General features: G+C 40.6%; 5 protein-coding genes and 1 long non-coding RNA gene across 11 annotated transcripts; all 6 read left to right on the forward strand.

The window, feature by feature from the left end:
• The first annotated feature begins 4,264 nt into the window (after positions 1-4,264).
• zgc:195282 (cysteine-rich protein 1) lies at positions 4,265-6,059 on the forward strand. Its single transcript, XM_019278145.2, has 4 exons — positions 4,265-4,484; positions 5,442-5,536; positions 5,644-5,698; positions 5,805-6,059. The coding sequence occupies exons 1-4, from the start codon at positions 4,442-4,444 to the stop codon at positions 5,813-5,815; spliced, it is 204 nt and encodes a 67-aa protein (XP_019133690.1). The 5' UTR covers positions 4,265-4,441; the 3' UTR covers positions 5,816-6,059.
• Positions 6,060-8,131: 2,072 nt separating this feature from the next.
• Positions 8,132-18,939, forward strand: pi4k2b (phosphatidylinositol 4-kinase type 2 beta). The gene is made up of 11 exons (XM_019278191.2): positions 8,132-8,720; positions 13,097-13,248; positions 13,816-13,896; positions 14,006-14,125; positions 14,319-14,450; positions 15,370-15,523; positions 15,767-15,837; positions 16,291-16,393; positions 16,685-16,818; positions 16,959-17,018; positions 17,640-18,939. The coding sequence occupies exons 1-11, from the start codon at positions 8,369-8,371 to the stop codon at positions 17,811-17,813; spliced, it is 1,533 nt and encodes a 510-aa protein (XP_019133736.1). The 5' UTR covers positions 8,132-8,368; the 3' UTR covers positions 17,814-18,939.
• A 2,942-nt stretch (positions 18,940-21,881) lies between these two features.
• Positions 21,882-27,139, forward strand: htra3a (HtrA serine peptidase 3a). 3 transcript variants are annotated; one of them, XM_027283349.1, is made up of 10 exons: positions 21,882-22,540; positions 23,126-23,231; positions 23,392-23,611; positions 24,068-24,265; positions 24,468-24,500; positions 25,726-25,870; positions 25,965-26,015; positions 26,107-26,164; positions 26,341-26,436; positions 26,702-27,139. In XM_027283349.1, exons 1-10 carry the CDS (start codon positions 22,117-22,119, stop codon positions 26,868-26,870), a joined length of 1,500 nt encoding a protein of 499 aa, XP_027139150.1. In that variant the 5' UTR covers positions 21,882-22,116; the 3' UTR covers positions 26,871-27,139. The 3 variants fall into 3 exon arrangements, with proteins under 3 accessions (XP_027139150.1, XP_027139152.1, XP_027139151.1); XM_027283351.1 differs by having other exon boundaries at positions 25,726-25,840; XM_027283350.1 differs by having other exon boundaries at positions 24,071-24,265.
• Positions 27,140-37,678: 10,539 nt separating this feature from the next.
• On the forward strand, positions 37,679-40,202 carry gpr78a (G protein-coupled receptor 78a). The gene is made up of 3 exons (XM_010747371.3): positions 37,679-38,606; positions 38,802-38,915; positions 39,411-40,202. The coding sequence occupies exons 1-3, from the start codon at positions 37,939-37,941 to the stop codon at positions 39,652-39,654; spliced, it is 1,026 nt and encodes a 341-aa protein (XP_010745673.2). The 5' UTR covers positions 37,679-37,938; the 3' UTR covers positions 39,655-40,202.
• Positions 40,203-40,779: 577 nt separating this feature from the next.
• On the forward strand, positions 40,780-49,082 carry cpz (carboxypeptidase Z). 2 transcript variants are annotated; one of them, XM_027283692.1, is made up of 13 exons: positions 40,780-41,091; positions 41,654-41,692; positions 42,266-42,317; positions 42,473-42,795; positions 42,901-43,116; positions 43,641-43,876; positions 45,296-45,457; positions 45,564-45,722; positions 45,799-45,934; positions 46,023-46,162; positions 46,615-46,714; positions 46,985-47,130; positions 48,052-49,082. In XM_027283692.1, the coding sequence occupies exons 1-13, from the start codon at positions 41,001-41,003 to the stop codon at positions 48,253-48,255; spliced, it is 2,004 nt and encodes a 667-aa protein (XP_027139493.1). In that variant the 5' UTR covers positions 40,780-41,000; the 3' UTR covers positions 48,256-49,082. The 2 variants fall into 2 exon arrangements, with proteins under 2 accessions (XP_027139493.1, XP_027139494.1); XM_027283693.1 differs by having other exon boundaries at positions 43,641-43,837.
• A 208-nt stretch (positions 49,083-49,290) lies between these two features.
• On the forward strand, positions 49,291-58,316 carry LOC113746727 (uncharacterized). Of its 3 annotated transcripts, none has more exons than XR_003463079.1 (3): positions 49,291-49,649; positions 55,166-55,261; positions 56,911-58,316. It is a non-coding gene; the product is annotated as an uncharacterized LOC113746727 (long non-coding RNA). The 3 variants fall into 3 exon arrangements; XR_003463078.1 differs by lacking the exon at positions 49,291-49,649 and adding an exon at positions 49,663-49,889 and having other exon boundaries at positions 55,161-55,261; XR_003463080.1 differs by lacking the exon at positions 49,291-49,649 and adding an exon at positions 49,663-49,889.
• The last annotated feature ends 12,555 nt before the right edge of the window (positions 58,317-70,871 follow it).

The raw sequence follows: 70,871 nt of genomic DNA on the forward strand, positions 1-70,871 counted from the left end.
GTGATTTATCCTAGAGGCCGGTGATGCCAGTCTAACTGGTAGATGTTAAGATATTTCACTGAACTGATTGAGATTGTGACCTGCTGGTGGCAGGAGATCATACATAACATGTCAAACAGTTGAGACATTCACTAACAGTTATGGGAGCACTCGAGGAAAAGTCAAAAAGAATGACTTATCCCTTTGGGAGCATGTATGTACAAATTTCCATGGCCCTCCATCCTGTTCAGCTATTTCATTCTTGATCAAAATAGTGGGCAAGCCAATTGACCGACAGACTTGCCACTAGCAGGACTCAAACCGTATCCAAAATCTAATCTTGGCCTTTACAGTGTTTACTCTCGTTTGGTAAGCAGCACTCGAAGTTAATGGCGTCGCAACAACAAATGTATGCCAGAAGTAGCTCTCTGAGTGTGTGTTTCAAGTGCCCTGTTAGCCATTTGGATGATTGGCATTGTATATCAGCCCTGAAGAGAATTAAAAGCCAGAGGGGCATCGGCACCTGTGTAATTTATGCTACTGGCACCCACACACACACACACACACACACACACACACACACACACACACATAAACAAAGAACATCCCTCCTTTAGTATCATCGACCATACAAAACAACATAATATCTCTTCAGGCGAATTGACCCAGCTACTCACAGCCACTAATCATGTAGTAATAGTCACCATAATCACATCACTATATACGTAGAGGCAAGCAGGGATTTATAAGCATTGCCAGATTAATAGTGAAAAACAAGGACTTATTTTTCTCACTTTTCCATCCGCTGATACCCTAAGTAGAGGATTATAGCTTTTAGATCGTCTGACTCCAGAAAGGCCGTCACAGAGGGGGATATTTGTGGAAAACACACCCCAGAAATGGCTCACCACACCATGGTGCACAGCATACCAAAATATCCAACCGGCTGTGCCAAGTGAGCACCAGAATGGCTTTGAAACAGTAAAGGGTGTGAGATTTTTTTTTTTTTTTTTGGCTTGGTTAGAAAACCTTAAGCTGTTTCCCTTTCACTGACAGTCTGATGATTTAGAAGAAGCACGGAAAAGTCATTCTGAAAACTGATATTTTCACATCGACAAATGAAAATATCAGAGGCAAGCAAAAAAGCGTTTTCGCTCTACTTCGAACAGGTACCACAGAGTGAATCACCATGTGGTTCTTTGGTTATCTTCATCCGTCAAATGTTTGAAATGCTGCTTGGTTTTGTTTGCCATATGTCTTGTACTGCGAGGCTGATTGTGTGTATGCAGCTGAGATGCAACCCCAAAGCCATGTCATATTCTGGGCTTGGAGGAGAAAGGAGGATGCCAAGAACTGAAACGTGATGACGAGTGGGTGTGTGCGAGTGAGTGGGGAAAAAGGAAGCCTTCCAAAGGCTCCCTTTTGCTGTGTATGTGTGTGTGTGTGAGTGTACTTTCATGTGTACGCACATGTGATCAAGAGTGCATTTATGTGTGGGAAGAAGGAATCCTTCCAGCCGTTTTCTTTCCTGAGCCTCTTCCTGTGTCCCCCCCGCACACAATTCTCAAAGCCGGCGTCGGAGGGTTTGGCCTCGGCAAGATCCAACCCACCAGAGGAGACTGAGGAGAGGAGCCAGTGTTTCTCTCCCTCCTCAGAGCTCTGTCTGTTTCAACCACTCTCTGAATGTTACTATAAATCCTGTTCACATACACACACATAGACAAATATTCCCACATCTCTCCATCCAATGTGTGTTGGTGTATCTCATATGACTTGGCAGAAGCGAACCATGCATATGTGCATGCCAGTGCGGGAATGTGTGTGTTAAGAGTTTTGGCAGTTTTCTCAACGCAAGCCTAACCAAAAGATCCTCTGGGAAATGTGGTTTTAACGCCCCCTCTCTTCTCTCCTCTTGTTTCCTTTCTCTCTCCATTTCACAATTACATCGCCTCTGTTTCTCCGTGCTCAGCTCCCTCTTTCCTTTTAATTTCATTTTCCTATGATTCAACCTGTGGAAATCCTTCCTGCTTCTCCTTCTAGCAATTCCTTCTCGCTCTAATGACTCCAATCTCTGCTGTTTTTTGTGCATATTAACTATCTGCTCTCTATTAGAATCATGACATCATCATTTGCATAAAAAACATTGTAAGCTGCGCATGCATATAGGCCCCAGGTTCAGGATGTAACTCTCAGAGCGCTGTCCACACACAATGAATGCTGATGGAGAGACATGATAGGTTATCCTGTAGGGATGGCTGGTCAGATGAAATAGCTACTTGGTATTCCGTTCCTCTGCAAAGCGTGACACACACAGGAGCGGGATGCTAGAAAATATGCAAATTATGAAATACTTCATATATTTCCTAGCCCTCTGAAGTTCATCAGCAACACAAATGATATGCAGATGTTTTTGTCATGTGTGAGGACTGCGAAAATCTACTTTAAAACATCACAAATGTGGTACATGGGTATACGCGTGTATATATACACTACGTTTAGTAGTCAGCTGTAATTACGAGTGAATTAGAAGATTAAGGTTTTACGTATTTTACGTATATGAATCTTTTTATATATCCTCTTTGACATTAATTGTAACAAAATTTAATCCTGTTCCTACTGTACTAATGCTGACATGTGATACGGATCATACATGTTCATATTTGTCCATTAAATCATTTTTAAACATTTATTTAAACATATATAAAATATTTTATGCATTTTCATTTCCTCACTATAGCTATTACAGAAATTCACCCTTTTAACAAATAGACAATGACTTTTCTTTTTTTTAAAACATTAGTTCTCACCCTTTGTCTGTTAAACATCTGCTGGTTGGTTTTCACTCATTTTTAACAACTTTTAGAGATTCTAAGTTTGTTTTTGACCCGATTTGTGCTGTTTCACTCAGTTTGTTCAATAAACAGCGGGTTCCTGATAAGATAAATTAATTTAAAATTGTATAATCTGCAGATAAAGTACAATTTAAAAGACAATAAATAAATTAGGTACTCCACCTATTTAGCTTTTACTTCTATAACACTGTCAGACTCAAAATGGACAGTTGGACAGTGCCTACATTACCCACAATCCTGCCTGGTATCACTTGAGGCAATTTATCCAATTTCAGACCAACAGTGTTTTAAGTTTATTAAGTTTATTATGCAATAATAGCACTCCCTAAGATTAATAACTTCTACAGTTAGAGCTACAACATGAAATTCTGTAATAGTAATAAAAAATATATGACACTTACAAGGCTCATTTTTCATAGTAAGCTATTTTAGTTTTAATACTTTGACATTTTTACCTTTCCTGAACTAAAATGGTGTATTCCAGAGTTTTAACAAGAAGTTTAACAAATACTTCTTCCTCCACTGCAATGCCTGCTATAATGAAGTACATCTCCTTTAGTTATTCAGAGACAATGATAGGGACTGAACCACACAGACGTTTGCCTGTCTTCATCTACAGCGGCCCTGTTCCGCTCTGTGAAGTTCATCAGAGTTCATCTTCTTTGTCCCCGCTGAGCTGAGGCCAGCTACTGTCTCCATCCTTGTCTCGCTCATCTCTCCTCACCCCTGTCCTTCCCCAGGTCTGCTTCCATCACCTATCCCGAGGGGATAACCGCCTCCACACACAAACCTCCCCCCCACCCTCTCATCTGTCCCTCAACCAACCCGACCTCACCCTGCCTCTCCCTCTGCTCTTTGGCTGCAGCCTCTTTATGTGATGTCATTGAGGAGAAGTACAGCCTTTTTTAGGTGTATGTGTGTGAGTATAAATGGGTGTATGTGGTGTGTGTCTGTGTGAGTCAGGGAGTGGGGGCGTGCATGTGTGTGAGTATGTGACAGGGAAAGAGAGAGAAGGGGAGGTGGGGGGGTTCGACAGAAAGAATGAGAGAAAGGCACGAGTGTCAGGTTTCCTTTTTCAATTGAAAGGATCAACTCCTTGTTTTTAATCTAGAAAAGAGGGTGAAAACAGCAGGAAAGGAGAGAAGATAGCTGGGAATTTGAGCTGCTGACAGCTGTTTTTGTCCCTTCTCTCCTCACTGCTCTTTCATTCTTTCTCTCCCTCCCTCTCTTTACAGTGTCATGTCTGGGTACCCAAGGCATTTGTATAAAAATACATACATTTGGCTATGAAATGTTGCCTATTTATGTCTTTTTTTATCCATTATCATATATAGACAAAATAATTAGAGATGCTGTCTGTCTCTTTTTTTTCCCACTGATGATAGTATTTACCTCTCAAATCACATTTTTCTCTCTTCCTGTGACGTCTCACTCACCACATCCTGGTTTTGACTTCACAAGACGCCAACACATCTACAGTTTAACGGTTTTCCTGTCGATTTTCAGTTCACACACTTATGAACTCGCGTGCTCTCATAGGATATATATTTCTCACCACGCCAGCTAAAGTGAACGCGCCCACACTGCACAATAAATAATTATATACCATAATGGTAGGCTACTGTCCAATCTGTGGGAAGCCCGTTTACTTTGGTGAGTCTGACCTCTTTAATTTTTTTTTTACTCTATATGTCTGTCTGCCTCTGTCTGTCTGCTCTCTGTCTTGTTCTTTTTTGCTCTTTCAAAAACTTTTCTGTCCTTCAGTTGCTTCATCTGAAAAGGAAAAAGTTAAAATGAATGAAGAATGAAGAGAAACATTTTGCCATTACCACAGAACTTGTCACAAAAATGTAAGTCTATGAACTGATGAAAATATATTAATATTAATGATTGGTCTGCCAAACACAGGGGAAACTAATAATGTTAACCAAGTCTGCATTCCATTAATATATCCCAGTATTTAGCTGTACTGTTGTGCATACTAACTCACAAATGGAGCTAAATGGAACGGACACATTATTACCATTATTAGTTAACATGCTTGACGTGCTTTTCCTGCCATGACAAGTCAAAATATCTGCTATAATAAAGTATTAATGCTAAGTTTTTGGCTCCATTCTCCGTTTTGGAAGGCAAAAAGAAAGCTTTTCACTCTTTCTTTCTCTATTAAGCAGACACACGCACACACAAATGCATGCACACGTATCCATGATAACAACAGGATGTGGGTCTAGCCAAACCTGCTTGCATGCTGCTCTCTGGGTTTCCTCCGTACCTTCTGTCTCTTTTAGTTGAGCCCTCTCCACACACTCTGACCTCATTATTATATCCTTAACAGCAACTTCAACTAACTATTTTAAGTCTATTTTGTTATTGTTGTTGGTTTTGTTGTTGTTTACTGCTAGTTTTACCTTCCTATTTGCGTGCCATCTAAGTTCAAATTCTCTAATGTGACCTGGCCTACTTACCTCTTTTCCTCCAACAACGCCCTCTTTGGTCTGTTTGTGCTGATGAGAGTAACAGTCAGAACCAGACACTTGAATCAAATGTTATTACCCTGCATCACAGACACACAGTCCTCTTTTTTTTTTTTTTTTTTTTTTGGTACAGGTGAAAAGAAGAGGTCTTTAGGGAGGGACTACCACCCTCTGTGTCTGAAGTGTGATCAATGCAACAGACAGCTCACAGCTGGACAACATGCTGAGGTATATGAGGACAATGAATGAGGAAATATATGAGGAAAATAGTAAAAAGGTGATTGAATGAATGAGTAAGATGGTGCAGTAAATGTGTCCTGCTGGTTGTGTTTCAGCATGATGAGAAGCCATACTGTTCACACTGCTACCTGAAGAAGTTTGCTCCAAGAGGTACTGCCTTCGCACTCTGAAAGCACACACACAGCCACACACCCAAATGCTGGCGCCCAAATGCATTTTGTGAATGTCTTTTCTCTGTGTGAATCTCTCTTGACAGGTAACAGGTGACTGGTGTCGTCCTGACACAGTGCAGACACCAGACAGAGCCAAAATGGACATATGCTGACATATAAAAGACACGTAGGGTCTGTTCATGTGAAAATGAATAAATAAATATGAATAACAGCCCCTACACAAAATAAATATTTATAAATGTGTGATGACCACTTGATGCCATGTGTACGTGATTGTTCACCTTTATAATGTAAATGAATTTTACATGTAGAAAATTAATAAAAATATTTTTAAATATTCCAACATCAGATTTTGGCAGATGCCTCTGTCTCTGTGGTGGACTTTGCAGACTTCAGGCACAATGAAGAGCCCACATGCTCTTGCTTTGGCTTTGCAGGGTGGATGTATTTACTCACAGACTAACAAATCAAATCAAATACCCTAATCACTGACAACATGCATGCACATAGAAAAATGAGTTGAGTTATAGGATTCTCTCTCTCTCTCTCTCTCTCCCTCATCAGGCAGCCAGGGGAAAGGAAAGGGGAGGAAGGAAAGAGGAATGGATGAGGGTGGTTGCTGTTGGCAAAGTAAATCAGATCTTATGCCAGCAGAATCTGCTGGAATGGGTGCTACAGTGAGGCAAAGACGGATCTCACACATACACATACACATACACACACACGTGCACACATGCATTCATTCACACTGCTGCAGGGGCTTGTCACCCAGTGGTGGGTGAAGTACATAGGTTTGACACACACACACACACAGATACAGAGAAAGAGAGAGGTGTGATGATGTGGTTCCCTGTAAAGTGTCATGTGCCACATGAGTGACATTTCAGGTATTTGTCCTTGAAGGGTGGACGGATACAGAAATAAAAGGTATGGAGGATAAAGGAGGAGGCAGAAGCAGTATGGAGAACGCTGCTGGACAAAGGGAGAGAGGGTTGATGGGATTATTTTAACATCTAGCAAGGAGAGAGGCAGAGGGTTGCTTGTGTGTCTCCACAGCATGTCTTCGAACCTATCTGTCTCCTTCTCATCCCCCCAGATACCTCCTTCATCCACCCTCTTCTTCTATCCCTGCACTCTCCCCCTCTCTCCCCTCCCTCCATCCTCTCTCCATGTCTCCTTCACCCCTTAACCCCCTACCTTGATAGATCACATGACTGCTGTGATACCAGCTGGCTGACTGCTCATTTGCATGTTTTTCAGCTTTACTCCCTTATTAGAGAGATGGGTGGTGGTGGTGTGGTGGAGGGGCCATGATATAGGTGGAGAAGGGGGTTTAGGGTTAAAGGAGCATGAGGAACTGTGGAGAGCACTGAGTGATTGAGGGGCACTGTGAGAATTTAAGGAAAACGGAGTGAAACCATGAAGGGGGACAGGAAGAGAGAGCCTGGTAAAGTTGAAGCAGCAGTTCTTCGACCTGCATTAATCATCCACCATGGACCCAAACTAAAGAATGGGAATTACCATGTGATGGCTACACCAGAAAAAAAAAAACAGTCTGTGAGGAGGCCACTTGATGAGGAAAAGACAACTTCAAAATGATTATTGAGGAGCACCAGTAAAAAAGAAAAAGAAAAAAAGAAGAAATATAAACAAAAAGTATATCTCTCAGGAAAAGTCTTTTTGCGTGACAGTCAACACTTTGCATCAGTCTTCATTTGTGTATCGCTGTCGACATCTAGTGGCCATCGAAGTTGCTGCTACATGTCAGAGAAAGGCAAGCAGCGGCATGAATGAAGGACAGTGAAGGCATCAGTATACGTGTTTTAAGGGTGACGATGGATTAAATATCTGTTTAACGGAGTTTCACGTTTTTAATTTAAAAGTTGACAAGAAAGCGAATTTACTGTCTTATATTGTATTGTAAGATTTGGGGTAATTCTTCATAATGAAATTTGACTTGAAAAGAGAAAGAAAGCTGGTGGAAGACAGTATATCTGTGAACAACTGGTGTCATAGCAGGTCAGTGTGTGATTGTGATGAGAAACTAGTTTACATTACATTATTACATTACATTACATTGCATTTAGCAGACGCTTTTATCCAAAGCGACTTACAGAGAACATAAGCTGAGAAAGGTGTAAAGGAGCACAGAGTAGTTGTTAGTTTTGTTAGTTTTCTTCCAATAACTAGCTATATTTGTCTTTTGTCGACGTTTAACGCGTCTTTTTATGCGTTGTAAAGGTAATATTCGGTTTATGCCTTACGTTAGCTATAGTCCAACCATGTGAAGTCATTTTTACATTAAACATTTTTCTAAAACATTGTTTTTTTGCCGGGTGACAAAACGTCTTCAGATTTCGGAAGTTCCGACTTCACACGAAGCACTTGAACGCGTCGTCAGTTAGCGGCGTTCTCCTTTTTTTTAGTGTGCGGCGCATGCGCAGTGTGCTAACTAGGAAGCAGCACAGACGAGCCTGTCGGATTATGTGGACATATCCACACAGCTGCTTTCGGATCATTTATCTGGGCTTTATGTACTCGTGGGCAGAGGGACGCCTCGTTACAATGGAAGACTGACACCTTAACGGGAGTTGAATGTGATTTATTGAACATTTAATTGTGTGTGTTAAAAAAAAACTGAGCGACAATGATGTCAGAATGCGACCCGACAGAGACAGAGACCAGCGAGCCGACGCTGGACACCGGAGCCACCGCGGTGCCTTCGGAGTGTAACTTTCACTCCTCGGACCCTCCAAAGGTATTATTTGACAAAAACCGATTAGGTCTGGGGCTTGGACTGAACCCTGGAGTTGCTGTTCGTATTTCGGACTCTTGTGAAAGCGTCTTGACCGAACTGGAGACCGACGGCTCCGGCGAAGAGGCGCTGTTGTTGCCGTGCTTAGCAGGAAGCTCGGCGTCACCGCGGGGCGTGCGGGAGAAGCGGTGCAGGCGGAGCAGACACAGCTCGTCGTCGGATAAAGACACCTTGGCTTCCCCAGGTAAGGCCAGATTGTTTTGGATCGATCCCTTTTGATCGGATTAAAGGGAAGTACCGGCGAATAAATCCAGACAGCTAGGGAAGCCTAAAGAAGATATGTCTTGTTTTGTCGCATATGGCAAAGTGAAACACAGACCGGTTCATGTCAGCTGTGAATATAGCTTTATTAAATTATTCTTCTCTTGTTATACAAACCCTTTGATGAGTGTTAACCATTTCACTGTGACCCTATGGCCCCTGGAGGGTCTTGGGCCTGACCTGGAGAACCAAAATATTTAATAATAATGAATAAAAAGTCAAGTTTTCTGAAACTATTCACCCATTCATGTTCTACAGAAGGCATTTGGCTTGTGTTTGCATGAAGATTGATGTGCCCTGTGTGAGCTTCCACTCTGCTGATGTAATACTGCATGTTGTCATCCATATGGATGAGCTGACACCTTCAACCCGAATGACTTGAACATTGAACACTACATGGAGGTCCAGAGTACAGCCAATAGTCATCACTCTGCTCAATTTATTTTTTAGTGACTTTATCTGTGTCCATGCAGATTCAGATGAAGCAGCTGTTTCGATGTTTTAAGCAGTGTTACATATTTGCAGTACTAGATTTGACTATACAAAAGAAAACACAAAGAAAAGGTGATGTAGTCACCATGGAAGCGCCACATATTCTAACCTGGCTGCTAATTGCCTTTAACACTTCTCCCCCTCATGCCGCCCACCCTTTTTTTTTTCTCCTTGCAACATCCTCCAACACTTTGAAACATTTGTTTCTTCTCTCCATATCCACTCGGTGTGTGTGTGTGTGTGTGTGTGTGTGTGTGTGTGTTTGTCTCTTCTCTTTTTCCACAGAGGTCCGTTGTTTGACCGGGTCCTATCAGGGCCAGAAATCTAGGCCACCTGAGCCTGAAATCGCAGGTGTTAGTGTCCCATTTCCTGTGGCCCTTTTTAGTATAATAGTGTTCAGGTTTAGAATTACATCATCCGTTTTTATTCGCCGAGTTACATTACATTAGGAGCCACGCGCGCTCCTTGAGATCTGCCTGTGTTGATTTGTGTGATTATAAAACGTCTATATAAATAAATCTCCATGGCAAATTCTGGCCGTTAAATTCTGCCGTGCTTATCTCAGGCAACCCGATCTTTAAGCCATGCGAGTCTTTACAGCTGAAATTTACATCCATGTAATCTGCCAAGTCCATTTTCAATGAGTACTGTTACCAGTGAGCAGCAGGCGACGTGAAATTATCTCGTTTTAAAGTTATGCAAAGTACATTTAATCTTGAAAACATTTGCAATACAGTTAAATATTTAATGTGATTGTCTACACGTAAAACAGCTGTATTTATTGTGTAGTAAAGCGCCGATTAATCAAGAATATGAGCTCGCAGTGACTTCAATATAAGTTCAGTGTGTGCATCTTCACAGTTTCCAGAGTGTTGCGACATCTCACACAGCTCTGTAGAGCTCAGTGTGAGCTGCACTCCTGCTGTGAAGGAGCTCTGTCGGGGAGCATTAACTTGACCAACAGCTCTGAGAGGCCGCTATTAAATATGCATCAGGCCTTTGTGCAAGTAAACACACAGACAGAGCCCAGTATGATGCATAACGGTGATGACGGAGAGAGAAAGCATGCATGTGTATTTACATTCACCCCGGCATTCTGCAGGGTGAGAACAGTGAGAAGAGGGAGATATTACTGCCTCCTGCCGTCATACTATACACTGACTTTATCACAGACTTTCATCAGAAATGCAATCCAGTACAAGCATACATCCGTCATCAGACGAGACAGCTGAATAAACGCACCAAATCTATTGTTGGAAATAAAATGATGAAGATAAAATATTGTCAGCTCTGTCTCACGTACAGATAAATCGCGCGTCGTAAATCAGAAGGCATCCCGCAGGACTTCATCACGACAATCTATCTTTAGCTCTGTGTTGACGGCATATTATTCCCCACATTAAAGTCAAGATGGAGCTGTTTTTTTTTTCTTTTCAATAACAGACCACCAAAAAGATGAGATGGACGCTCAAGCTCTTCCTGTGCCTGGGTGGTGTGTTGGCCAATACGGTTTGCTAACGGTCAACAAAAAGACCTTGAGGGAGGGTCTCTGTGGACTGTATAGTGTCCTAACTCAGGGAATTGACCCAGCTCAAGCAAACAAGGCATAGCACACACTAACCCAGTGGATCACATGCTATGTGTTATGCATTTTCCATTAGGAGCGGTACAATGCGCATTCGTTCCATACACACACAGCATCGTGTGAATTCATCGAGTATGTTGTCATGTGATACTTTGTCACCATTCAAATCAGGACGGACAAGCGAACGAAGTAAAGACGATTGCTCGTTATATCAGATGATACATGATCGAGTCTTGACAAAGGTCTTGAGTTGAGACTCCACAGGGAGATCTTTGTGATGGAGTGGTGTCAGCCCTGAGCAGCAGCAGGAAAATAAATTCCCTCATGGAGTCCAGACACTGGTGGCGGCGGCGGCAGCTGATTGAATGATGACGCTGATGAATCTGTGAAGACTAGGTGGAGCGCACTGGGAGAGAATCATATTTTGAAAGGGAGACGCTAGATTATTTGCTAACAATGTTGTTGTTGGCGTGTTGCTGTGCTAGCGGATGAAAAAAGAAAATGCAGACCAGGCATGCAGAAGAGTAGTCTTCATGATTCAGCATTCACTAGAGCTCGACTAGAATCTCTTAATCATGTAAGCTAGTTACTGGATTGGGTTCACCTGACAGCCTATAGTTTGCTTTAGGGTGATCTGACCTGCTGTTGAAGTTTCTCCAAGTTGGACTCACTCTTAAAATCATCTGCTGCTCTACTTTCAGGTTCCCTCTTACAGGATTAAAAAAAAATCCATAGCATAAACTAGGCTATCAAAGTGCCAAATGGAGCGAAAAAAACCCAAAAAGTTCATCCCGGCCTTGTTAGCCTGTAGCTCAACTTTAAGATGCAGCTCATGCACAGTCCTTGAAAACATAAAGATTGCAGTAGTATGTCGCTCTCAGAGTGTTGAGAACAGTGTGGGTGTAAGTTCTTCAGAAGCTCCTGTTGAATAAAAGACTAGATTTGCCTCTAAATATACTATGATAGGATGTTTGAATGTGTTTGATCAGGTCCAGGTGGGCCTCATGGCTAGCAAAACCCCTGACTTGTCTGATGTCACTCTTGCATATCTTTATCCTTCTGTTCCCTCCTTTCCTTCCTTTTTTTTAATTAGCCTCTCTCTCAGTCCCCCTTCAAGTGAATTAGCCTCAAAGCTATCTTTGTTCCCTCTTATCTCCCTGTGACAAATGGCATGTTAACTGTCCTCCAGTCCCTTTGTCCATTTTTCCCTCCTCCCCGTGTCCCTGCCTTCATCCCTCCCCGCGTCCCACTGTGACTTTAACGCAACTGATACACACCATATGGAGCCTTTCTGTCAGCTGACTGTTCTGGCCAGTGTGAAGAGGAGAAGGCAGAACGTGTCATGTCATATGATTTTCGTTGCCTTCATCAAAGGAATAATTGGCACCCCGTATCCATCAGAGAGCAGTCCCATCCAGAGAATTATATTAGATCTGCAAGGCGGTAGAAAATGTCATTTCCAGACAGGATGCAGAGTCATTCATTTGGCTCTGTCGCCTCACAGCAAGAAGGTTCATTTGCTGGTTCTGTGCCTGCGATCGACCCGCATGTCCTCCGAAGACAAACAGGTTTGGTGAAATGGTGATTCTAAATGGGGCCCCGTAGGTGTGAATGTGTGTGTGATGGACTAACCCTAGCCTGTCCAGGTTGCACCCCATCTCTCATCCCAGCATGTGCTGGATAAAATTCCAGCCTCCCATGACCCCGAAGAGAACAAGACGTTTAGGGAACGGATGGATGGCTCACCTAATACAGGCTGCGTGTGCATGATATGACGCAGTAGATGGAATAGACTGACCTACAAGTATATAAATATACATTAGCTGGTTTTCAGTTCATGTTTGTTGACCCGTGAATGCTTTTTAATATTAGATTTGTCTTTTAAAGGAATAAAGATCTGTCTTTTTATGATGCTGTGACACAGGATGAGACTGTCAGGGTGATGAGACAAGCTGCAGTCATCTCTGATTGGTGCTTCAGACTCACAAATTATTCCTCCACCTCTATTTTTACCTTTTCATGATGTGGTTCAGCATGCATTATGTAAATGAGGCTCACACAACTGTATTACTGATGTATTTTCGACTGCAGTGCAATTATTTAACGCCGTGTTTTGGAAGTGTGATGATGATGACGATGATGATGCAGCATAATTGCGGTAGCCCAGTCTAATTGCCCACAATATGAATATGAGTATTAATCTGATCTGTCTCCCGTTCTAGGTATCAACAGTGGGGACTTCAACCATTTCCCTGATGATCCTGAGTTTGGGGATATTATCCAAAGGGCGGAACAGGCTATCGAGAACGGTGTCTTTCCAGAGAGGATTTCCCAGGGTTCCAGTGGGAGCTACTTCGTCAAAGACCCAAAAGGGGTGAGATGGAAGAGGGTTAGGGTTAGGACCATGGAGCTTTTTTCATTTACCCTAATGAACAAGCCCCTTTTTTTTAAATATATTAATTATGAGATGCATTCACGTTCCCCACTTAGATTTATCCAGCCACTTTAATTATTAAATGTGCTAGCTTTGCCGTTAGCACCCAGTAAGGTGGCTGCACGTGGCACTCAAGGAGAATCAGGCAGCTGAAAGGAGTGGACAGGAGCCCGGAAAATTCACCGGGGGAGGAATCTTCAGTGGAGGCTGGCTGAATAATGCAGCCAGCATGCTCGCATCGATAACAGATAGCCATCATGCACGATTAGCATCACGTTAACAAGTTTAATGTACGCTTCAGGGACAACATATCGATGGATGTTAGCAGCATTTCTGTCACTTCCCATCTGTTGCTCATAGTTTAACGTGTGTTTAATCTTGTCTTTTAAAGGTCCCATATAATTGATGACAGGTCAACTTCTGTCATAGTCTGTCATGTCCATGTGTGTGTGTATTTTACGGTTTACATTTTTTGATGTAACACTGTCATCTTTTTTCCTTCTCTAGAAAATCATTGGTGTTTTCAAACCAAAGTCAGAGGAACCTTACGGTCACCTGAACCCCAAATGGACCAAATATTTTCACAAGGTATGTTGTGTCATTTATTTATTTTTTTTATCTGTGGTGTATAAGCAGACATGTCACGCCTCTCTCAAGGTTTACTGATTGTCCTCTTTCTCTCTCGCTCTCTCATCAGCTGTGCTGTCCATGTTGTTTCGGCCGAGGCTGCTTGTTGCCTAACCAGGGTTACCTCTCGGAGGCTGCTGCTTCACTGGTTGATACCAAACTCGGTCTGGGAGTGGTGCCGAGAACAAAGGTGGGGTCTCTGAGCGCATACGTGTTATTGTTTCGTTGAAATCTGACTCATTTCTGAACTCTGGTAAATGTATTAAAACAGAATATTCAGTTCAATATTTTTTTTTCAGTTGTAGGAGAAACTATCCAGCAGTGGTCACATGAAACAACTAAAGCTGTGTTAACTGAGCATCTCTTCTCTCTTTCTCACTCAGGTGGTGTATCTGGCTAGTGAGACATTCCACTACAGTGCTATTGATAGAGCTAAATCAAGGGGGAAGAAGTATGCCTTAGAGAAAGTCCCCAAGGTCGGACGACGCTTCCACAGAGTTGGCCTGCCACCTAAGGTAACCCTTCATGGTCCAATGTCACCAACTTTCAACTGCTTGGACGAGTAACCAATTAGAAGCGTCGGCTAATGTATACTACTAATTAAACGGACATATTCAACATATTTAAACAGGTTGTTAAAATGTCCATTTTTGTTATTTTACATAGCTGCGGTCTCCTCATTATGTAATGAAAGAGTTGTCTCAGTGAGCGGAGGGCTCAGAATAGCTGCTCACGCAGCCCTGGCAGAGGAAAGTAAGGACGGGAATCGTGCCACACTGCCTGTCTTTGTGTTCCCCCCGAAAAGACAGCTTTATTCAAAGAAATAGGTCGGAGGGAGAATAAATGTCATCTCTGCTTTAGATTGTGTTCTCTTTTTCAGGGTCTTTCAAACAGAGATTGGGCATTCTCGTCTCTTTTTATTGTGTACTCGTATCCAGTGCCAGTTTTAGCATTTAATCCAAAACATGTGAAACAGCAACACCATGTTCATCCGAGGCGACCTTTGCAGATGCTGTGAAGAGATGGCTGATGTGTTCAGGAAGTAGTCTGAGGAAGTCGGCTTCATATTTTAACTGTCACGCACAGCTGACACCAGCCCGCTGACGTCACAATTTCACATTACTTTGCACCACACCGCATCATTTGCCTATAGTTAAACTACCAACGAAGGATGAGTCATGATTTTCTGATGGTTGAACAGTCATGTAATTAAAAAAAAAAAGTCTAATATATTAGGTGATTATCATCTTCTCATAAAAATATATATTTTCCTTTTGTTTTTACTTGTGCCTTGTAGTAAGTAACACATTATGCATGACTAGGGCATTTGCTACAGCACTGTGAGTGACAGTGGTGTCAGTCTTTGAAGAATGATCATTCCCAGTGAATATTGTATTTGTTTTTTTTACGTGTACGTGATGTGTTTACTTCCAGGTGGGCTCATTTCAGCTGTTTGTGGAGGGTTACCGTGAAGCGGACTACTGGCTGCGGCGCTTTGAGGCAGAACCTCTGCCAGAGAACATCAGGAAGCAGCTGCAGTCCCAGTTTGAGCGGCTGGTGGTGTTGGACTATGTCATTAGAAACACAGGTGAGGGTGTGTCTGTGTTGACGTTTTAACAGCATTTACTGTAACCGCTGTAGTTACTGTAACTTAACCACAGTGCTTGTGTTACATAACATATATAAAGTTCCAGTTTGTAGAAGAGAGAGCTGCTTGTAGACATTTTTGGCATGTTTGCAGTTCATTAGTGCGTCATATTGAACTTGTTCCTGTCATCGACGCCTCTGAGTTTAATAGCTGATTGCATGTTTGTTTTGTTTTCCACCTCAGACCGAGGGAATGACAACTGGTTAATCAAGTATGAGAAGCCAGGAGAAGGAGGCGAAGGAGACGAAGTGAAGGTGAGCTTAAATCAACAGGTACAAAAGGTGTGTTCAGGCTGACCATGGAAACAAATCCGTCCCCAGGCGGTTGAGCTGCTGGAATGTTGATGCACTTTCTCACACACACACACACACACACACACACACACACACACACACACACACACACTTCGTGCTCTCCATACTCACACACAGGACACACTGGGACACACTGCATAGACAGACAATAGCTTTGATATTGCAGGTCTGGAACAAACCAGCACCCCAGTGACTTTGTTACAGCAACCAGAGCACTATCTGTCTGTCATCAATGATTATTTGTCACATGTTGATAAATGAGCAAAGGTTGTCATCTCTCTAATCAGGTCTTTGGACAGCGATCAATAACTCATATCTCATCAGTCATTAATCATTCAGTCTGCTGTTGTTGTTGGTGACTTCCTCGTTCCTCTCTCTCTACTCTCGCTGCAGGATGCAGATTGGTCCGAGAGCAGTTCAGACTCCTGCATTAAGATTGCAGCAATCGACAACGGCCTGGCCTTCCCCTTTAAACACCCGGACGAATGGAGAGCCTGTATGTTGCTCTCTTTTCTCCCTCATCTCTCTTCATTAATGTCTCGCTATTGGCTGTCTCTGTCAGCACCGTGTTCTTACTAATAATGATGTAAACAACGGATAATGAGTCTCTTGGAATCATTTAAAATTTTGAGTACACTTGAAAACAAAGTTAACGACACAATATGCCATAACTACACAGTATGGACTTAATAGATGTAGATTGTCGTAAAAGAACAAGGCTGTGACTGTGGTGGCAGGTAAAGGTGATGTGAGAGATCATGACAAAATGTTGTCCTCCCTCCATCAGACCCGTTCCACTGGGCATGGCTCCCCCAGGCTAAGGTGGCCTTTTCGCAGGAGACCAGAGACCTGGTTCTGTCCCGCCTCTCTGACATGAACTTTGTCCAGGACCTCTGTGAGGACCTCTATGAGATGTTCAAGGTATAAGACGCCTCATAGCCTTTCCCTCTTCTCTCCTTTCTTTCTGTTAATACAGATTAAAATGAGTCTTCTTTAGTAGTCATGTAAACAAATGTCCGTCTGGCACGTGGAATGACACAGGATATTGTTTTTCTCTGCAGACAGATAAAGGTTTTGACAAAACCATGTTTGAGAGACAGATGTCTGTTATGAGGGGACAGGTGAGTTCTTTTCTTTTTTTTTGTACTCTGCTGTTGCCTTTTCTCTTTCTCCATTGTGTCCTCTATTTTGTTCTTTCCTTTTATATCCTACCTCGTTCTCCTTCCTCTCTCTCTCGTGCCCTACTTTCAGTCACTTCCATTGTTTGCTCTGTAACCTTACCACCACTATCTTGACCTGATTTCTCACCCTCCACGCCTGTCTACTGCCCTGCTTCACCTCTGCTGTCTTTTTTTTATTCTCCCCCTCACCTCTACCCCTGCTGTTCTTTCTCCTCTTTGGATTAATAACCGCTGAGTGCTTTAAAGCATAATGATGGCAGTGGACAGCAGTCCCGTATAACAAGTATATGTGTTTCTGTGTTTTCTTACATCTACAAGATGTTGCTTTCTGTTGCCATTTGAGCTTAAACGATGAATCAGTTAGACAAAACAATTTTTTATTAATTGTTGAAGTCATTTTTCAACACATCAAATGAAACTTTAATATTTTATAGGCGTTCGACCTCACAGAGACACTCAAATGCAACCAATGCACCAGTACTCACAATGCCACCTCTTTTACAATACACAGTTTTTGCATGTTTCTCTATTTCATGCATCATGAACCCTTTTTGTCACCAGGTGTTGAACCTGACTCAGGCACTGAAGGACGGGAAGAGCCCCATCCAGCTGGTGCAGATGCCCCGGGTGGTAGTAGAGCGTAGCCGCTCAGGCGGCCAGGGACGTGTGGTCACACTCGGCAACGCCTTCACACAAACCTTCCACTGCAAGCGCCCCTTTTTCTCCTCTTGGTAGTCATCTTCCAGATGGGTGAGGAGGGGGGGGCGGCTGAGGAGAGGCTTTTTTTTTTTTTCGTCCTAAAATCAGGAGGCGAGGGAATGATGCTTATATTTCTGTGGTAAGAAATTGCACTCCTGAACATTCCTTATTTGTGAAGAGAGTGCAGAGAATCATGGGAGCTGGAGAGATTGCCATACCAGTGTCTCCAGAGACCTTGGGGCTGTTTGTGGTTACCATGGTGACTTGACTGGATAATCCACAGAGGTGGGTTTTGTTTATTGTTAAGCAGAAAGGATTTTTTTTTCCTACCCACCCAAAGTACCTAACGAAGTCTCTTGCAAGGTCTCTTAGTGGGGCTAATGGCCAAAGAACAGGCACTTACAAACCACAACCGAACAGATCTGTGGTCCTGAGTGTTTGGGAATCTAAAGGACTTGTTTCACAGATCTCTCCAGAAAGTTTAAACTGGAACAGCGTTGTTCCTAGTCTGGGAAGTCTAAAAACATTTGCTTTGCCTTGTAGGATTACTTATTCAAATATAGATGTGTACTTGCACTGCTGGAAGTATTTGACTAGTGCTACACAACTTGGTCAAACCACTCTTTACAGAGTGTTAATTTTCAAACCACATCTGTTGAGTAAACACAAACCCTGTGTCTTCAACTCTCTCTACTGCCAAAATCTGTCTGTGGAAGGAATATTTCAAAAGCCTCAAGAAGAGAATATTGTTGAAACTTGAATATGAACTCTGGAGGAGGAGGACTAGTAATAAACACTTTGCTTGAATGTAATCTGTTTACGGTTTCTACACAGATTTTTGCTCCTAAACATTTCAATATGAGCAAACGCTTTCAAAAATCGACTTTTCTCATAACGATGAATGTATTTGTTGTTTGACATGTGTTTAATTGCTGAGCAAGCAGCCTTCTCTTGAACCTCGCTGCATGGGGGACGACCCCTCGTCTCTCCCCTTTATAACACGATATGAAGAGGAAAAAACATAATGGAGGACAGTGTTTCACACTCGCTTGATGCCGTTGTGTTTTCTTATGTATGCATCTTGAAATTTTTATTCCAACTCAATGATTGTATGAGAAAAGTTGTATATTTAACAGATGAAAAATAAAAATTGGGAAATTTTGATCTTTGTTTTGGTCAGTTGTGTTTGACAAAATGTGTCAGCGATTGTGTAAAGAATGAGAACAAGAAGCAACAAAACTAACTTTGACTAGTAACCAAGGAAAACACGATACACGGTAATACAGCTCTGAACATTTACTTCTCTCTCACTGTTGACAGAGGTTTGTTCAGCAGAGCTGAGCAGACATGGGAGTCACAGTTTCCATACACCTGTGACGTGGCTATTAAAGCAGCAAACAACTAGTTGATGATTTACTGATGGAGGGAACAATAATGCCTCAAGCAAGATATCGGTTACTATTAAATCTGTTGTAAAGAAAGAAACAATTTTTGATTGGTAGAGTAATCATTTAGTCAGTGTTTCTTAAACATTTTACGCCGCGTACCACCTCAGAAAATATTCGTCTCTCCAAGTACCACCATCATGACAGAGGTTAAAATTCAGTTGACGGATCGCTCACATAGAGGGCAGGGTTAAGCTACACTGTCTCTAGATTTTATGGTGAAAAACTCCCAAACCATAACAGCAAACGGCTGTAAAATATGCCATGAATTATGACTCTTGTATACAGTAAAACATTTCATTTTAAGAGAACGTCTACAGAATAAAGTAGTATTTTATACTAAAGACTGTTGATTATACAGTAAAACACTGTAATCTTTAATGGAATATTTTATGGTCTTTTACTGTCATGGTTTGATAATTTTAACTGTAAAACCTACAGACATTTTAAAATATGGAGTTAAATGCCAACCTTAAACTTAAAATCAACAGTACGAACATCCTTTTACCGAAATTGTAGAAAAAGTTCTACCATATTAATTATGGTAAAATTTGGGCAACCACAGTTTTTTCACCATAAAAACTTTTCTTTCCTTACAGATTATTGTTGACTGTTGTGGAATCCTGAACAGAACTAGAGCTGATTTGGTGGGAATTACTCCTGATCTGCACTTCTCTTTCTATTATTTCCTGTTTGGAGCCACCACTGCAGCGTTCATTTTTACCTCCACTTACTAAGTTAACGTCACATTTTCATAACTAATTGCAGATATATGTGACCTGTGCTAACCAGTGACTACGTATCAGGCTGATATTGAAAATTAAAAACGTATTTTAGTCATTTAAAATAAGTTTTTCATTCCAGCATAGTATTTTGATATTATATGTTTTTATTTAAGTTATTTCAGAGATTCCTCCAAGTAGTACCACCAGGGGTACTCATACCACAGTTTGAGAACCAGTGATTTAGTCTATCCAATTCTTTTTATTTTTATTTTTATCAAACAATTAAATCCAGAGTTATTCAATTAAAAACAATATCAAACTGATAAAGCAGCTAATTATGAATGATCAAATATGTTGCCATCGTCAACAAATCGTCTAATTGTTTCAGCAGTACTTATAAAAGTGGAGATTTGAAGGGCAACGCCAACGCTATTTGCATAGTTCATCAACAAGGTCATGGAAACAACTTGATAATCAACGACCTTGTAGGCAGATAAGTAGTGATGCTAAAACCTTAAAGGTCAACATCACTCCACAGTGCAAACACCCTCACAGTTCACGCTGATAATGGTTTTAATGGAGGTGTTGATGACAGATATTGTCATGTGGACACAAACACGTGCATAATGTAACTGCTCTCATTAAAACGTCTCTGCAGACATGTGCAAAAGAAGCACGTGTACCACCACACGCCCACATGCCCCTCTCCAACCGTGACACTGGTAGAGGTGTCATCACACACATTCATCTGTTTAGACAAAGACGGCACCCACACATAGTTACTGGGATGCGGCGCACATCTGGAGAGGAAATAGAATGTGACAACAGGGTTGCAATGTGATCAGTGTCTGTCAGCAGGAAGAAGTAGCAGGGGACAGATAGCTTAACACTGCCACTATGTGGGAAATATGCAGCATTGGAAGCCTGCTATCACTCTGACTGACTGACAGGTCCTCTAAAACTCTGGGTTGTTTGATCACACAGTGAGAGTTTAGATTATAGAATATAACATTTATTGCCTGCAGGGGCTGTACTGAAACTGTAACACCGGTACAACTACCACTTATTTTGCTGCAGCTCAAGACTAAGCGGCAACCTCCATGGCTGTGAAGTGAAGCCCATGTGAAGTGCCAAAAGCTGCACTTCCTCAAACGGCCACTTGGCGCTGGCTACAGAACATGTCAGGCTCCATTAGTGCCTGTATTCAAATATCAAACTTCACAGCAGAAATAAACATGTTTACAACATGGTACAAAAACTTTTTATTTTTTTTTTTTTGGTTCTATAGCTAATTTCATTGTTCATGACAACTGTACTGAGTCTGATTTTTTATATTTACCAGTTCAAAATGTATTACTGCTTAAAGTTTTACATAGTTAACAGTGTGGCTGCTTTTATTAGTGCTGTTACAAATGGCTTCTTTGAGTACCCAGGTCATTTGGCCCACCTCAAGTCCGCTGATGACCCACACCTTAGCCTACCTTAGATGGACTATCAATATGGCAGCGGCCGAGGCCACAGACGCAATTCTTCATACTGTCATCTATCAGCAAATGTGCATCTTGTTTGATCATGACCAAACTGCTCCACCTTGTGGATTACAAATGAAAACAGATAAAAAATAGATAAGTAATTAAATAAATAGAAAAATATTTTTTGTCTGTGAAATGAAATGCTGTATTTTCTATAGGCCTATTAATACTATTAATAAGAATATATATATTTGTTTTGTTTTTTAGGCATGTCTTCTCTTGTTGCGTTCATGTCCATGTCAAACTAAACGCTGCTTTTACATTGTGTCCTTCTGTGTTGTTGTGCCCACTAGATGGTGCGCATTACCAATTTCATTTCATGAGAGTGTCCCTGTCTCCAGTGCGCCTCAGGCTCCGGGACATCTCGTCTACAAAACTAATGTACAGTCACAGAGCCGTCAGAATATGCGGGACCCGATGACTCGGCAAAGTGCGGAGTTCAATCTACACAGAGTTTCATAGGTCGAGTCATTCTTCAAACGGCGCCATAGATCTGTGAAGTGGAGAGGGTATAAACTTTTATTAAATTAGGCTGAGAACACAGAGAAACAATTCGGCGGGATATTTTAGGGATGTATTTAATATGATGTTATAAAGAAAGAATTAAAATTCATCCAACTTATCTGGCGTTATCACAATGCAGCTGCTTTTATTCGCCGCGGCGTTTCTCTTTACGCACGACCTCACCGGAGCTGTGCGCTCTGACAAGTGCGCCTCCCGGTGCGATGTGAGCTCGTGTCCGAGCCCCAGGTGCCCTGGCGGGTACGTCCCGGACAGATGTAACTGCTGCCTGGTGTGTTCACCGCAGGAGGGAGACCCCTGTGGCCGTAAAAACGACCTGCCCTGCGGGGATGGCCTGGAGTGCAAGCTGCTCGCCGTGGGAAGGCGGCGAGGCTCCAAGGGGGTCTGCCGGTGTAAGATGGAGCATCAAGTGTGTGGAAGCGACGGGAAAATGTACGAGAACGTGTGTAAGATGACAGCAGCCAGCCGCAAAGCTCAACAGAAGGGGAGACCAGGAGTTAGCCAAGCGCACAAAGGACCCTGTTCACCTTCAGACGCAGGTAGGGCTGCTGGTGGTGGTCGGAGAGCTACAGATTGGAGGGTGGACATTCTCAAAACATCCCTAAACTGTGGTGCATTTATCTTATAAAACATTATCTAGAAATAGAGCTGCAACAAGTAGTCAAATATTTCAACATTTCATTGTTTTAGCCTTTTCCCAAGCAAAAATGTATCAACTTTTCTCTGATTTCAGCATTTTAAGTATCAGGATTTGTTGCTTTTATCGTGAGCTGAACATTTGTGTGATTAAGTTCAAAGATGTCACTTTAGACTCTGGACTTTGGACTGTTAACTTATTAGTTGCAGACCTAATCTGGATTTATTTTTGGAACATATTGGCATTTAACACGGATGCACTGAGAATACACAGCCAACTTTAACAGTGCTGGAGGATCATTCTGAACTGTGACTGTCTGGAATCTTCCTTGGTTTACCATCCTCCTCATCGTCTTTTTTTTCTCACACTATTTTACCTTTCAGTGTAAACTATGTGGTCTCAATTGTAATTTATTCCTACAGTCATGTTTGTGGACGATGATGGTTTATTTTGTGTGTGTTTTATATTCTTCTTCATGTCAGTATAGGTCTTTCCCTGGTCCGTCCCGGCAGCCCTCGCTATAAGTTCAACTTCATTGCTGACGTGGTGGAGAAAATAGCACCTGCTGTTGTCCACATTGAACTATTCGTAAGGTGTGGCATGTGTGTGTTAGATGATGTTAAAGCTCCACTAGGAGGACGGATTGTTGCGTTAAAGACACACATAAAGCAAACAGCTCAACAGAGAACTTTCTCCATCATTTATCAGTTTCTCCAAAGATTTTATCGTTGGTCTCCTCCTGTTTTTCTACAGACATCATCTGTTTGGTCACGTTCGTCTCTCCAGTGGCTCTGGTTTTATTGTGACCCACTCAGGTATGATTGTGACCAATGCTCACGTGGTAACCACAAGTTACATGGCAGCAGGGAGGCCCCAGCTGCGCGTGCAGCTCCACGACGGCGACGCGTACGAGGCCGTGATCAGAGATGTAGACAGGAAGGCAGACATCGCCACAATCAAGGTCAATCCTCAGGTGAGAACATCTACGGCAAACACAGCTACATCCAGTCAAGATCATAGATCTTTTGTCACTTTTTTTTCCTCCAAAGTAATGTAAAAAATGTTAATTCACAGACATTTTTGACTTCCTCGACCCTAATACAAAAAAAGCCACATCCTGACACGTCTATGTGCCAAGTTCTGACAGCTTCCTGCTAGACATTCATAGGGCAAGCAGGAATACTTTCATAAACAGCAGCTCTGTGACTCAGAGACACAGCGCTGATGTGTGTATTCTCACACCCATACCTCAAATAGTTAGACAGTTTTGTAAGCATTAAACTCTTCTTCTTTCTGTCTCCGACTGTGTCTTTTCTCTCCGTCTCTTTTCCAAATGTCTTCCACACTTCATCCTTTTGTTTTGTACTCTTTCTGTACATGACATGTCTATATGTGTGCTTGTGTGTTTGTGTGTGTCTGTATATGCAAGCAGAAGAAGCTTCCTGTGCTGTCTCTGGGCCGTTCTGCTGATCTAAGACCAGGGGAGTTTGTGGTTGCTATTGGCAGTCCTTTCGCCCTGCAGAACACTGTCACCACCGGCATCGTCAGCACTGCTCAGAGAGACGGAAAGGAGTTGGGCATCAAGGACTCAGACATGGACTACATCCAGACTGATGCTATTATTAACGTGAGCTCAGACACACACACACACACACACACACACACACACACACACAGTTTTGCGACCTGCTTACAGCCTGAACATTTCTTTTGTTCAGGACAGATGCACGTAGAAATGTTGACATGTCTTTTGTTGTGTATTTTTGCTCCCATTCTAAAATCATGAATGTAATTGTCTCTGTCTCATATTTCATGTTGTGTGTGAGAAGTATGGAAATTCTGGAGGACCTCTTGTTAACTTGGTGAGTAGTGATGACTAACACAGTATGAATCTGGAGAATTATTCAGGGAGTCTGTCAGAGGTCCACATTCTAGGTCTAAAAAGGCTCTTGACCCAGTGAAATCTGTCAAGATGGAATGTAATTTTGGAGCATTATATATATTTTAAAAATGGAGGAAGCCACAAATGTACTATACAGATATTATGGTGATATACGTATTTCAAACATAGTATTGTGTAATTTTTGCCCCATTAAAATGCAAACAAATTTAAATAAAACAGAAATATTTTATATGCATATCAACTCCACATGGGCTTTTGACCCCAAGATTATAAAACTATAATGGCATTGCCTTTTGATGCTGAGGATCTAAAAACAGGCAAATGATGTACATACAACTGCTATAAGGACTCCTACTACTCTCTCCAATTACTACTGTGAAGATTTGTGATTTTGGATTATATAAATAAAATTGATTTGATTTGATTTGATTTATTTTAATTATTAAAGTAGTATTAAAATAACAATAATAATAATAATAATAATATAATAATATAATATAATATTATTTATTATATATTATTATTATTATTATTACACAAATAACCAATTTCAGACTTAGCATATATTATAGTTGCTTGCTGCAACCCCCTCACCTCACCCTCTCTTTCCTAGTGTGAAGGAGAAACTATGGTGATCGTGAAATGCGTAAAAAAACACAAATGGCCTAGTGTAACATAGTGGTTCAAAATAGTAGACTAACATAGACTCTTTGGAAGATGACCCTGTGGCATCTGTAGATACAAAAGGCTCATTTTAAGCTAACAAAACCATATCAGTCCTTTTTGACTGATTATACACTAGTGAAAACATATTATATTCCATTTCTGTAATGTTTTGTATATAGAGACCCCTACATTTTACACAGTGGGACTTTAAATAATAAAAAAAAGCCCAAATAAATGTTTAATTGTATGAAACTGAAATTAATCAAAATAAGAAAGAAAAAAACCCAAATCAGTAAAAAATAAGTTTTTATTCTCCACAGACAGGAGTGATATTGGCATAGCTCAGCTCCAGACCTCTGAACATCTGTGACACAGTTTTCCTTTAAATAAGATTGAATCAACTTCTACTGAGTATTACCCCAAATGCAGATGAACACTTAGTATAGTATTAGAGATTCAGTCATGAGGAATTGACTGTGTGCTCTCTATGTTTGCACATGTTTGTGTATTTCTTTCAGGATGGCGACGTGATAGGCATCAACACTCTGAAAGTGACAGCAGGCATCTCCTTCGCCATACCCTCAGACAGAATCAGCCGCTTCCTCACAGAGTCACAGGCCAAACACAGCAAAGGTCAGGGCTCAGAGCATGAGCAGCACATAGGTAGAAACAATGTTTGTGGTTTGATATCCTGCTGTAATACCTGTAGAAATACTATGTATGAAATGCTAATATGCTGTCACTGTTGTTGTGACAGAAAAGGCAAGACTGCAAAAAAAACTTACAGAGGAACCACAGTCTGATGCAGGTGAGAGCCACAAATGGAAATTCAATGACTTTTTCCATGTTTGAGGTGCTGCACCAGCTTCCTCTGGTTTATTCTTTTGTGTTGTTTTCAGAGTTGTCTGAAGGAAAGAGACGTTTTTTAGGCATCAGGATGATCACTGTCACCAAAACGTGAGTTAGAACATTCACACACACACATTAGATTGTAAATGTTTATTACAAACCCTCAGCTTCCAGTGAAATTTGCAACATCTGGAAAGAAGTAAATCTTATCAGCAACAGTATTATTAATATTGGTATATTCATCAGGATTCACATTATTGGTCTTGTGTTTTTGTGTGTATTAGACTCGTAGCAGACTTGAAACGTCAGAATCCAGAATTTCCTGACGTCAGCAGTGGAGTTTTGGTGCAACAGGTCATACAAGACAGTGCAGCACAAAAGTATGTTGGCACACACATGCAAAAATCCAAGCACACACACATACACACACAGCACTGACGAAAGCTCACAAGGAACAAGACCACGGTTCATCAATGGGCTTATCGGAGCTTATCAAGTGGTTGCATGAAGTAATTTGTTATTTATGGATTATTATTGGGATTAGAAAATTCTGTGATCACATACACATTTTATATTACAACTTTTGTACCTGTGCTTTTGCTATAACACATCAGTGACTACAGTTTCTTTCCTCTATGTTTTTAGTGGAGGGATTAAGGAAGGTGACGTTATAGTTAAATTAAACGGACAGCCAGTCCAGACCACTGCGGACATCCACAAGGTGCTACGACGTGATCAGCCTCTCCTGCTTGAGATTCGTCGAGGCAATGATGATTTACTGTTCAACATAAACCCTCAAGTCATTGCACACTGAAGAAAGGGCAGTTTATTTGAAGTGCGAACAAATGGGGCATTAAACTGTTATGATCAAGCCATATACGGCAATATAAACTGATCTGAAGTGTTTGAAGTTCCCAGTCTGATGATGTATATTTTGTTTGATGGATTTTGATAAGCTGAACTTTAGGGATGTGTTTTATTATACAGTCCGTTTTGATAAACATAATAGTTTAGTGCAATACTCCAGATATATTGCACTATATATCATATGAAGCTCAAAGAATTTCAGAATAAAAGCGTCCAAACAGCGAGTGGTATGTGTTTCCCTGTACGGTCTGTTCAGCAGCTGTTGTCCATCCACACGGAAGGCAGGTTCGGCTCCCCTGTTTATGTCTTCTCATCCCTCATCCCTCCTCCCTCCCCCGCTGCCTTGGAAAGACTTTCTCTTTAATTTAAACAAAGCTAAGCAGACACTCACTCACATACACAGCAAAGTCCTGTTACTGGAAAACTGTCTTTTATCCTCTCCTGTTTTGGTAATGGAAATCCTGAATAACATTTTCTGAACCTTGAAGTTGGGGACAGGAAATCCTTTTTTTAGATGATCTAAATTCAGCCTGAACTTAATGACAAAGGTTTTGCTTTAAAATAAAATTAAGTCTTGTACAGTTGATCTGAACAAACTCTGTTCTTGATGGCTTAACATGACACAATTTTAGGACAGTGTTAGACCGATGTCTCCTACCTAAAAATGACCCCCACCTGGTGTGTATGTACACAGTCCATAAACTGGACCCAGACAGGCAATCTCCGTTGCTTATTTGAATGAAGCCAGTGCCATGTTACTACTGGCTTCGACACTGTGAAAGAAAAACTGTGTAGAAAAAAAGAAAAGAGAATGGGAAAGAGATCAAGGGAAAAAGGAAAAAATGGGCCGAGAGAATAATAAGAGACCTGCCAGAGTAGACAAATTACTACCACGTCGCCCAGTAAGGAGTCCTTCTGTAACATGTGCTCCTTTGAGTCTTGTGTGTCTTGGGTGTGTGTGTGTGTGTCGTCGACCCAGTTGTTCAGGCATGTGTGAGATGTTTTCTAGTCAAGCCAAGACATACTGTCATACCCGAGACTAGCCTGAGTGGGACAGACAGAGGACTTAGCAGTTTGTCCTTACACAGACAATAAAACCCTACACTGATCTCACACTTCTTCACACACAGCTTACATTTTTGTGACACTGCATTGATTTCTTGAAAAAAATAAGATATGCTGTGCATCTAATACATTAATCTACCAAGTGATTTATAATATATGCAGTACATTCTCTAATAAAGCCTTCATGTCCACACTGAGGATGAGTTCATCTAAACTAATGAAAGTATCGCCATCTACAGGCCAAATGGCATCAAATTATGATTCCCTAGTGGACCACTAGATGGCGTGTTGGGTATAATAATTTGCTCCTGACGTGGCAACTAATGCTCAGATCATAAGTAGGTAAAGTAAAGCTCCTAAAGCAGTCCACATATAGCTCTGGTTTATGACTGGTTTCTAATGTTGAGACTAAAGTAGAGGGCACTGTTAAACATGTCAAACCACATGAAGGACTGTTATGGATGTTGCATTCATAAGCAGTGTGTGTCCACATGACTGTTCTGTTGCAATCATTTCACCAAACTGACCAAACATGTTATTAATTGTGATCAACAAAAACAGAGTGTCCTTGGCGAAATATTTTCTGTTTAGCACAGAACCAGGTGCTGCTTTCTGGATATGTAATCATAAGTACCCTGTGTTATAATAAATAGCACTTTTATAAATACAATGGAATGACACATTCACTGCTTAGGTGACCAGTAATATTCACTTCATACTTCTACTCTACCATATTTCACAGGGAAAGATTTACTATCATTTACAGTCATAGTGGGGAGTTTTTCTACATTACTTTTAATATTTCAAGTACAATGTCCTAATTATATTTACATACTTACATACAAAAAAGGATTTTTATAGTGTAGTACGAGGATCTCATCAAGGTTTGAACACTCCTTCCACCATTGCTTCTTAGCCAAAAAAGAATTATATAACCATTGGCTATAAATGGTCAGTTCTTTCACAAGTGTGTCGCACACAACTATGGATTTTTTTTCCAAAATGTAACATGAATATTCAATGAAAAACTTTTAAAACCTGTTTTCAGGGCCTCAGTTTTGTTTTTCGTGCCTTTGTGCATCCTTGTTTGTCATATCCACCTCTCATCTCCTGTCTCTGCTCTACTCTTCCCACACTTTTAACCACTGGCTCAATAGCTGAGAAGAGGCTAGGGGGGGTTGAAAGGTCCAGGGACCTTAGACCGCCAGGAAAGGCTTCCATAGGGAATGACGGACCTTTAACTCAGTCACATGTTTTCATCATTCTCTGTCCATCATTCAGAGATAGAAAGAGAGAAAGGCTGAGAGACATTTATAGGGCGCAATCATAAAGTCCTGTATAATGTCAAACTGTGAGTCATCCGTGACCTCAGAACCTGGTGACATTCTGAGTGCGATCAGCAGCGCCTAATGGATGCTAATCAGTGTCTGCTGTATGCAAACAAACACACATGCGTTGTATGTGTCACTCAAATGAATCTGAGATGGAAGCATCTGCAATTAGAGGATAAAAATATTGAGCCGTTGATCTCTAATAATTAAAAAAAACCCTTTTGATTACATCAGTGGTGCTACGTTTACTCAAGTACTGTGCTTAGCTGTACTTTACTTGAGTATTTCCATGTTGTGCTACTTTATTCTTCTACTCCACTATATTTCAGTGGGAAGTATTGCATCTTAATATGACAGATATGGTTAGTAGTTACAGATTATTATATATATGGATTGCAACTTTTACTTAAAGTTCCAGTGTTTATGATTTAGTGGTATCAAGCAGTGAAGTTTTCCAAGTGTGTAGGAAGAAACTACGATGGCTGCAACCGCGAAAGGCCTTGTAGCCAGTGTTATGTGTCCATTCTGGCTACTGTAGAAACATGGCAATTCAACGTGGCGGGCTGTGTAGAAAAGGCTCCTGCTCCCTCTGCAGAATTGAAAGGCTTATTTTCAGGTGATTCGACAATAATGAAAACATACTTATGCATATCATATTCCCTTTCTGTCCATAGAGCTAAATTGTACACACTGGGCCTTTAAGTAAATGATCAGAGTACTTCTTCCAGCTCAGGATTTTGGATGTGTGCCTGTGGGGTTCTCATATGGTCAAGGGAGTGAGTAATGAAAGACTGGGAAATGTTCCAAGAAAAAACTGCAGCATAAAACAGTAAATTTACAGTATGTGGCTTCACTTCTCGATCTCGAGTAAGCTCAAGAGGCTACGCTTACAGTAAAGTTATGAGCTGGAGGATCTTTGGACGAACAGACTGCAGACTGGGGCATCTGGTGTAACAGCAGAGCTATAGACAGATTGGACTCAATTAAAAAAAAAAAAAAAAGTTGTTAAACAGCACATTACAGTAGTACAAGCCCTAACTACTTCCATCTGTCCAACTCCTCAACTCTCACTGTATGATTCAGCACATTACTGACCAAAACTAATGTGAGAAGAGACGAGAAGAGACGAGAAGAGACGAGAAGAGAAGAGAAGAGAAGAGAAGAGAAGAGAAGAGAAGAGAGAATTTTGAGAGAAAGTAATTAAGTGTTACACCATACACACACAGACTCCCACACTACTTCAGCATACAGTATAATACAGCTAAAGGCAACATCTCTGCCACACTGAGGCTCCACAACTGGACAATTAGTCTTGGAAAAAGCTAAGTAGACCCATGTGTTTTTGTGTGGAGTATTTCGCCTGGAATCCACACTATGATTACACTCCTCCAGCATTATACTCCTCCACCAGTGTGATAAAATAGATACTATAGAGTGCAACGCTGCACAAAGTATGATCTGTTTGTGATTCAAGCGTTTTTCTCCAAGTACTCGATCTATCCACAGTCATTTTGTCAAGTTGTTGTTGGATTGAAGTGAGACAGTGGACGACTCCTCCCTTGCTTTGTCTGTCTCTGTCTCTTTGTCCTTTCAGTTCAAACAGCCTTCTCTGGGTGATTATATAAAATAGGGGGTGGAATTGAGAGAAGAAAAGGCAAAAAATTGTGTTTGGTGCTTACAGTACATGCCCACACGTGCCAACATAAGTGCTGAGATATATTTTTCACACCTTTTTTAGCCTCAGCTCTCACTGACTGCCTCATCTTTCTTTGTCTTCTTTTAGTTCCTTACATCCATGCCTTGTCTATTTGTATTTCTTTTTCACACTTCATATTCTCCGCTGACTCTCCTTGGTCTCAAGCCCTGGAGTGCTAAAGGTACAACAACAAACATTCAGAGAGAGCAGACTGTGCTGAGGACACTGTGCTCTTTTTCCTCTAAGAGCTCTCATTTCTTATTTCTGTGTGTGAATATGGTTGACGTTAAAAACTCTGGTAAGGTAGATAGATAGATAGATAGATAGATAGATAGATAGATAGATAGATATCCAAGCTGCCAGGTCAGCTTCACCAATCCACTCTTGTTCATTTTGTTAAAGTTATTTTCAAACATAATTCACACTTTATTATTATTTTAAGAAGCTATAATCAATATTTCTCTGTTAGATCAGATGATGTCACTTGTGTGTAAAAGTAGCGATGAACCTTAAGAATTACCACCTGATTCTGTGGTTCCCCTCAGCTCGAAAGAGCTTTATAGCAACTTTTAATTGTTTTGGTTTTCTGGCCCCTAACTTCACCGTTCACTTTTCTGCTGTTACCCACACTGCACCAAGCAGCAGATAAACAAAGATGAGGCGATCTTCAAAGTATGAAGCTGACTAATGAATACAATTGATATCATTTGTTTAAGTACAGCACACAAAATAGTTTTTAGTTGTGATTTGACAGGAAGATATGTACTATAACTCTTTATTGACTACCTGAAGTCTTGTAATGAATCATTTTTACATTACATTGTGCTTGTTAGTAGGTATATTTTTGTTTCTTTGGAGAAAGTCTGGTTTCCCCCTGCTTCCATGCTGGGCTATGCTAATTGTCTGTGTATGCTGTAATAGTCAGCTCACAAATATGTGAGCAGTATCAGTCTTCCCAGCTGAAAACAATGTGTATTTACAAAACTATTCCTCTGAGGTATTTCTGTCAAGCTCTGAGGAAAACTGTAGAGACAAATGCCATTGCTTTGCTGTGGTTTTACACAAATTCCTCAGATTTGGATGCCCTCATATACACCCTACTGAGGAAATGAGACAAACACACACATGCACACACTCAGCCACACAGTAAAGTGAGCCCAGAAATTCTTTTGAGAGTGATAGCTAAATCCTGTGAGCTCTTCCTCTGTCTCTCAGCTCCCTCTTTCTGGCAGACTGCTGGCTTGTGCTTTCTACTCCCCAACCCCTCTCTCTCTCTCTGTCTATTTCTTTATAAAAATTCAGGTTGCAGGCATTTCTTGGGATTTTTAATAATTCAGCTGCATTTCTTCATCTTGTGACCTCTGCAGGTCTGTGTGTGTGTGCTCACATTGGCAATATTATTGGATGTGTGTGCGTTGGTTAAGCTCGTTGTGTGGGTTAAATCACCCTCCTGCCTGTGTAGTTTATTTAGTGTTTGAAGGGACTAATTGCCTTGTATTCTAGCTGTATAGCTGGCTAAGTTTCTCTTAATGAGAATAATGCCTGCTGTGCCCGTTATGCTGTGGGTGAAGTTGGCACACGAATGCAAACCAACATTTTACTGCAGCTGTAAAAGGCTTGCTTTCAGCTTTTTGTTGGTTTGTTTTTTTGACAGGATAGGGTTATCTATTTGTTCACAGATGGTGATGCCTCGCAGTACCAGGTGGACATTCTGTATGTAATTTAGCTTTTTTTGGGATGCAGCATCCAGAAGTTTCTTTTTGACATTTTAAAAGTAGAAAAGGAGACGTCTGGGACACACATTTCTGGAAAATAAACAACAAGTCAGCCAAGGAAAGCAGGAACTGTAATCTTGCGTAACTGCAAAGTAGAGAACCACATGCTCTCTAATGACCTGAGAGGGTGCCAGAATTGTCATATCTAAAAACAAGAAGCTCCACACCAGGTTGTAAGAATAAGAATCCAACATAGGCCCAAAGGACAGTTCACTACAAGAAAATAGTTGCTCTCTCTTTCCCACCAGGGGTAGGAAAATACTTGGTTGCTGAGTTTCACTATCACGGGATTTCATGTTAGGAGTTTGGTCCAAAACAGCCAGATCACAGTGTTGGAGTAAAACAAGGTCAGTTTAATTCATTTTACTGTAAATACTTGAGGCAAACAGGTCTGTCATTAGAACCAGTTGAAATAAACAATGATCCGAGGCTGGCCATTATTATCCAACACCACCAATTCATGTCAAAAAGTGCTAAAAGGATACATGTATATACACAGGGACAATTTCTTGTACTGTGGCAGCTCACAGCTCAAATCTTGTGCGATAAAACAAAACTTCCTTCTGTTTGTTTTACATAGAGGTAATGTAAAAACAAATCCTGACAGCCTTAGCTTTAAGTAGTCATAGAGGAGTCATTATTAGTCTCATATGATTTTCTGAGGACTCATTCAGTGCTGTGTAAAGGATCTTTTTACTGATTGATTTTTATTGTTAAGGTTAATAACACCTCACAATTAGTTGCTTAAGACAAAGGCACGCAAAGCAACAAATACACGAAAAAGAAAGATTCCTAATATTTCCAGTAAAAGAGAAATAAATCATTGTCATGTTTATGCAGGCAGTAGAGACATTGCTGAGCCTGAGCCTTCTCCCCGTTTGAAATCTGTATTTTCACTTAATCTCAATCTGTCATCATACTTTAAATCATGTGGACTCGTGATCTTGTGATAGTCAGTGGAGCTCATCTCCCCAAAGCAGCAGTGTGTATCCAAAAACTTAATAGAATAATATAACAGATTCTGGAAAACATATTAAAAAATACCTAATTACAGAGAAGACATAGTACAAACCAGATTAGTAGCAAAAGCCAGCCAACTGCAACTACAGATGGTCTACATCTGTATTTGAACTAATAAAAATAATTCCATTCAGCTGATAAAACATTACCACTGAGCCACAGTACTTTAAACAACATTGGGGATTGATGTTGTCTAATAAAACACATTATAAAAAACAACAGATGAGAATGAATGGCAAAGATAAATGAATATTGTTGATATTAGTGACATCTATGAACTTTTTTATATTGTGGAGTTCATGGTAAAATGCTGAAATATTGCTCCCAGATTTGACCTGATCTATGTGACGTCATGTGTGTCGATCATTATCACCACTTCTTAGCTGACTAAAGTTTGACATGTATTGTTTATGTTATCACGTAAACCTGTGAAAAAGTGTCTCTGACCTTCAAAGCATCGCACACACTCGCTCACAATCATACTCCAACACTGCTGGCACGTGACTGAGCGTGAGATGAAGCGGGAGAGGGAGCGGGAGGGAGATAGAGAGTGACAGAGAATGGATGAAAGTGAGTCTGTGTGTGTGTCTGGACATGTGAGTGTCTGTGTGAGTTAACGTTTGTGCGCGGGGCGTTTGCCTATTTATACACCCAGACTCCCACGCTCCAGAAACACCCACCCGTGTCATCCATGACATTTGTTTGCATTTTGTCTCTTCCTCACATCTTCTTCTCATTTCCCATCTTCTACCACAGCCCTTATTCTGTTTTCATCACCGTCATCCCTAGGCAGATGTTACTCTGCAGCGGCATGCTACCATCACCATGACAAAATACTTTGTTTCTCAGGTCTTTCAAGGGTAGAAGTGAAGTGGAGAGAGCAGACAGATCAGGGTCACTGAAGCCAAAAAAGTGTGATTCGCTTCTTTCAGTCACTAAGAGTCTTTTGTAGTACTAGGGAACAGCACACAGGGACGTAGGCTGTCGATGTGAACACCTTCTTCTGCAGGGAACCAACCCTCAGAATGACTGAGAGTTGACTTGCATGCAAAAAGAGGGATTGATGGATGCATGGGCTGGTGGACAGACAGTTAGTCATTTTCTAGCTCAGGGGGAAAGAAACAAAAGTGAAGTAAAGGTGATGGGTGAGCTCCATATTGTGTTGTGAGAATGGTCATGTTATATAATGGCACACATTCGCAGCATATACACAGAGTCATAGATCCAGGGGCAGAGGCTTAGGGGGATGTCGGATGGACCCCTCGCCTGCTAACGGCACTTCTTAAGTGCTTCTGCCATCAGCATTCTGTTGCTTGCGTAACAGCCTTTCCAGCTCTGGGAATCCAGTGAAAACACGTGATCACTAAGAGGGTTCCTTCTGGCTGAGGGGTGATTTCTCATTCCCTCTGTTCCTCGTTTTCTCCCTCTCTCTCTCTCTCTCTCTCTCTCTCTCTCTCTCTCTCTCTCATCTTCTTAGCAACAAAGGGTTGCCTTCACAGCAAAAGAGCCATTAGGTTAACACGAGCAGGCACTGTGCTTTCACTAAGGACCGAAGGATGACAAAAAAAGAGAAGGGCAGCATTTTAGGCTCATTACTGCATATACTGTAAATGCCATCTTCGCAGAATCTGTTAATGATTGAATATAAATGGAGCCATTGGGGACAGCATGGATAAACAGCATCTGGGGGAGCTGCTGAGAAGAACAGCAACGCAGCCTACTATAAAGCCTGCAGATAAACAAATGTACTGTGTACTGAAAAGCTGCCCACAGACACACATACAGGTGTGAGGTAATAACTGTAGAAGATTTAAAATCCTCAAATAAAAACAATAACTCTATGTAATGACAAAAAAAAAAACATAACTTTATAAAAGTAATCATTTTTACGCAAATAACGATCATTCCTTGAACATAGCTAAGTCGTTTTTTTGCCTAAACCCAACCAAATCTTAACCATAGTGTTGTCACTTAACTAAACATTTTTTTTATTTTCAATGACTTCTACATAATTTAGAGGACTTGTTGTGTTAAATGCATGTCTTTTATATCTAAGCATTTACTCTTGCAATAGACAAAACATTAAAAAAAGGATGATTATTTTGTTTTTTTTCTTTAGGGATCCGTGTGTAGGATTTAGTGGCATCTAGTGGTGTAGTTGCGGGTGGTTGCGAAATGCATGAAAAAAATGCTCAAACCAGTGTCTGGTTTGTCTGTTCTGGGCTACTGTAGAAACATGGTGCTGCCATATGCTGGACATTTTGGAGAGGACCCAGTCATGGTGCTGCCATATGCTGGACATTTTGGAGAGGACCCAGTGGCATCTGTAGATATAAACAACATATTCTACGTGCACAAAAACATGACAATTATCAGGTGATTGTACATTAATGAATAATAAAAATATAATAAAAAATATAGTTATGCAATACTCTGTATTGCATACTCAGAGTTCCTGAGATCTTACACACCACCTGGATCTTTAATAACTAAATTAACGAACACAGATTTTTCCATGCATAATAAAATCAGAACACAGAAAACAAATGATAGAGGTGTAATGCATTTCACTGTTGCCAATACTAAATGCAATGTGTTTTCATTCGTTTCCATAATAAGAGTGCGGAGGAGTATTTCCTGATTGAGATGGAAGCACATTTTTCATGTCAAAGTATAAAACAATGAATTACAGCTTGGGAGCATGACCATGTGGCATAAAACATGAATGTCACAATGAAAAACAATCTATTTGTGCATGAAGCTAAATAATTCTCCTTTTGACACCTTGTCTTCGACAATACTAAACATTAAAACCCAACATCCCAAGCAGACTATAGCTGCCTGTAAGATGTTCTTGAAAGGCGTGTGCAGGCATCATCCACTTTCCCAACCATGCATCCTGCACATGTTCTTCCACCCCCTTAATTTTCTTTTTAGCCTCGGGTTCCTCTCATAATTCCCTTGCTCTATCCTCTCTTCAACCTGCATGTGTGATGTAGATTATGCCAAGCACAGTGTTATTTTCAAGAAGTGTGATACTTTCTTCCAGACGTTTGAGCGGAGATCAAGACAAATCAACGCTGAAGAAGATGAAGTTCAAAGAGTTATAAAGCCCCATGAGATTTGGTGTTGCTATGGAGATGAGTTATTCTGTGTGTGTGTGTGTGTGTGTTCATGTGCATCACCTGGTGTTTTTTATCTGGATGAGTGGGTGGGTGGGGTGGACTAAATCTGTCACTGTGGTCACAGCTTAACTGGAACTATGTGCTCATGTTGATCAACTGGAAGGTGTTTAAGAGAAGTCAAGGTTATCAAGTCAAGGTTTATATGTAATTTTACAACACAGGATTGTATATATATATATACATATCACATGTCAGGAGAGGATACAAATAGTAGCGTGCACACACACACACACACACACACACACACACACACACACACACACACACACACACATACTCCACATATTACTAATATTTCATAAAAATAAAGCAGTGCCACATAGACATATTTACACAGTCATCACTCAGAAATAAAGCAGTGCCACATAGACATATTTACACAGTCATCACTCAGAGATTTTATCTAAAAACATCATTTTTCAGAGGTGAAAAGTGGAATGTGTGCGCAAACACCGAGACATGCCCATCTTCTGATATTAACTCCTGCTTGCATGAATATTGTTCACGCGTCACATGAGCCAACAAGCGACTGCACGTGCAGAGCGCACGGTATTGCCATCGAGAGAGGAGGCGCAGGATAGTGCGCATGATCGAGAATAAACACAGAGCACTTGGCAACCTGGAGTCCTCGTTTCCACAGCTTTTCACTTTGGATTACAGTAGTAGGGTAATTACTGGAGAAATTAAAAAAAAAGCACAGACACTAATCTAATGGGACATTTCTAATGAGTTTAATTAAAAGTAGCTCTTGCAACTGACTGACACTGACAGAAAGTGTTGTTTGGATGTTTCAGCACTGGACAGCTCTCCCCCACGTGTCTCTTGCTTCCGAACGCGTGTGAAAATCCGTCACATCTGTTGGGGTGGGGGGCTCGATCAGAGAGCATGGCGGACTCTCCACAGCATCCTCCCCACAGCTGCTGCTAACGCCGAGGCTCGAGAGATGAGCATACCGGAGTTCCTACTGGAAGTGTCCATTGTGGTGATAGCTGTTGTGTCGCTTCTGACAAACTTGTCGGTGCTGCTATGTTTCACCCAGAGCGCAGACTTAAGATCCCATGTGCCGGGCATCTTCATCCTAAACCTCTCCTTCTCCAACGTCCTCCTCACTGTCGTCAACATGCCCGCCACTTTTTTCGGTGTGGCCAAAAGCGCAAATCCCTTCGGGGATTTGTTTTGTCAAGTTGTCAGTTTCTCTGAGACTTTTCTCACCACTAATGCGATGCTGAGCATGGCCGCGCTGAGCATGGACAGGTGGATAGCGGTGGTGTTTCCTCTAAGTTACTCCAGCAAGATGCGCTACAGGGACGCTCTTGTGATCGTGGCGTACTCCTGGCTGCAATCTCTCACCTTCTCTCTGACCCAGCTTCTGATGGACTGGGGAGGTTACAGCCACACGTACGCCTCATGTACCGTTCACCTGGACAACTGGTCGCAGCTCGCCGCCTATGCGACCTTTACGGTGCTTTTCCACTGCAGCAGCTTTGCGCTATGCCTCATTGTCCTGTGCTTTGCCTACCTGAAAGTTTTGAGAGTGGCCAGGTCTCACTGCAAGAGGATAGATGTCATTACAGTGCAGACTCTGCTTCTGCTGGTTGATATTCACCCCAGGTAAAATATACAGGAGATAAATCGTTGATCATTTCTTGCAAACCTCAGCAGATGTTTCCAGATGTTTCCACCAGAAGTTTGTGTTGTTTCAGTGGAGCAAAGTCTTAACTTATTTTGTGATGCATATAATTTGGATTGTTAATATAGTAGCTGTCCTGTCAACCATGGATTAATGTCTCTGTGTCTGTCTGTCAGTGTGAAGGAAAGATGTCTGGCTGAACAGAAGAAGAGGAAGCAGCGCGCCACGAAAAAAATTTGCATCTTCATCGGCTCCTTCATTCTCTGCTTTTCACCCTATGTTATAACAAGGTAACACTGCTCTGGGGCTTACTGCCTCACAAGCTTTTTATGGTTAACTTACCATAAGACTGTCTTAGATGCTTGTACCATAATGGCCCCAAACTGTGTAACATTTCCTGTGTGTCTGATGTGTGATATAATACTGGGTTTATATTGATTAGGTCCTTTTTTGTACATCTGGCACATCTAAAGCACAGAGACTAGACACAATATCCTGACCACATCACTATATAATTTACATTTTGTCTCACAAAAAGTAATCAGCTAATGGATTCAATTCAAATATATTATAGGACAGCCAATAAAGATTATTAATATACAGTCAGTTACATCATTAAGTTTCTACTCTTGTGTTTTCTTCCATGATCCTATCACAGAATTATGGTTTAGTATCTCATAAGACAACAGGTCTAACTCATAATTATGAGATACTAAAGTATGTATTGTTGATTGGTCCATGACAGATGAGTGAGTTGGCTTCTTCTGCTTCTATGCCTCTTGCAGGTTGGTGGAGTTGTTGCCCTCTGTGCACATCCCCCGGTACTGGGGTATTGCTGCTAAATGTCTCTCCTATGCCAAGACCTCGAGCGACCCATTTGTCTACTGTCTGTTGCGACAGCAGTACAGGAAAGTCCTGGTTAGCATTATCAGCCGGGTTCTGAGAAAGGATCAATACTCGCTGTCCGTCCACAGCACCAGCAGCACGCTCGACACCACAGATGACAACTGTATTGCCAGAATAACCTGAGCATGATGTGCAAATATTTGGCTCAACGCCTGGATCCCTTCTCGTCAGGGGCAGCCGCGCTGATGGAAGTGTCTTAGTCAAGGACACTGTCTTTAACACATGGGGTGGACCACAGGAGTCTTTAAGATACAGTGTTGTCCACTGGGAGTTCTGTGAAGGACACCATGAGCACTCACTGAGACCACACCGGCCTCTGATGTGTGCCAAAGGTCTTTTCAGAGTCTACAGACTGCTGTTTCCACAGGGCTTGTCAGTTTGCCTGCTGAGGCATTGCCAAGGATACACCACATGAAGCGCACAACACTATGTTTATTATTATCATCAATGTAAATGTACGGTGAACTAAACTTTCTTTTGAAGTCATCTTCAAGTTTCAGCAAAAAGAAAAAAAAAGGAAAAATGGTCATTCTGGTGACTGTTTTGAAGCCAGTATTAAAGTTTATGTTAGTGAGTCACACGCTGAAGACAGAGAGTGTAAAAATAGGTGTGAGGATGTTTGAAGATGTTATATCACAGCAGAAACAGATCAGAGAATAAACTCCACTGCCACAGACACAATGAGTCCATCATACGAGTCAATCATTCCATTCACTGTCGGTCATGTTGTGGTTCCTGACTTTTTCTGATCTGATTTGTGGATTTATTCATTCAAGATTGAGATTTTTACTTCTTTTTTTAAAATCTAAAGAGACATTCAAACATTTCACAAGAAGAAGAAAGATAGACAAAAGTCTCAAGACAAGACAATTCCCAGCAATGACCCCCCCACCCCTATTCCTGTAATCATCTGGTGACGCCTCATATTTATCATGGGACCCTCTGTGGTGTTCTGACCCCTATGTTGGGTACAACTGCTACATACACATTATAAATTCCTGTGATGGTCTAATAATAGATACAAAAATAAAACAGTGGGGGACATGAAGGTTGCCGAGGTCTCACACACTAATAATGCAGAGATCTGTTCTTGCGATGTTAATACACTCAGCAGCCTTATTATGTTAAACAAAATAGGCATGAACTTCCCTCACTCACTCCCACCCCCACACAAGCCACGTTTCTTCCTCATACTCCTACACACACACACACACACACACACACACACACACACACAGTGAAATATGATGCGCTCGCTCGTAACGCACAGCAGTGAGCCATAGTCCTGGCGCGCAGCACTTTTTTGGGTCAGGGATGCTCCGCGCAGACAAAGGAAGGAGGTTTCCGTGTTGTGGGTGGTAATTATCCTTCAGACTAGAGGACAGAAAAGTTGCAGCTTCAAACACACACACACACACACACTGCCACATCACACACCGCCGTTGTCAAGCGGCTTACTGCACTCCGACATGCTTTTAGGACTTTCGGTGCTGTTTCTTTCCCTGACGAAAAGTTGTTGGTGCGCCCCGCAGCAGACATGTCATCCAGAAGACGAGCTAGGTAAGGTCAACTTCAAACAAATGGTTCATAGAAATGTGCGTAGTGTACGTAAATCGAAGGGACAGTGCACTTTGGCTGATGCGAGATGCGTAACAGAACTTTCAACAAGTAACATTGACGATTTAAGACTGAAAATGGATACTTCCGACGGTCCTAATTAAAAACAGCTGATAGAGCTGAAAAGCAGAGTTGTGACCGCACAACATTAAATATTGATAGAGTATATTCTCTGATTTAACTGCTGTACTTACAATTCTAGAGGCAATTTTGTTTCCTACACACTTTATAATCAAAGAAGCTGCGAGAGACTGTTTAATAAAGTCTGCAGTGAGCCCATAAAGTGTCCTTGTCGTGCATATTTGAGCTGGACTTTATGTTGTAGACACACTGTCACCTGCTGTTTTTTGTAACCACATCAGCCTTCTCATAAACAGCAATAAAGCAGTCTCTGCTTTAGCTTGTCTCTTGCTTTTGAAGATGTCGCCCCCTAGCGTTTCATTTGTGACACACTAATATTTCCATGCTCCCTCATGTTTGCTGTTTGCCTTTTGTTCTCTAACAGAAAGTTGCAGCAACACTGTGGCTGTGGCTGAAGAAAAACGTAGGTGGCTAATTATTTCCCTTTGTAAATATGCTCTACTGTGTATATATGTATATATAAATAAATATATATGATGGATTTTAAGGATCAAGTTTTCCAGTGATCAGAGCTGTGTAAAATCAAATGGAAAACGGACTATGTGCTGTTAGATGAGTTCTCATGCCATGACCTGACCTTCAAGGCTGGAAAACCAAATAACTGGAAGTGCCGCTGCAAGATGCAACAGGCCTCTTTTCCAGATAGCCGTTTTCTGAGAGAAAAGGGAGCTGGAGCATTCTAATCTGCAGGGGAGGATTTATGGAGCTTTACTTTAAGATTTTTAAATACCAGGTGCTCCACCAGCCAAGTGTAGTGTGTTATAGTGTTTCTTGACCTCCCTTAAAGACGTGTAAGATACAGCTCTTTCAGCATGAGCCATAAAACATTTATTTATGTTGAATCCAAAAATTGTCCTACATAAAGCAGCAAACTAACAATAACTAAAGAAGCTTTGTTTTGTTTACTAATCTATAAATTAAGTTACACATTCCTTTCCAAATGTTACCAGCTTTCTCTGCTGTTTCTTTCCCACAGCTACCTGTACAGAGCTGAACCTGGGCTACTGTAATGATATGGAATACTCTAGGTGGGTCATAGAGGTTGGTGCTAATGTGGGCACCAGATAAAAACTTAAACCATTTAAAGCGCTGTTATGCTTTTGATTCCGATTTTCTTTATAAGCTCTTTGCAGCTCGTTGTTAATGTTCATGTTTAACAACTAACCAAATGCTGCCACTCCAGAACCATATTCCCCAACATCCTTGGCCACCGGAGTCGTATGGAAGCAGAGTCAGGAGCAGAGTACCTCCTCCTGAGTGTCATCCATGGCCTGCTGAATGGGGAGTGCTCCCCTGAGATACGTCTTGTAGGCTGCTCGGTACTCGCCTCACCCTGCAAGGATGACAAGATGATCAAACCCTGCCGCAGCACATGCGAGGCACTGAGGAAGGACTGTATCCATTCCTTTGAGGCCATAGAAATGGCCTGGCCCTACTTTCTAGATTGTGACCGCTTCTTTGCCAGCGATCAAGAAGGCTGCTTTGACCCCCTGGTAGGGCTAAAAGGTATAGGTCAAACTGATGTATTGTATTGTTTGGACCAATGCATACCTAATGCTCTGTAAAACCAACAAAGCATCCTTCCCCCCACTCCCTATATCCCTCCTCCAGCCAGACAGGAGCTAGCAATGTCCAGCCTTTCTGCTGAAGAACCAGGCACCATCATCCAGTTCACCTACACCTCCAACGCCCAGATGTACAGTTTACTGAAGAGAACAGCAGCCAAGTGCTCACATATCTCTAATGTCTACAGCATCGGACGCAGCACAGAAGGCAGGGATCTGCTGGCTATTGAGTTCACAGACAACCCAGGACAGCATGAAGTATGTGAGTAAAGAAGAGCAACGTAAATGAAGTTGTATGATGTCAATCGTGTGGTATGTGTAGCCTTCTAATTACGTTTTTCTGGTTCACCGAGTTCTTGTTTCTTCCTCAACCCTATGGTTATCTAGAATTACTACTGCCCATCTTAAGACTTGTATTAACATATTTTTGGCAACTTAGCGGCAGTAGACACAAGCTGTAAACACACCATCAACTTAATATCACCATCTAATGTTGATATGGCGAATTACAATAGTTAGCAGTTGCTTCTGTTGTTGTTCCTTATGGAGACCAGGCAAATGGTTATCCAACATTATTATATTAGTTAGTCGCTACCTTTGGTGCTAGGCTAGTGTAGTGTACAGTGGCTTCCACAGCAAGGACTGCGCCTTCACACAACTGAGCTAAACACCACCTCATGTTTGCCACATTTGTAAAAAAGAGAATATGTAAATATTGTGGTTACTGCCCAAAAGTGATCAAAGACTCCATTAATGCAGTTTTTTGCTTCTGTCTATAAACTGCAGTGGAACCAGAGATCAAGCTGGTGGGCAACATGCACGGCAATGAGGTGCTGGGTCGCCAGTTGCTCATCTACCTGGTCCAGTACCTGTGTTCAGAGTACATTCTGGGGAACCAGCGAATTCAGGCGCTTATCAACACCACCCGCATCCATATTCTGGCCTCCATGAATCCAGATGGCTATGAGTTAGCCGCCTCAGAGGTAGAGGATCGCAATGATCCGGAGCTCAGCAACCAGGAAGTAAATATTGTTAACAGAAAAAAGACAAACCGCCATTATCCGTTCTCAATCCGCTGTCTGTTCAATCTATTCAACTTTGGAGGAGGTAAGAGGAGGCATGAGGTACTCTGAGGATCTGCTGAGGATGTTTGAGCATTGTTAATGCAGAGGTTTTTACATTGTTGTTTGTGGGTCTGCAATGGGACACCATGGAGCAACATTATGACAATACCGTAAATGCATGTTTTGTGACCATAGAGGCTCTAACTTTTGAAATTACAGTATGTAGAATGCATTTTGTTTTTTCTAAAGGATTGTGGTTTTAGGATAGGCAGTGATTTACACAAGAAGACAAGCAGGAATAAATCAGCGATTTTGGAAGCTGATTGTAAATTTAACTACTCTTATGTCTCAATCCTGGTTCGGTTGCTAAGATGGATGTAAGTAATTTGAGTACTCAAGCCTTCCACCTTCTACCTGTCACCATTTTTTCTACTAAATAGATAATTCAACACTAATCATCACTTCACTTGCATGTTTAGCATATGCAGACTTTAACATCAGCATGTCTTGAACCTTTTAATTGTCAGTGTAAGAATACTGACACTGCTTTGGTCAAAATATTGCGTATTTATCCACTAATGTCTCAGCCCGTGTCATGTGCCTCTAACATGCACTGCAAGCATATATGCTGGACACTGATCATGTGTATGTCATGCAGGTCATTATTATCCATGTATGTAATGTGCCATCTAAAATGCAGTGTGTAATACCATACACAGCTATGCTCACCAAAAGAGACATTTTTATATGCATGGCTCTGATCCTAGTGATTGACTATACAGTATATATACATAGTTGAAACTTTAATCAAAATGTGCAGTATATTGTACCTTTTTATTATAATCATCACATCATGTTGGCCAAACTACTTTGAATTATTTCTCATATGTATATTGCATGTATTTTTTCAAGTATACCCACTGTGTCAAAGAGTAAATTGAAACTGCAAACCGCTCCCATCTTTGCACTGTATATGGCAGCATATACATATATTTATAATATGCAAGTATTTGCATAATGCAATCTTCAATTTTTTGTTTGTTTGGATGGATAGATTAAATGCATTTTTTTTGCTCATCTCTAAGAATAATGGCTTCCTCTTGTTATACCATTTGCTTTACTCATCACGGATATATGGTCTTGTCTACATGTTAACAACAGAATTAACATAGTAGTCTAACATGTTCCTTCTTGTACTTATGACTAATATTCATAAATAATTCCTCCCATAATAATCAGTTTCACATAATCAATCATTTTTCACATAATCACTGCTCCTACTAATGTCCACACATTATAATTGTATCATCATTGTCATCAATCTAAATAATGTCACACTTTTTAAAACTCCTAGCTGTTTGAACCTAAATGTTTCAGGGTCACTTGTTAAATGGGTGGACCAATGGACGGACTAATGCCCAGAATATTGACCTCAACCGAAATTTTCCGGACCTGACCTCTGTTTTTTACCGGAACCGCCGCAGCAGGCACTACCGCATTGATCACATCCCAATCCCAGATGCCTACTGGTTTGGCAAGGTAAAGGGTTATTTTTTATTGCTCACATTTGTGGAGATTTGCCTTTATTAGAGCCAATATTTGAGTCCCAATCCCAAAGTGATCCAATTCTACCTTTGGGCTGTAGGTGGCACCAGAGACCTATGCAGTGATGAAGTGGATCAGATCACTGCCCTTCGTTCAGTCTGCCAGCCTCCACGGTGGGGAGCTGGTGATCTCCTATCCCTTCGACTACTCTAGAGATGTGCACGAAGAGAGGATGTTCTCACCCACTCCCGATGAGCAGGTAGGAAGGGAGACAGCTGGATTGCCATATTCCCTCCGTCGCCATACACTTACCATAATAATTTGTCCACACTCAGGCCTTTAAGCAGCTGGCACGTACCTATGCAGATGCCCATGAAACAATGTCAAACAATGACACAGACAGGTGTGGAGCCTCCTTTTACCGAACTAGGGGCATCATCAATGGCGCAATGTGGTACAGTTTTGCTGGTGGTAAGAACACTTCTCAAACTACTGAGAGAACATTTCTTTTTGCCCTTCAGATTGCTTCTGAGGGTTATTATGTATGTTTCTGTTGCAGGTATGTCAGACTTCAACTACTTGCACACTAATTGTCTGGAAATCACTGTGGAGCTTGGCTGTGACAAATTCCCCTCAGAGGCTGAGCTTTACCCAGAATGGAAGAGGAATAAGGAAGCTCTGCTCAGTTTCATGGAGTCTGTAAGTGTTAGAAAGTCTTCCTAACCTGAGAAAGAAATTACCACTGTGTTTAAATTTTACAGTGCATTATTTATTTCAACTGATAATGGAAGGATGAATAATTGACAAGTGTGAAATAATTGAACTTCATTACCTAGAAGGGCACTCAAAGATTCTCCATCAACACCAGTCTTCTCTGTATGTTTTACAATTTACCTATCTTGTAATGTTAACAAAGGTGTTTCATGATATACACCCATACTACAATTTCAAATCAGGCCAGTAGTTTTCCATAATCCAAATGGCCTCTAAAACATAACCTCTTTGGCAGAGATAAGATAAAGATAAAAAAAATGTGTCCATAAGCATGTGAACTATGCAGACACGTATCGTTTGTAGCTGCCTGGTGCCAATAATACCGGGCGACCAAGGAAATAATATGCCGTTCTTTTGTGTTCCCTGTCCCTGAACAGGTACATCGAGGGATAAAGGGAGTCGTTAAAGATACTGATGGAAATGGGATAAAAGGAGCAAGTGTCTCTGTCAGGGGGATTAGGAAAGATATCACCACAGGTAAACACAAATACTACATATTTTTCAGTTGGTATAAATTTGATTCTGCTGCTGTATATTTTAGCCTTCAGGAAGTTTGTCTAATTTTGTGCCCGTGAGGCATATTTTACAACATTTAGTTCTAAAGCACCACTGTGGCCAGGTTCAGCCATGCAAGGCTGAGCAAGGAGTGGCTGTAGACCTTTTGTTTCTCACACTTGTTCCCCAATACTGTGGAGCTCAGATGTGTATTATCCTGTTCTACTTTCCACTCTCTTCCCCGTCCTCCAGCTGAAGATGGAGACTACTGGCGGCTGCTAAACCCTGGTACTCACATCCTGACAGCCACAGCCAAGGGTTTCTCCAGGGTCAGTAAGAGGGTTCATTTGCCTCACAACATGAACAAGGCTGGACGTGTCGACTTTATCTTGGAGAAGGTTGGATCTTTGTCTTCATTATCCTGTTTAACCAATGCTCAAATGTCCTTTAATCTTACTTACTATTTTGTTTGTGAGGGACCATGTACAAGAAAAATTACAATCTAATACAAGAATAAGAGATGTGTTATGCCAGACTCAGCTACTGCATTTAAAAATATATATATTATTATTTTCTGTCATGTAGATTAACACTGAAAGCACCACAACTATAAAACAACATACAGTATTTGGAATTATGTAATAAACAATAGAAGATAGATAGATAGATAGATAGATAGATAGATAGATAGATAGATAGATAGATAGATAGATAGATAGATAGATAGATAGATAGATAGATAGATAGATCATTGTCATGATAAAAACAAAACAAAATCAATGATGGTTCCCTAAGCATGAAACCAGATAGGATGGCATGTCTGTGCAGAATACTATGGTAGTCATGCTGCTTTACTATGCCTTGATAATTGTTCAAATTGTCATCAGCAAAGCATTTCCACACCATCACACCTAGCTCGTCCCACTTTCAAATTCAAATTCTCACTTTTGACAAGGTACACGTTAGTTGAAAAATCATTCAGGTGACTATCACGTGAAGCTGATTGAGAGAAAACCATGAGTATGCAATGCTGTTATTAATGGAAAGGGTGGATAGTTTAAATAATTTATAATATAAAACATTTTGCTTTTTTACACTTTGTTTTCTTTCCTAAATAATTCCGTGAACCACTGAATGACAAAGATGAGTCCAAACCTTTGAGTTGTACTGTATAAATAATCATTCCAACCTAGTTCTGCTCCCCCTGCCAGCAGTTACAGCAAGGGCTTCCTCCATTCCTTAATAGCCTTAGCCTTTTCAAGATGGTCATTCATTGTCTCTTCTCTTCATCTTCACTCTTTCCCTTGTCCTGCATCCAGGTTCCCGTGGAGCCAGATATTGACGACCACCTTTTCCCCACAGTCGACACATGGGATCGATTCGACCCCTACAATCAGTTTGAGCGCTACAGCGAGCCAGTTGTAGATGAGGCAGGGATAGAGCGGCAGGAGAAACCATGGTGGTGGAACTACTTCTCCCAATCTGGCATCTCACCTCCACACTGGCTGTTGCGAAATGTCTAGACGCATTACATGACAATAAAGATCCCAACATACCACTGGTAGACTGGTGATGGATGCTCCTACATCCAGTCCCACCAAGTGCTGTCAGAGGCAACTACGTGGCAGGAGCTGTGACCCTGAAATCAGCTGTACCTAAATAGATTTCATTGCTTCCTGGAAGGATGTGAATAGGCTTTTTCCTACAAATTTAATTATGGCCTATAAGTGGCGTTTCGACCAATATTGCTTTGCAGCTGCACTTGTTTTAAGTAAAAAAAAAAAACTAGTGCAAGGTAAATGGGTTATGGATGCCCCGATGGTCCAATTTTTAAAGATTTTTTACAATCAAAAATAATAATATGCACTTATTTGAATATTGTGATTACAGATTATAATTTCATGTGATGGCAGCTGCATAAAATGTCATTGTGCACATTTTAAAAAATTGAGTTGGGTACAAAATTTTATGCAGATTTTTTATTTTTTTATTTTTACATTCCGCAGGTGATATCTCTGTGTGTTTCAGCCACATTTTATACGTTATACAAAGCTTCAGTGCTTCAGTCAAAATGTTTTGGACCTGCAACAGCTCATTCTAGCTCATTCAGCTCAGCTCATTTAGCAGTGTGTCAATTGTGAACAGTAGAAATACTTGCTTTGTTTTCACAAATATGAAAAAAAAATTAAACATGTGTGGCATATCTCCTTCCATTTAGAAATGAAGTAATATATTATTAGTTTTAAATACGCCTAGCTTTCAGCTCTAACCCTATTATATTGTAACCTTTGATCACCAGAGGGCGCCAGAGATTTATGTAATGACTGTATGCCAAATTCATTAAAGTCAGTAATGTGTATAGTCAGTCTAATTAGTGATAGAAGGTAAAGGAAGTTTTAATTGATTAATGAATTAAGCTCTTACTTCACATTTTTTTAGACATTGGTTTAAAGGATTGATTTTACAATCGCAAAACCTTAGTGTCAAGTGAAAGTCATATGTTTTCTGTCTTGGTGAGACTGTTGCTGCTAATCTCGTTTTTATTCGTACATGCTCTAAGTTATCTTGCGGAAGAACACCTTTTTTAAACATTACATATAGGGCTACTGCCCAGGTGCGCGCTTGTATCCTTGCGCGCTCATAGTGTCACAGGTGCGTTTGTTTTGTTGTGATTACAGTTCCTAAAGGTTCATTATGAAATTGTTTTGCTGAAAGACAAACAAAAAGTTGAAATCAAGTCAATATGTTAGTAGCTAGTCTACACACCGGACATTCTTACGGGACAAGATGGACTGACAATAGAGGAAGTTATTGCGTTTATAATTTTTGTGTGAGAAAACCTCCAACGCTCCATGCTAGTCCTCTGCATCACAGATACAGCTGCAGCATACGTCACCTTACAGCAGTCAACGCCAAGGTAGGCTACTTAATATTACTGAATTAAGAGCAGTGGCTTCTTCTCTCTCTTACCAGCTACCTTTCACATCAGTCCCTGAATATTCTGCGTGGCTAGCATGTAAACAAACAGGACTCAGGGCCTCCTGTAGACCACAGAGGCACCTGAGGAAAAAGCAACGTCACCCCTGGACCTTTGCAAGTCCAGTACACTGTACACCGAGTGACCAATTCAACTAAGTCATTTTTGTGAAATTTTATGGTAAGCATCTTACAAACATATTTGTGAATATATATATAATAATTGGTATTTGTAACATATTGTAACATTGTACAGTATACATTGTAACACACACACCACAACACACAAACACATATATATATATATATATATATATATATATATGTATGTATGTATGTATGTATGTATGTATGTATGTATATATAATATATTATATATAATATATATGTATATGGTATTTTATGTTATATATGTATATATATATATGTATATATGTATATGTATGTTCTAGTTAACTTATTTCTCACAAAAAAAAACTCAGGTGTATCTAATAATGTTAACGAGGCCTCAGTTCCATTTAGGCGCACCACTAAGTCAGCATGCAGAATACCTGGACTGTGTAACTCACACAGCTAAATGGTTTGCAGCCATTAGTAGTGTTATTAGTTACGCCTGTGTGTGCTGTGAGGAAAGGCCTAGGGTTGATTTTTATGACAGTAAACCTCGCAGCAGGATGGCGTGTTCTCACAGAAACCATGCGCCACAAAAACAGTAGCCTTGTTGTTAGTAGTGTTGTATAACCGTTAAAAAATTGTGCCTTAAGTTTAGGGGCATATAAGGTAAATGAAAGAGTGATATTTACACTTAAGCTTACATAAGATCAAGCAAAAACAGGTGACAATGATTTAAAAACATAAGTGCTCTCTATAAAAACAACAGTGGACCATGGTTGAAATTCCATTTACTTCCATTCTGTTATGGCGGTGATGAATTTTCAGACTAATGTTCCCAAACCTGGCCAGATATAATCAAAATTGTTTGTATGTTTGGACACTGTTGGAGTAGTAATAATTTAGGAGACTGTCAAATTTTCAAATACCATTATTTTAAACTTGGATGGATCAACCAATCACCAACTTCCTGAGGCTGATACATTTTAAAATCAAATTTAAGATCAAGGCTTATGCATACAAAATAAGGAACTTTGCATGATCATATGTATCACGAAATAACATGATAATCACGGACATAAAATTAATCCATGTATCCATCCATCTATAATCTGTAGTGTCTGTTTATTTAGGTCTCTCTAGCATAATCTGTCTGTACCACCTGCATCCTCCAGCTTACCCAATTGTCACAGCTGGAGCAGAGGATGCACAGCAGTCTATCAATAATGTCTGCTGGGGGCTGGATTGCGTGCGACCTCTCCTAACCTCACAGTCCATCTGCTATCTGTTTCTAAAGCATTGTGACCTGTGCCTGGACTAATGTATGGAAGTGTACTAAGCCAGAGCACGATTCATATCCATAATCTATCTCATAATTAGCTGCACTACATGGAGTCTGCATAGTGTAGTCTATATTATGCAATTCATGCAGTTAACAAGAAAGCTAAAGTAGTTATTGACCCCTGTAGACTGGGCATATATGCCCCATAGCAGCTTTTATGATGATGATGAGTTTAATGTAAGTCTGCAGTAGGTGGAGAAACGTCCTCATTATGTGACCATGTCAGTCAACTAAATTTAATCCACCAATGCACCAACTGTTAGATATTTCATTAGTGTTAATAGAAGTGTCATGTTGGAAGCCCTAATGTTCCTAATACAGCCCATAAAGCTTGATGTAAACCATAGATGTGGGTTAACTATTTCATAAACCATGGTAATGATGATGTCCCTCTGAAAGCCTGCATTAAGTTTGGCTCTGCTGCAGTAGCGTAAGTGCCTCTGTGTTGAAAAGGCTGTTTAAGCCTCGAAAGCTAGAAGCATTTACAGTGGCAATACTATACATCTTCTGATATCACTTGATTCAAAACTTCACTTTAAACATTTTTACATGTAGGAATTGAAAGTCTGGATACACACATGGTGTTATGGATATGTGTTACTACCTGTTCACCTTTTATTAAAAACCTTCAGAGCAAGGTGACACCATGATTATCAGCAAACACCTTATTCTTTAACACTAATCACTCACACTGGAATCATTCTAAGGTAACAGAACATAACAGTTCTTATTTCCGGGTGATTATACACTAATACAAACATAGTTATGCATGTTATTGTCTCTTTCTGACATATTCTGTAAATAAAGCTCCTTAAATCCTACACATTGGACCCTTTTAAAGGGCCTGAAAACCAGCCATTTCTTCCAATGGATGATGTGACTCTGACATCAACACACAACCTTCTGCCCATGTTTTAACAGTTAATTCACTTGAGAGATGTCTATGTTTGTATGTCTTCTTTACTAAACTGAAGTGGGTGAAGCTAAGTTGATGTGGCAGATAAATGCGTCACATAATTCCTGTGTCAATCAGGATTAAATAATGACATTGAAATCAAAATCTGACCAAAGTTCGTGGGTGTTGCCAGGTCACTGTCAGAATTCTAATAAAGAAGATTAGCTGACTTTTTTAAGTGGTTATATCTACATAAATAATAATTAACAAGCCCAATCTACAGTAAGAATGGAGTGGTCTCTCTCTAGTCTCTCTTGCCATTGCAATAAGACGATCAATAAAATTCAAAGTTATATTATGTAGAAAATGGGATTTTTGCGATTTAGCACCTACAGTTAAACATAAAGCTACTTACTGTAAACTTGCAGTCTCAGAGTGCAACACCAATGTTGTAAATATGGACAGCTGTGCACTTGCATTTGTTACAATTATATTACTTTGATCAAACAACTATTTAAAAAACAACTGAGTTGACCACATTCATAACACAGAAAAATATCAAACAAGACATAGCAACCAGCTAATATTATGTAAGTCCAACAGCAAGAAGCCCAGCCCAGCATCTGAGCCTTTTATTTCACAAAGCTCTCACCAGCAACTGCAGCCTCTTGCTCCAGCCCTCTTCAGGTCTGTTTGCCTCTGCCATTATGTCCATAGAGGCTGCTGAGCCTTCCCATGCACTTTGGGCCTGAAAACGTCCTCTTCTTGGGGGCACAAACACCTGAGGACTCAGTTTGGACAGTCCAGCTAATAAACTGAGCTAACGTTAGCGACAGCTTTAGTTTGCAGCAGTTTACTTTACTGTCTATCAGGACACTGTAAATCACAAAGTGTTGAGGCAGAGCAGTGAAAGTGAAATAGTTGGTGGTGTGTGACTTAGTGCCATAAGGCATTATGTACTTCCCATGGAGCACAAAGTGACATAGTGCAGAAACAGGCATACAGGGCAGACACTATTCACCTGATTACAGGTCAGTGTAGCGTCAATATCATTTAAAATGATTAGTTATTATATGGTCAAAAAGTTACAAAATGGGGGCTTTAACATAAAGACGGCTTGATATATTTTCTCCTAAAAGTTCAGCACCATTTCTGTTTCCAGGACATTTATATTGCCTCATCAATGAACCCTGTTGCTAATATCATAGTCAGAACAACATGAACAGTTATGATGCATTTGTATGCTTTCTTTATGAAAAGGCCATTTCTGAATCATGCTATAATTATCTTCTTTCCAAAGCAGTGTGTTCCCAGATGTCTCCTCCTTATGTTCCTGGAGTGAGTTTCCATCTGGCAGACTGAGCTCTCTCTCTCTCTTTCTCTCTCTCTGGCCTCGCCAAAGTAGTCACTTTCGATCTGACTGCATCAGTTTCTCTAACATAACGCGTTTTAACACTCTGCGCATATAATGCAAATGCCAAACCACTTTGCTCTGAACCTCCTCCATCTCTCTCTCTCTCTGTTCCTCTCTGTGTTAGTTCGTCTTTCATTCCTGCAGCTAACTAGCTGCTATGCCCTAGGAGTAGAGGCCTGTTCAATGTGGCAGAGATGATTTGTTTGCTTTGCAATTATTTTCCGTCAGTGGAGACAAATGGATTCATACTGCATAGAAAAACCCACACAGACAGGGCCGGAGCGATGAACGCACTGGAACAGACTGATATCTAAGATGTCTAAAGATAAAGATAGAGACAGGGAACATAGAGGATCTACGGTAAAGAATAGATAGCTTTTATTAAAGCTCTAAGCACAAAGAGCATCTCAGTGTTATACAGTTGTACTGCATATTGAAATCTATGGTGCTGTGGTAATTGCTGCATTTAAGAGCAAGTCAGTGTTTTGAAATGACAGCCTGTATCAATGCAGTGGTCCCCATATATCATTGGCTGTTTTTTTTTTCTTACCAAACAATGCAATGTTTCTGCTTCCCATTCAATACCTACTTTTTACTGTTTTGACAGAACCCTAATGCCCCCTTAATTTTTTATCAGCATAATGACGCACCATTTACATGGTGAATGAGTAGGTTTATTGTAGTTACACATCATCAGACGCTCATGTTTATGATTTGTGAGTGTCAATATCACTGGACCAATCGAGATGGTTGTATTGCAGAACTAGTTGTGTGAGGATTAAAAAATATTGTGCATTTACAGTTTAATATGATATCTATTACATTTAGGTTCAATTACTTTGAATGCAGACTTTGGCTGATGTAAGGAATCAAATTGTTTACCTTTTCAGGTACTTGTGTATTATTAAGTGCAAAATTGATTATATTGAACCTTCCAGGAAAATCTGAATTTGCCATAATTAAGAATTGGGCAAATTCCAATATGTCGTGATTACAGCATTAGATGATTCCAAGCACTTGTTTAAGGTCAGGGAAAGTTTGTAGTTGGGGTTAAACACTCAAGTTCAAAGCTGACTTAAAGCACAAGAGCAGACATGTTTACTTTTTAGTGGTGAGTTACCCAAAACCACAGTCTCTTCCTAACCTTAACAAGTGTTAAGTGTTATGTGTTTTAGTAGCCAAAACACATGCGAGGGGCAGGACGTCTATTCCTGTCATTGGTGTCAAAGGCATGTGTTGTGTATGCCCAGCATCCATCCTGACCACCACTGTATGACATAGTCCAGGTAGCAAGTAGGCTTCCTCCAGAATGTATCTGACTATTGGTTGTAAACAGACTGTATTCCTTCGGAGAAAGAGGTTAGTTTAAAATGGGCTGACAGAATATGTAGTTAGAGGAAAAAGTGGAGGTGAAGGGTCTCCCCATTTGCCCCCAAAGTGTGATGGACACAACTGGGCTGTAGACTTTTCTGTCTCTGTTGAACTTTCCGACTATCCACAGTAAAAGAGATTAACCTTTTCTTCCCAGCTTGCGTCTCCTTGATTTTTCTTTCTTCTGCCCTCTGTCTTCCTTTCCTCTTCATGACCCTGTCTCCCCTTTTTCAGTGTCTCTGTTGACTATCCCTTGTCCTGTCTTCCCCTCCTCCCCTTGCCTCCCCTCCCCCCTCCCCTTCCTCCCTTTTATACGAAGGGCAGGTTCAGAGGTCACCAATTACTCAGAGAGGGCTGAGAAAGCTGTATGGGCTCTGCCCTCGGGGCTGCCACGTTGCATTATCATCATGGAGATCGCAGGTACGTAGCAGCCACTGGCTGCCGGCACAACAACTACAACCACAACCTTAGCCCGAGCACCGGCTGTATAGACTCAGCTCGGTTCAAACCCTGCTCATGCCTGAGCGGCTGGCTGGCTCCGAGTCAGGCCCCCTCTCTGACTGACCTGCTGGGCAGAACTAATATGTATGTCTAGACTTCCTGGGAACTCCTCTACCTGAGAATACACAGCTGCACAGAATCTGTGCAGATTGTTCAGTTATTGTTTTACTGATTTATATTCTGTCCCACACATTGGCTTGAATGCCCTTTGTCACGCCTTGAATACATTTTTATAATTTTGAACAATTTAGTGAAGTCAGAAGACAAGACCTTCCTCTGAAACAGAAAGAGAAAAGTGCTGTAAAATATAGTGGATATGTGCATACTACCACACAGGCAATCTGTAAAAAATATGAAGGTGAAACCATGAGACAGTTAGCATAGCTTAGCATAAAAACTGTAAGGAGACCATTCATTGGCCTGGAGCAGTAAAAACTTGAGATCTTGTCATCACTGTAAGGTAAGCAGTGACTCCATTAAGGCGCTTCTCCTGGCCAACGAGTAGTCTGGCACATAATCATGAAACCACAAATTGCTGCTTTAACACAGTTTGTGAGCTAAAGTGAACTTAGTGAGCTTTATAGGTGTTTGTAGGTGGATTGTTTTTTTGTTTTTTTTAACCTTTGGACAGAGACAGGCTAGCCATTTCCCCCCTGTTGCCAGTAATTGTGCTAAGCTAACCACCTCAACTGTAGCTTCATATATAGAGGTCAGTTTTCAGAGTGGTATTGATCTTCTCATCTAACTCTCGGCAAGAAAGCAAATAAGCGTATTTCCCAAAATGTGTAACAATTAACCGTAATCTTTCCACTCACCCCTCCCTCTAATAAACATATTTTTGTCTTTTGTGGAGGACAGATCTTTATTTTAGTCATGAATTTATAATAAATATTGTGTTTGTTAAGGAACCTATTCAAATATTGAATGTTTGTATATAAGAGTGTATAAGGCCTTCAGTACATTATGATTTGAATGTCATTATTATATACTGCTCATTCCCATGCTCTATTATATCTCAAAAGTTCTTGCAACCATTTTTGAACTGCTACCGTTATACCAGATTTGGTATAAAGTGTAACTATTTATGACCACTCATAAAATTATCCAAAATTGAGACCCTTGTATGTAGAAGTGTTCATCACCAGACAAAAACACATTTATACTAGATGCCAAAATCTCCAGTTTTGCCCAAAACTGCATGAGATTAGCCTGAAGTTTTTTTTGTCAATGGAAGGCTTGTGGGTACCCATAGAAACCATTTTCATGGAGACATATTGAGGTTAGACATCAAGGGGCGACTTTGAAAATGGCCACACAAGTTTTTACCTCACTAAATTTAGTCTTATTTATTTCCCTCCAGGCTAGCATGACATACCAATGCCAAACGATGCCTTGAGTATTCTAGTTTCATATTATACTAGTATCTTCACACTATCTTTAGCCTGCCACCTCCTCTGAAAGATTGTAATGTTGGCCACAGACTCTGACATCTGTCCAGAGTGGAAGAGGTTAAAAAGATGTGATAGATGGTGAAGGTGTGCCCTTTTTCCTTTCTGCTCTGCTTCCAGGCTGTCCACATCAAGCCCTACAACAGCCAGGAAGCCTTTTTCACCACTTTGTTTATCCCGCCTGCCTTGGCCACCTGAGTGCTGCTTCTGCAAAGGAAAAAAAAACAAAACATTATGGAATGTAAGACATTAAATCAGACATTTGAAGAAAGTGAAGACCTGATTAATTTATCCTTTCCAAACATTACCATCACTGATTTTCAGGCTCAAAAGAGGCCCAGCCCAGCACTATTTGGCTGGGGCCAACAGAAGCTGTGCAGCCAGTTGGAGTTGAAATGGCTCCTGAATAGAGAATCCCAGAGTCTGATTTAGTGTGCTCAGCCAAACCCTCGGTAATTGCAAAAACAGCACTTGGTCCTCTAATAATGGGTGCGTGTCATCTCCAATCCTCAGTCCGCCTGTCTGTCCATGCCACAGAGGCAGCAATTACAGACTACAGACTCGGGCCTGCCACTGGACTTGCACACAGGGAGGGCAGAGAAACAGTAGACTGTGTGTGTGGGGTGGGGGCAGTAGGTTAAGGGGTACATGAGCAGCTGAATGAGGTGTGTGTGTGTGTGTGCGTGGACACAGGAAAGGGCAAATGCAGTCTTGCGGTTAAGCTCGATTTAAGAATTGAACAGATGTTCCTATTTAGCCCAGAAGCCACAACAGTACTGTGAATATGAGTTATGCCAAATTTTGAAACAGTTGAGGTTTTATTCTGTAACTGGCAACTCCTCAGTTTACAATAAATGTCTACACCGTAAAAACTAGTTCACTAATTGATCAGTAAGTGATTACTCAGCATTCACTTCAAGTAAATGTTTAGTTGCCATTGACTAAATCTACCAGTATTGCATAATATACTTCTTGGTGCTTTTTCCACTTCTGGCTTTTGGTGTATCCTGACATGACATTAAAGATAAGATTAGCAAGACCAAACCATTTATAGCAATGATGGTTTCAGGAAATCTTGTATCAATATGAACTAAAATGTCCAAGGCCATGGACACTTAATTTTCTCCTTGAAGTTGAAAACCTCCTTTTTTGTTAGGTGTTTTTTTAAACCATCTAAGTGTGATAACTAATACCTTGTGTGAGCAGCGCACAATTGGACTTCTCTTTGAGTCACTTCCTTACTAAACACTCATGACTACCCATCCACGACTCCTTGTCATCACAAGGATTTACTAAAACATCGACTGATCTTTCCTGTCACGCTGCTATTGTTTTATTTGATTTTCTTTGCAGAGGCATAACGAACTACTGTCATGGCAGACAATAGAACAGAGTCACGGTCTGACCCCAAAACTAATTTGCCAGCTTAAGCGCTTAACAAGTGACAGTTTCCCCAGTGCTGAGTTTGTTTACCCCCCGTTCTGCTTTCCTTTTATTTGTTGTTTTTTAAACAGAGCTTTAAATGAGTACAAGGAGAGAATTAAGGACCTTTGTCTTCTTTCACATCCTATTCATAAAGTTTGAGATTGAGTTTTTATTGTTTTGTTTTTTTCAGTCAGACAATTTGAAACCACTCAGTGTATGAGATAGAACAATCTAGATTCATTGTCACCATACCTGTGTAAGCCGTTCTTAAAATGGCAAGGTTGTTTTCAATGTAAATAGCTCATATGCCTTTCTCATAAACTTGAATTTCATTGCTCATGATTTGTTAAGGGGCAGTATCTGCTTTTGATTTGGTTGGAGTGTTGCTGCCATAGCATTGTCCCACAACAACCCGTGTCTGGTTGCTCAAGGGGTTAGGGGTCAGAGCGGGGTAGCCGTAAGCAGCAACAAAGTGTGTGAAATTGGACACAGCTATGCACCATTTGTGTGTGATTACATCGATTTCCTAGGGCAACGTCTGTCGGCACCTTCCCACAGACAGATAGCAAACAACATGGGAATCTATGATGCTGGTGAACTGGTTTTATGACTTTATATAGACACTGTCGCTGTTCATGGAGACAGTATTGCATATATAATATAAGCCTAGGCTTACAGAGATTAGTAGGGCTGTAAAACTTCACAAAATCCACCATCTGATATGTGTTTATGAAGTCACGATTCAGTGCGTTTCTCAGTACAGCAGGGAAAAGAATAGATTTCTTTATTCTGAAAAATATGAACACTTAACAGTGTCTCATTGGGTATTCGTGCCATTTGAAATAAATTTACTGAAGCATCTGGATTCGATGAGAAAATCATCTAAAAAACAAGAACAATATGTGTGTATTGGCCCATTATTTTATCAAACTATATGTATGTGCTCAGGAATGAACACACTGAGGCTCAAACATATGTTTTATTCTTAAATGCCACACTCACTGAGTCAGACTGAGTTACAATCAGTCAATCAATAATCTTTTTTTAATTTTTGCTAAATTCACCTCTAAACAGGGGATCTGAATGATACAGGAGTTTTACACAACTGTGCGAACTGTACTTTACAACTGAATGAGCTGGTGAATCTTACAAGGATGGTTTAGCCTACAGTCAGCAACTGATATGTTACAGAAGCTTTCTCTGTAGAGCTTTTACATTAGTGGTCCACACAACATCAGCCAAAATGTAAACACAGCTCCAACATTTTTGCCTTTATAAAGTTATATCTAATGTTTCAACCAACACATCTAGCAAACACAGAACAATACATCTGACAAATTGAGGTTGGATATTGAGCCCCTCTTTAACTTTGTTTTGGCTTTCACAAACTTGAGAAAACTGGCCACTCTTTAGTTCAATAGATGTTACACATTGGTCACTATTTAGTTGGAGTGCTGTTTGGTACTGGGCAGATAGCACATACATGTTTTTAGGGCTTTTTAGCTGAAAACAGTAGCATGTTACTATGTTGTTACCGTAAATGGACTTAACTTGAACAGAATCTGTGGGCCGTACAACCGAAACAACTAAAAGTGGCTAAAAAGATGTGTAGAGCTGCAGGTTTGGGTAATGTGTAATTCTTTGTCGATATTTGTGTCCCTACAAGTGATTAGGGCTGTAGCGATACACTAATCCCACGATACGATTTGATATGATTGCATCATTTTCTGAAAGATTTTAAAGAGACAGTGTGATTTTGGTGACATCTTGTGAGTGTTCCATTGACTTGGATTGAATTACCTGAACTGAAAACTGAAAGCATCAATTACACAATTTATGGCTCTGACTGGGCAGAGATCTCGCAGTTTGCAAATGCTGAACAAAATAAATCAGATTTTTGTCATATGACACCTCAAACAGTACTAGTTTTTGAATGAAAATATACATTTTCAATCCCTTTGCCTGACATATATATGCAAATTTTCAACCAAATATGTGAAGAACAATAAAATAATGCCCTTTCAATACAAAATGTATAAATAGTATTTATGAAGCTATTCTATCACTCTGCTCTGTGTGCTCCCTGCCCCCTGTTTTACACCACCAGGTGGTGTCTGCCGAACATCTATTTTTTAATTGGTCTTTTACACGGTGGCATCGAACAATAAGGAAGTGTTGGACAGAGACCGCACATCTCTGTTTATAGTGAAATCTCAGGAAAACAGTGCAAAAAACACATCTCTCCATCATAAACCGTTTCGGAGATATTCACAGATATGTAAAACTTTAGACTTTTTGGGCGGCCCAATCCGTCCCCAGTGGGTTCAACCCGAAGTGGTGGGAGCACTTCTGCTTTTAAGCATGAAGGTGCTAGATTTATGTTTGTTGCCATTCCCTTGAATCTCCTCACTCTGACTGGGTAAACAGGAAGAGGAAGACGTTGGCGTCTGTGTAAAGAGAGTATCTAGATGGGTAACTTGCTAGAAATGTTCTACAGCGAGACTAGCAAGGCTGGCTGACCTAATCGCTCTTCCTGCAAAGCCAGTGGGGGTAAATAGGCAGCGAGCAGAGTGCAAGGCGTAACACAGGATTTGAATGGGCCTTAATGTATCGATACTCGTGGCTGAAAAATCTATACTTTATATACTTTTCTATACTACGATTTTCTGGGGAAACAAAATATTGATATATATTGCAGGATCGATAACAATTGCTCAGCCTTACAAGTGATGAGCGGAAAGGGACAAATACGCTTAGGTTTACACCTGTAGCAGACAGTCTAGCATGTAACTGCTCTTAGGATGGTAGGTTAAAAAAACACAGCACATTAATGCAAATGTACACTGTGTGCCAATGTACATTTGCACAGAAATGCAAATGACACACAGTGTTCCAAATTTATTCTTGCTGTTTTTTTTCTCAGTGAAATGTCCTAAAGCCACATGAGCACTGAAACAAATATAAAACTGGAGGAAGCAAACTCACGGAAAGCTGTATTTTTAATAGTAGTCAGTATCAGTCAAAGGTAAAATTACTGGGTTGCTCAGCTAATGGGATTATCTTATTTTAGAATTCTTACAGGCATCTAAAATTCCTTTGTGAATGGGCAGTCTCTGACTTAGATTCACCTAAGGCATGTTTTGGATATGTCTGATTCACTGACTGATGTTAAACTGAGGTGATAAAGTCAAGTGCTGGATTTGAAATGTTATTTTAAAAAAAAGTCAGGATTTGCAGTACATATATTTTACTTTGTTGTCAGTTATAGATACAATATAAATTCTGTACACAGTGTACAGAATTTAAAAAATGGTTTTGTATCTGTCTTTACAGAGAGTGCTTTTTTTGTGATTTACTTTATTTCACATGAAATGACAAACATACATACACACATAGACGCAACACATAGGAATGAGGAACGCATATTACAATTTTCAGTTCTACCATTAAAATCATGCCCTCACATCCTATCTTCACATATTTCTTCCTCCTTCTTAAAAGGAGGGAACATGAGAAACATGTAGCAGTGAGTACATATGTTTACTGTCAATTGTACTGCAGTATGTAAAAATACAACTAAAGTCGAGGAGAAACAATTGAGGTGACTAAAGTTCTGACATTGTCTGTATTACTAGTAACCGTCTTTGATCAAACCTGTCTGATTTGAGCTGTAACCTCGCTCGATTTTCTCCATGATGAACACATTCTTTACCCTTTCTCTCCATTCCGTAATACTGGGGGGCTGTGGCTTCAGGGAAGAAGCTGTAATTGTTTTCTTTGCTATTAAAAGCAGAATTCTCAGTAAGGAAGTCAAGTTCCTATCTATGACAGTATCTGGGGCTGTACCTAATATGTACCATGCTGGAGCTAAAGTACAGTCAGTACCCAAAACATGTTTTATTTCCTTTTGAATATTTTTCCAAAAATCTAAAAATCTTTGAGCAATCCCAAAATATATTTATAAAGTCCCCCACATACAGAGAGTGCTTTGAAATGGCCTTTGCACCATTCAGGTAAAACTGCTTTTATTCATTTTTTTATCTCTCCCATCTATTCCTCAACCTCCAATCCTTTTAGTTTTTGTGGGAAGTAGTGAAGTAAAATGCAATTCAATTAGGTGGATGTTACCCTGAGGCCTCTGATGTTCCTTCTCTTCCTGCAGCAGCTCAAGCCTGTCTCTCCCTCAATAGTAGGAACATTATGCAATGTTGAGAAGTAGACCATGCAATATTTTTATTATACACGTCTACTGAACAGTAGTTAGCTCAGTGGGGAAGGAGAAAAATATAGAATGAAAGCACTTGAAACTGAGATCAGTATGCAGCTATGTAGCCACCATAAATGAAAGAACAATTCCATTAAATTATTAAAGAACAGCTCATTCATCTAACATGAATGCAGCCAATGTGAAAATGTCTTTACTTGATCAGCATGAGGAGGATGAAATATGGGAGGAAAGTTACAAAAAGTGTAAGATGCACACAGACAAGAACATCAGTAATACCTGAGAGAATGTGCTTCTTAATTGACACTAGTGGCTATACAACCATACTGCATAAACCATGTGTATTTACTGTGCATATGACAATAAATCTATTGAATCTTTAATCTTGAATCTTCAGTAGCACCTGCTGTTGTAAATCACAGCTCTTTGTCACTGTGGGAAAATGGTTTTCACTATATGTGATACGGGAGCATGGAAGTGGGACTAAAAGATGCAATTTTTAAAAGAAAAATCTCCAATCTGCAGTCTTACATTGCATCATTTTATAAAAGGAGAAAATATTGTCTGAAATAGGGAACATTTAAAAGTCATCTTCACTCGCCCTCGCTTCAACCTGCTTGTTACTGAATGACGTGTAAACTGGCGGAAGACTTTGGCAGAGCCCTTATAACTCACTAAACAGACACTAAGATCAGTGGCCTTACTCTCTCTCTAGCCAAGCTTTGTTGGTCATGTTTCCTCAAGTAGAAACAAAAAAAAAAACAGAAGAACACTTTAAAAGTCACTGAGGAAGAGCGAGAATGAGGAAAAGCCCTGAAGGCAAATGGCAGTGAACATGAGTCCCGTTAGACAGAGCTACTTTAGCTGTCATGCAAGCGTACGTTAGAGTACGCAGTCAGCATCACTGAACACACACAGATAACCATGGTGATGATGATGATGATGCTGAATGACTTCTTATGTGTTGACTAGATGATTGAAGATTTTGTTGTCATTAGTATCAGTATCAGTAGAAAACATAATCAAAATGGGGTTAAAATCATTTGATTTAACTTCTTTTCTAAACCCAGCAGTGTGTATGTGTATGAATGGATATTTGTCAAACCAATATTTTCTATTTTTTTAAGGTTTCTTTCACCTAATTTACACAACATGATTATGATTCCCTCGGATATAACGTGATTGCCGTAAAAGCAACTGACCTCAAAGCTGTGCAATCTGCTATGTAGTTAAAAGTCAACCGACAAGTCAAACCAAGTGGTGTAAATTCTCCAGAGATATTTGGTTTGTCAGAGCTGATTAGACCCAGGGAGGCGTGAGCAGACACTCTGGGATAACATGTGGTGGCATTGAGTTCAGCTGTTGGCCTCAGCCTGTTTACTGGGCGATGTGTTAGGACAGGGAGAATGAAGCGGAGAACTAATATGGATGGAGATGATGATTGTTGATTTCTCTCATACATCTCTGTCTCTCATCGTATTTAATGACATTTTCCTTTTTGATTCTCAGCCAAAGCTTATTATCTGGGAATTCTTTGCATGAATTGCTCGTAATCTGTGTGTATACAAGAACAATTGATATAATGCCTGTATGTTCAAGACACGTTTGCCTGTTTACATACAGCAAGAAAGAGTTGTTCTCCTGTGTGTCTGTCAATGTGGGTTGCAGAAAAACACTATGTAGCTTTTCGTCACAGCTCATCACACCGTGGGATCACACAACACAATGTGACAGCGCACAGTGCAGCTCAGCAAGTGGTGCTAGGATTTTAATTGATGTTAAAGCCGCCAAGTACTCAGAGCGCTGAAGGGCAGTGTGTATTAAAAGTGAGAAGGAGACAAATGGTATCTGTACAAAATCAGTCTCAAAGCAGTGCTACCCAAAAATGTTGCCAGTAACAGTCTTTTGGTAAACTCAACTCAGTGGATTGGTATGCCACTTTTAGTAGATTCAAAAATATATGCCAAACACCTACTGAGGACTGGGAACTTTTATCATATATGGTAAACATTACTATTAGAGTGCAAGTGCAACATGCTGACCAGGAATGAAAGCAAAGTTTGAAAACTGTTGCCAAAATATTTAGAAATCTACACATGGATTTAGACTTAATTATAATAATTAAAATACTGTACATGTCACCATGCAATGTGTTTTGAATTATTTCTTGAGCTGCACCTTTTTAGATTTGCAAACAAACAGATGGGACTGGGATTACAAAACTTCGGCTGAAGTAATAAACTGACAAAGCATGTTTTGATTTATGGGCTTTTGGATTGGACTCCAGCAAAAACAATATTTTTGAGATTGTTGCAATTATTATAGTCTGGTGAAAGAGTTTTGATTGAAGATCAACGCTACATGTGCTAAAACAATTAAATGAAAACAATTGATCTCATTCAGTCGTAAGTAAATTTTATCCTAAGGAAAGCAGCAACATTAAGCTTGTGTCCCTTCACTCTTTCAGTCTTGTTCCACTCAAACTAGTTAAACCCAAATCCTCTGCATATGACCCTCCTTAATCTTGTATTAGACCAAAGTGATCCTCTGTTAGCTCACTGCATTGAGCTTATTGCGTGATGATCAGTCTCTCACACTGAGTTAAGTCATTTGGACTGGATGTACAGAGGTGCACTGGGGGAAATTAGCGCAGCTTTAGCTTAGCCTGCCATAGCTTAGCCTGGCAGGGCTATTGAAACAGGCACCTTTCAGCTGACAACAAAGCTAATATTAGCTTAGCATTAGCGTTAGCAAACAGGGGGCTTAATCAGGCTGCAGGACTGTCAGAACGTATAACCACATGCTTCCAAGGGTCCCTTTGGAGTTATAATCCTGGGTCTCGGCAGGCGATGACCTCATGGGCTGGACTGGTGCCTGTGGGAGGATTGGGGAAACTGTGTGTGTCTAGCAGGCCACTCACTGAGATTTGTGTGTGTGTTCTTTATGGCTGATTGTTTTATTGAGGCGTACGACACGAAGACTCTACTGACAATGGCGAGTTGAACTTTGCAAACGTGCACGGGAATAGAATTCCAGCTGTTTTGTTTGGGCATTTTTGTGCTCTATCTCATGGAAATATAGTGTGTGTAGGCCCCGGGATATGAGCAGAATGATATTTCAATTGTCTCTGTGTCACATTGCATTAACAGCGTGCATTGCTTTCCCTCATAGCTATGAGATAATTGAAAAGGTTAACCTGTCAGCTTCATCTCATGTTATTTGTCTTTCCTGTGACTAAAATAGTTGTTAAGGCCATCTGTGACTGGCAAGATGGCACGCTTACTCAAGTCTACTATGACCGAAAGGCCATGTTGTACACGAAAATTCTGACAGTGCTGCTACAAAGGCAGACAGTAGGTGACCGGGATCAGGGTTAGGTCAGCCTCCAGCAGAGAGGGGAAAAAAATCAATTTTTGCCAATGATATGTAGTATTTGTAATTATTAGCGAGGAAAAATAATTCACTGGGGACTTATGATGCCTGCCTTTTCCCCTGACCCATCATTATGGGTTCCTAGATTGATAATCCAAGCAGGCCCCTGGCCCAGGCAGACCACTCCTTTACAAGAGTCTAGATCCAAGAGCTTTGGGGTTAAAATAACTCCACATCTTCACTCAGAAAGCTTTGGAAACTGGAAGTCAATTGACTTGCGTTAAATGTGCACGCACGCACACACACAGACAGTGAAACACTCTGGTGGCAGATTGCCTTCCTGTCAGTGTCGGGGACTGTCAATAGCTTCATCCAGCCATGGGCATCATCAGCCAGAGAGACCCAGGACTCACTGGCTCCACTGAGCTCCACAGCAGAGGTAACCTGTCAGTGTGATGCAGGAGGCCTCAGGGTTCGGGAGTTAAGACTCTTTATGAAACATACTGTACTGTACATACTGAGAGAGCTTTGCTGATGGCCTCTGGGCTGGTATAGAGGGAGGGTCAGAGAGGGAGAGTCATAAAGACAAGACATAGGAAGAGCAAGAGATAGCCACTGAACAGAAAATGCTGCAGCTGAGACAGGCCAGTGGAGTGGAAGTTTAACATAGAGGGTTGATGAGTTGATACCATCATAGCCATTTTTAGATTGATCTCAAAATGACCTGCAAATGTCCATAAAAGTTAAATGTGGTACATTTGCTGATGATTCAACAAATATTTAAACAGCAACTGACATCAGCTGGTATATCCCACAAGGCACCTTTAAATCTTAATAACTGCTCAGGTTTGTTGTTAGAATAAAAGGCTTTGCACAGGAATAAACTACAAATTTTCCACTATTCAGTATTAGTGTCATTTAACAATGATATTTTATCAGAAACCTGCATGAGAATTACTGTGATTGGTCGTTTACTGTGAATGCAATGTGCAGGTGAATCCATTAACCAAAATGTAACAAAATCAAAACACAAATTTCAGTTTATCTTTAAGATGAGTTAAAACATTTGCTGCAGTATATCTAATTTGCTATCAATCAGTAAGATTGTTTGGAATACTGTTTGCTAATTTGATATCTTGGTTTTTGTGCGTCTGTGTGTGTTGGAGTGTGTGTACTCTCTTGCCCCATGGATATGTGTGTCCTTCCTCTCTCCATGAGAACCAGCCCTCTGGCCTTCCAGCTGAGTTCACAGATCCAAAGTCGAGTTAATCTGGTTTTACCTTTAGCCCCAAAAACAACACGGGAGTAATCCAGGAACAGCTGTAATCAGCCATGAAACTACTGATGGCTGCATGCTAGCTCGGGTCAGGGAGCACAACAGGAAGAGACCTCAAGAGAACACTCCGACATTGAACTAATAGTCAAAAATGATGTAGATCTGGTATAGATATATACTTATGTTCTGCCATGTTTATACGCAATACAGATGTATGTTCTATCTTTGACTTCGTGACAGGTTTGACCTGTCTTTCGCTTGATTTTTATGAATGTTTTCCCTCAAACGATAACACAAACACACATTTGCAAAAGTTGTAAATACATGCACATACATTTAATACTGCTCGTGATGGAGAGAGTAGAGAGAGAGAGTAATGAAGTACAAAAGTGTTTTTTGGCAACAGATCAAGCAATCTCTCTGGTTGATATTGTCTGACTGAAATGAAATAGTTTGGACCACTGTCAGTGAATCTCTTCTATCACCACTCTCAGGACAATTATATAAGGAGGCTCGGGACACTGAGAGACCAAACGAGAGATGAGGGCAGGAAGGACAGGGAGAGGGTACAAACAGATGAATAAATGAGTTAAGTGGGGAGAAGGGAATTTGTGCTTTCATCGTTGCCTCCCCCCCCTCCTGTTGGACAGTTGAGTGTATGCGATAAGTGCTCTCCGCCTTCTCCTTTCGCTTCACTGCTTCTACGCTCATCTCCCAATAGAAATTGCTCCGTGGCATTAAATATGTAAAATTAGCATTTTAAGTAGAACACATTTCTGTGTCGGTCCCTGCTCTCTCCCTCTGCCTGCTGCCCAGACCTGAGCGCATAAGCCACACAAACTCATGCATGCATATGATATGCATTTGGTCATCTCCATGGTAACACTGCTGGGGGAAGGGCTCGAAAACCGAAGGATGAAAAGGTGTAGTCATTGAAAGTAGATCAGATTGTATTTATTTTTTATTTAGCAAGTTTATTCAGGGAGTAAGTCATACCGGCACTCTGTTAATGTGACGAGCCGAGGACCACAAGGCACACACATACACACACAGGCTTCACAGGAACACACACTTTTCCACTCTCCATTGCCTGCATACGGACTCACATTTACCTGGACTTCTCTGGTTGTTCTCTGTGTCAATATTTTATCATTGTCTTGGTATGCAACGTATTAGAGTTAGCCATTGCAGTTATTTTGCTGCTCTTTTATCCACTTTTTTGTGTCTATGAGGACGCACACACCGTGGTGAGGTTAAATTAATACAAGGGTTCACACACCCACAGCTCCACATACAGTGTGATCCATTAACTTTTGCCCTCACAATTCTGAGTCAAAAGGGCTATAAAGTGAAATGGCAAACAGCGTCTGTGGAGACAACTGGCCTTTGATACCCTGACACCATAAGTCCAGCTCTAATTCTACAACACCTAGTCCAACATGAAAACACACACACACACAGAATAGTAAGAACAGTGACCTTCTTCCTACTATATGTGTATGGGTCACATCACCCATTTCTCTATATATGTCAGTGTGACAGTTACACAAGATCATCTCTACTTCCTGTAATCCAAATTGACATCTTAAAATATCATATAACACACAAATAGATTAATTCACAGTTGTATAAAAGAAAGTAAATCAACAAATCCTCACATTTGAGAAGCTGGAGCTTCTCAGAGTGTCTGATATTTTCAATTTAAAAAATACACAATTAAAAAAACAGGACTACCTCGCTGTCCAATCCCAAAGCAACGTGATTTCAGGCAATGCAATACAACAAAACCCTCCAGTGGGAGAAGATGGAGTAGAGCAAGCATAACACTGGTTCCCTGCTCTGATGCGGTATAAAACATATGAGGTCATGTCAAGAGTATGTTCATATTTAAGTGGTGAATTATAAATGGCAGTGAGAAGATTAATCAAAAACTCAAAAGCTAAATCACATAGCATTTGATCCTAAGCATTTTCAGCTCCAGTTGCAGCAGTGACTGTTGGCTATGGGTAGCAGTTTACAGCAACAATAGGAATTAGCTGTATGGAGGTGGGTGCCAAGACTGTTGCAGTATATTAATAGGATTGTAATTGACAAACATGAAGACTGGGTAACAACCCTGTCACCTAGATATTACATTTATATCAAACTAATATGCAATGGCAAATATGTTTTCAAGGAAATTTAATGCTGATTATGTTTTCTATCAACATAATGACAACATGTTAAGTAACTGTGTGGAATATGTGTGGAAAGTTGCAAATATCATAAAAACTTTACTGACCACATATGAAGCACAAGAGACAACATATTATTAATATTGAACTGAAACTATCCAAAATGGGTTACCAATATGCTATGAAGGCACTTTATATGCAAATGTTGGTCTCTGGTGTCAAAGTCATTGTGCTTTGTGTGTCCACCATCCACTCCGACCACGTCCCTGTGACTCCACTCTGCTAGTGCCATAGTGCCATCTGAACATATTTGAGCTAGTCGTTATATTTTAGTACAGTACCAGGATCCTGAAAACAAAACGCCTAAAGAAATTTATTCAGTCATTATTCATTTTGTTTACGTTTGTGACAGGTCAAAATATCACAGTAAAATGTCCCTTTATTTGAAACAGCTTTGAAAACAGTCTTTCAGCTTTGAAACAGTCATTTAACGATGTTTGATAGAAATGGATTCAGTTTTTCAGATGTCATGCAGTCAAAAATAATCGTCCCTGAGCAGAGCATGTTGAGCAAAATCTAAAAAGGCTTGAGCAACTTGTTCAAATCTTCCAGTCAAACTTGGTAATTATGGTGTTTCATTAGTGAAACTAGAGTTGCACGATACCGGTACGGTACCCCACAGTGCCAAATCGTAACGGTTCCTACTATACTAGAAATTCTACACGACGGTACTACTGTGGATTACTATACTACCGGTGCCAATTTACACTGCATAGCGGCTGCCTCTATTCTCCTCCCAGCTTCTCACTGCATGCTACTCCCTAGTAAACAAACTAGGGCTGTCAATCGATTAAAAAAAATTAACTAATTAATCGCAAAAAAAAAATTTCTGAGACTGAAGCTTATAATGAATATTTATTTATGTAAAATGATCAAATTAATGTAGAATAAACACAGAGAAAGTATATTTAAATTCATTCATTTTATTGGCTTATGGTGCACATATGCACAGTGCAAATAAAAAAAAAGCCAGAATGAGGAAATATACTGACGAGTGCCACACTCCTGTAGTGTAGACTGGCGAGGTCCCGTGGAGGTAATTTCAGCAGGGTGTTTTGCTTTGAGGTGATATGTTAAAGTCGTGTTACTTCTGTGGAATTTTAAATTCGGCTTTGCAAACTGTGCAAATTGCCTTGTTTTTGTCCAACGAGCCGTCGGGCAACTTTTTAAAATGAAATATGTTCCCTTAAAAATCCGTCCTTATCCATCTTTCCACCATAGACTCTCCTTTAGTTAGGATAGATCATAGACATATACATAGACGCCTCATTGAGCAGGTTGGTCCGTTGCTGCGATACGTTAACGCGTCCGCCATATTGGATGTGGCAGATCTGCCTGTAAAATAATACAAGGAAATGGACTGAACTTCATAAAGCGCCTTTCTATGAAGTGCTTTAAGTTAATGCCTCTTATACACCCATTCACACACCCACTAATATATCTGGGAAATAAAGCTCTACTTTGCCACGTCCAAAATGGCGGCGACGTCAACGTACGAATCGGCGCTAAATGCGACGTCCATGTATATATGTCTATGGGATAGATGTTT

The sequence above is a fragment of the Larimichthys crocea genome, chromosome X (assembly GCF_000972845.2).
Source record: "Larimichthys crocea isolate SSNF chromosome X, L_crocea_2.0, whole genome shotgun sequence".
NCBI classification, from domain to species: domain Eukaryota; kingdom Metazoa; phylum Chordata; class Actinopteri; family Sciaenidae; genus Larimichthys; species Larimichthys crocea.

Coding starts and splice junctions, on each gene's coding strand:
- zgc:195282 (XM_019278145.2), top strand. CDS start 4,442: ATGGTAGGCTACTGTCCAATCTGTGGGAAGCCCGTTTACTTTG. Junction 4,485..5,441: donor TGGGAAGCCCGTTTACTTTG/GTGAGTCTGACC, acceptor TTTTTGGTACAG/GTGAAAAGAAGAGGTCTTTA. Junction 5,537..5,643: donor CAGCTGGACAACATGCTGAG/GTATATGAGGAC, acceptor GTTGTGTTTCAG/CATGATGAGAAGCCATACTG.
- pi4k2b (XM_019278191.2), top strand. CDS start 8,369: ATGATGTCAGAATGCGACCCGACAGAGACAGAGACCAGCGAGCCGACG. Junction 13,897..14,005: donor GGACCAAATATTTTCACAAG/GTATGTTGTGTC, acceptor CTCTCTCATCAG/CTGTGCTGTCCATGTTGTTT. Junction 16,394..16,684: donor CCCGGACGAATGGAGAGCCT/GTATGTTGCTCT, acceptor TCCCTCCATCAG/ACCCGTTCCACTGGGCATGG.
- cpz (XM_027283692.1), top strand. CDS start 41,001: ATGCTTTTAGGACTTTCGGTGCTGTTTCTTTCCCTGACGAAAAGTTGT. Junction 42,796..42,900: donor CCCCCTGGTAGGGCTAAAAG/GTATAGGTCAAA, acceptor TCCCTCCTCCAG/CCAGACAGGAGCTAGCAATG. Junction 43,877..45,295: donor CGGAGCTCAGCAACCAGGAA/GTAAATATTGTT, acceptor TAAATGTTTCAG/GGTCACTTGTTAAATGGGTG.
- htra3a (XM_027283349.1), top strand. CDS start 22,117: ATGCAGCTGCTTTTATTCGCCGCGGCGTTTCTCTTTACGCACGACCTC. Junction 23,612..24,067: donor CAATCAAGGTCAATCCTCAG/GTGAGAACATCT, acceptor TGTATATGCAAG/CAGAAGAAGCTTCCTGTGCT. Junction 26,016..26,106: donor GGAACCACAGTCTGATGCAG/GTGAGAGCCACA, acceptor TGTTGTTTTCAG/AGTTGTCTGAAGGAAAGAGA.
- gpr78a (XM_010747371.3), top strand. CDS start 37,939: ATGAGCATACCGGAGTTCCTACTGGAAGTGTCCATTGTGGTGATAGCT. Junction 38,607..38,801: donor CTGGTTGATATTCACCCCAG/GTAAAATATACA, acceptor TCTGTCTGTCAG/TGTGAAGGAAAGATGTCTGG. Junction 38,916..39,410: donor TCACCCTATGTTATAACAAG/GTAACACTGCTC, acceptor TGCCTCTTGCAG/GTTGGTGGAGTTGTTGCCCT.